Below are 72,089 nucleotides of genomic sequence, written 5' to 3'. Positions count from 1 at the left end.
ACAGGTCTGTACTGATGGCCACTGATGAGGTCACATTGATATGCTGCACTGATGGGCAGTAATGAGGCGGCACTGATAAGGCTGCACTTATGAGAACTGATGAAGCTACGCTGATGGGCACTGATACACTGTGGTTATGGTCTGTGGTTTACAGATGAACGGGTGGGTCATAAACAGGAAGGGGTGTGGCCTTTACAGGAAGGGGTGGGTCATATTTAAATTAGGGGGTGCGCAAATTTAGTCAGGCCTAGGGCAGCACAAAACCTAAATACACCACTGGCTAGGCCATCCCATCCAACCCCCACTTATACCATAAAAGACAACAATGTTTTGGAGTAAAATGGCCATCGCAGCCCTTTAATACAAAAACAGAAATTTCAAATAATATAACATAACATTCCTTATAACAGAAACTGAAAAATGAAGCTTGGTGGTCTTTGAGGGCAACAACACAGAAATGATTCACTGCAAAATCCTTTGCTTACACTTAGGCCCTCAGCCGCAACACACCGGCTATGAGACAATCCTCATTATTCGCAATGACCTCCATTTTACATATCCCGAGTTAACCCCTCGTTAACAGGAATGTACCCGAGAACCCCATACCACTGATGGGTCCCGACCATTCTTATTATCAAGAATTCTCTCCTCCTCCAAAGACCCACCATTGCCAGGCTGCCATGACAATCACAAGCCTTAACCACTTACCGCAAAGTGACGTAGGGGTAAGTTGGCAAACTTTGTGGTAGTATACCGGGATGATGTCTCTAGCTAGAGGCACCATCCGGGTACCGTGGTTTACAACTGACGGTCGGCTTTCCGTCAGTAATGACCGATGCGGCTCGGGAGCCGCTCGATCGTTACCCGGGTGAGCAGGAGGGGACATCCCCCGCCCCTCCCGCCGCCTTCAGTAACTTTGCTCGGGGGTTCCCGTCCTGGGTGCTCGGGGCTCTTACCGGGAGCCCCGAGCACCCAGCCGGCATGTCCACCGGCTGGATGGAGTCCCGATCAAAGCCGGAAACGGCTTCGATCGGGTCTCCGATGACGTAACCCGGAGGCGGCGTCCATGACGTCACTTCCGGGTTACTGTGCTGCAAAAGGCGGCAAATTTAAAAAACGGCTGTATGCAAAAAGCCAATCAGCGGGTCCGCCGGGACCCACCAATTGTTCCAGAGAGGGACAGAACAGCGGTTTGCCAATGTAAACAAGGCAGTTCGCCGTTCTGTGAGAAGGGAAGGCTGTGATCCTGTGTTTCTAAGCAGGAACACAGATCTCTGCCTTCTCACAGTAAAAGCACATTCCCTACAGTTGGTAAACACTCCCTAGGACCACATTTAACCATATGATCGCCCCTGATGTTAACCCCTTCCCTGCCAGTGTCATTAGTACAGTGACATTGCATATTTTTAGGACTAATCACTGTATTAGTGTCACTGGTGCCCAAAAATGTGTCAATTATTGACTAAAGTATCCACTGCGATGTTGTAGTCCTGCTACAAGTCGCTGATCACTGGTATTACTAGTAAAAAAATTGAAATAAATAAAAATTACGTAAATCTATCCCAAATCTTGTAGATGTTATAACTTTGCGCAAACCAATAAACATATACTTATTGGGACTTTTTTTTACCAAAAATATGTAGCAGAAAACATATTGTCCTAAATTAAGGGTCTTCAAACTATGGCCCTCCAGTTGTTCAGGAACTACAATTCCCATCATGCATAGTCATGCCTAAATTGATGAAGACATTTGATTTTTCCCATTTTCATTATTGGATTTGTTTTACTGTATAGCAGAAAGTAAGAAATATTGTTTTTTTATTTTTTTTTTTCAAAATTGTCATTTTTTATTTGTTTATAGCGCAAGGAATAAGAACCACAGAGGTGATCAAATACCACAAAATTTTATTTGGGTACAGCATGGCATGACTGCCCAATTGTCAGTTAACCACTTCTGGACCGGAAGGATTCGCCCCCTTAATGATCAGGCCATATTTTGTGATTCGGCACTGTGTTAATTTCAGAGGCGTAACTAGAACCTTCAGGGCCCCGATGCAAGAAACCATGAAGGGCCCCCCAGACCCCTGGCCGGGGCCCTTCCCTTCAAGCCCGGGGCTCTTCCCACTAATCCTGGGGCTCTTTAATCTCATTGCATGGCCTTTTATTATGGTCCCGCATCAGGATCCTTTCACAAGTTCTGCAGTGGGCCCCCTTCCTGCAATCTTGGGGCCTCCCCACAGTGGTGAAATGCCAGGGCCCGGTCGCAAGTGTGACCTTTGAGATCCTAGAAGTTCACCCACTGGTTTGCTACCGGGCCCCCTGGAGCATGGGGCCCGGTAGCGATTGCAACCCCTGCAACCCTTGTAGTTACGCCCCTGGTTAATTTAACGGACAATTGCGCAGTCATGCAACGCTGTACCTAAATAAAATTTATTTCTTTTTTTCCCCTCAAATAGAGCTTTCTTTTGGTGGTATTTGATCACCTTTGCAATTTTTATTTTTTACGCTATAAACAAAAAAAAACAGCGACAATTCTGAAAAAAAAAGAAAAACAATATTTTTCACATTCTGCTATATAACATTCCCCCAAAAAATTTGAAAAATCAAAATTTTTTAACATTTTAGGCCAATTTGTTTTCTGCTACATATTTTTGGTAAAAAAAAATCGCAATAAGCGTATTTTGGTTGGTTAGTTATCTGGTTACCTGGTTTGTAAATGCAGCAATACCGCCCCATGCATGCGTACGTTTTACACTGTGGCCCCATTGGCGTTTATGGGCTGTGTCCGGCAGTGGTATTGCCTGCCGAATGTGACGGGGGGGGGGGGGCATTTTGTTGCCGATGCGAAGCAAAGCATTGTAGCTGCGCCATATGAACACCTGCATTTGCTGCCTTTGCAGCTCAAGGGGGATGATAAAAACACTGCTCAACTGCATGTTTTTACTATGCCAAATTCGCAAGTGTAAACGAGGACTTATTTTTAAAACCACTTATGCAAATGTCGGTAAGGAAATACATTTTTTGGGCTCAGTTCACACTAATGCAATTCAATTTTGGCTAGATTTTTTTTTTTTGCGCGATTATGTAGTGCAACTTTTGGCTGCGATTTTGCATATTCTATGGCGCCAAGTCACACTTTGAGTCGCACCAAAGTGGCACAGGAACCTTTTCCAGAACTGCACTGTTGAATTGCATTGATGTGAATGAGCACCATTGATTGTAATGTGATTTTCCATTGTCATGCGATTCTGTGTGACACAAGACACATCAGAAATCGCATTAGTGTGAATGGAGCCTTAAAATGATGTTTTAAATGAGCCCATGTGTGTTCCTAGTGCTCCAAGCATAGCTCCTGGTCTGATGGAAGGGAACACTGTTCTATGAATGATCTCCTACATTGTAACCTGGAGGAAATGGAAGAAGAAATGAGAAACTCTTTACAGTCCTCTGCTGGAGAAGCTGCCAACATGCAGATGTTCAGACTTCAGTCATTCCAGGCTTCTCCGGATGGCGCGTGGGATTTTATTACCTGTACAATGCAGGGAAATGTCATTAAAGCTTTCCTATGAATGTGACTGTATTCCAAGCTCTGCAGATTTCTGCCCAGTTATTAGATGTGAGAAAGATACAGTGCCTGCAACCGGCTTGTTTGGGAATCTATTAGTGTGAGCCCTGATCATATCTAAGCATTGAAAGAAGGTGTGCAAAATCATGTGCATCTATACAGCGTGCGCTGGAGTGCCATTCATACCTAAATTGATAATAAACCCTAAGCAGCTGTTTTTATCTCTTACTGATTTCTTTATCTTTGATCCTTGCCTATGTTCCAGTTTAAACTGGGGCCATGATCACTGTCCCAGGCTTCCTGTTTCAGGGTGGCTCCTTTCTCTTGCTGAATTCTATGGAGTCACCCTTGCATGCAGGGACTAGAGTTCTGTCTCTCTACATTGTGGGCATCAATATGGTGGTGGGGGGGGGGGGGGGGGCTGCCTAAACCCGAAAGAGACAGCCAGCTGAGGAGACAAAGATGGGGGCAAGGGACACAGGCCATGTCCCCTGAACAGCAGATCGCTGCAGAATAACGCTGAACTCACTAGGCAGGGAAGTGTCTTTATAAAGAGATCCCAACATAACAGGTACAATAATGGGCAAAACGAAAATCAGGGGTGGGGGGATTCCTACATTTTTTTTTTTTTTAAGTGAATGACGTTTAGTGCTCTTTCACGTGGGCAGTAAAAACAGTTGGCTGAGCCGTGGTTTTACCATCACCCCCCCCCCCCCCCCCAGCTGTCCACCCAATCTGTCTCAACACAGCTGGACGGGGCTGTACAGATGCTGCAGTGATGATGCTTTGCTCAACAGCCATGGCAAATTTAACTTAGGGTGCAGAATTTGATAGGCGGTACTGCCGGTCAAACTCAGCCTTCGAGTTTATAGGGGCCACGCCGCAAACAAGTGCCATGCATGCAACTGTCTGCGGCACAGGGTTAAAAAATCGGGAAGCTTTAGAACACTCTCTGAGAAGCAATCTGAACGTAGATCGCTCTTTGGAGGGCACCTGGTGGCACAGCAAACCTGAAAAAAGCAATTATTTTCAAGCACTGTGTATCATATATACCGTATGTGTGTGTATGTATATATATATATATATATATATATATACACATACATTATTTATTTATATATATATATATATATATATATATATATATATATATACACATACATATATATATGTATATATATATATATATATATATATATAATATAATATATGTATATATATATACATACACACATACTGTATAAATGATACACAGCATGTGTGTGCGCATATTCTCTCTCTCTCTATATATATATATATATATATATATATATATATATATATATATATATATATATGTGTGTGTGTGTGTGTGTGTATACAATATATATGTGTATATATATATATATGTGTATATATATCTATATCTATATATATATTTATTTATATATATATATATATATATATATATATATATATATATATATATATATATATATATATATATAGATATAGTTATTTTTCCTACTTTGCTGCATATCAGTGCTGCTGATCTCCTGCACGCCCACAATGGCAGCATGGCGTTTTTCATGACGGGTTTCCTGACGGTGACAACAGTGGAGCAGGTTTGTGTTTAAACAGCTACTTGTAGTCTCCATCAGATGAACCTGTAATAGTGACAACACTGACTGGAGCAGAGAATTGGGAAACAGGGACAGAGCGTTGTCACTGCATAATGGAAATTGCCTAAACTCTGACCTCTGTGACAGGATCACCACCTATTGGATTAATTAGATTGTAAGCTCTTATGAGCAGAGCCCTCCCAACCCTCTGTTATTTTATTGTATTGTAACTGCACTGTCACCCTTTATATTGTAAAGCACTGTGCAAACTGTTGGCACTGTATAAATCCTGTATAATTCTATTATTGTATTGAAAAGGACTGCTTAATGGGGTAACTCCACTCTTGTGGAAAAAAATAGCAAACAATGAAAAAACAATATAGCGTATACAATTGTGACACAAGTCATATTGTAATTGAATGTTATTAAAAATTACCTTTCCTTTTCAATCTGCAGCCACTGTGATTTTCTGTAAAATGTAATATGGCTACCTGGAGGCGTTCTGTACACAGAATGTATACTGACCACACCCCAGAAACTTAAATTTCCTGCTTGTGTGATTGGCTCACTGATTTTCCCAGAAGTCTGCCTAAAATACAAGTCAGATTTCAGGCATCCTCTGCAACAAAAATGTCATTTTTAGTGAGATACTCCCAATAGGAACACATCTAAAGGGATGCAGGCCCAACAGTTTTCCTCACTAGAGCCCTACAGGTGCAGCAGCTGATTGATAATTATGAAACCACTCCCATTAGACTCACTTTCCACGTGGAGCCCCTGTTCAAATCGACGGGATTTGAGATGTCAAATCATATGTCAAATCGCAACCTGTTGCCAGCAACGGCACCGTCTGAATCGGTGTTCCTGCGCTACTTTTTGGCGACTTTAGGGGCGTCTTCAATAGACATCTGTGCAGGAACCCACACAGATGGCTTTCAAATCATCCCCAGAAACTCGCACTGATGTGCGATTTTAGCTGAATTTCGAGCCCACGTTTAGTGTGGAGGGTGGACACACACACAGGCAGGGGGCGGACTGGGCCGGGGGGCAAGGTGGCAATTTCCCCCTGGGCCGATCTGATCCCCCCAGAAAAGGCCGCCACAGCATCAGCTCCATTTCTTCTGTAACTAAAGTTTCACTATTCACTTAGAAGATTGGTGACTGGCCGGGGCAGTAACACTCCGGAGACCTGTTTAGACTGGTTGCTAGATCACCAGCTGCCTGGCGTCTAGCAACCAGTGACGTCACGGTCCCGAGGAGAAAAGAGGCAAAGGACCCAGCATGCAAAGCAGAGGAGGATCTTCCTCGTCCTCCTCCGCACTGATTACTGGCTTCATCCACCTCATCCCCCCATCTTCAACTGTGCGGTTGCTGTGGAAAAGAAGGGGAACTGCCTGCAAGAATCCAAGACTGAAGACAGCAGATCCAATATCCAAAGCACCTCTCCGGAGTTGCAGAGTCAACCTGCTGCCTGAGGTGAGGTGGTCGTGAGCAGCAGAAGAGTGGGTGACAACAAATTTGTCATGTGGAGCATTGCATTATTTCCCTGTACTTACCTACCCCATGGCACTATATACCTGTATATAGATGTCTAGCTGCTCCTGGCACTATATACCTGTCCCATACCTATATAATACAGGTATGAGACAGGTATGTAGTACCAAGAGCAGACATCAATATACAGGCTGTATACGGCCCAGTAAATGTATTGGTTCCCTGAGGTCCCATAGGGCTCCCCCTTGTGTCATGGGATCATGAGCTGGCAGCAGAGGAGGAGGTCACATGATTAGATCTCAGGCAGGACTCATGCTGGGGCTTGTAGTGCTTTGCTTTTGGGGATGCAACCCCGCAAAAGTGAAGGACTACAGGTCCCAGCATGAGCCCCTCAGACCTGACACCCCTGATCCCTCAACTAGTGAAGGACTACAGGACCCACTCTCCCAGCTTAACCACTTCCAGACCACCCACCACATATATACTGTGGCAAGGCGGCCCGGCTGTGCAAAATCACGTACTGGTATGTGCTTTTGTGCACAGGTTGTAGGGGGCGCGACACAGCAGGAGCCAATCAGCGGGTTCGAGAGCCGCGATGGCCGCTGGCCACCCGCGATCATGCAGGAGAATGACAGAATGGCGGTCTGCCTTTGTAAACAAGGCAGACGGCTGTTCTGTCACAGAGGAAGATGGAGATCTTGTGTTTCAGCTAGGCTGAAACACAAGATCTCGTTTCCTCCAGTAAATTCACTCCCCCTACAGTAAGAAAGCACTCCCTAGAGCACACTTAACCCCTTGATCACACTTAGTGGTAACCCCTTCCCTGCCAGTGTCATTTATACAGTACCAGTACTTTTTTTTTTTTAACCACTGATCACTGTATTGGTGTCACTGGTCCCCAAAAAAGTGTCAGATGTGTCGCCACAATGTCGCAGTCCAGCCAAAAATTGCTGATCGCTGCCATTACTAATAAAAACAATAAAAAAAATTTAAAAATCCATAAATGTATCCCATAGTTTGTAGACACGATACATTTAGCGCAAACCAAACAATATACACTTATTAGGCCCCTTTCACACCTGTCCACTCCGTCGGCAGACTCTGTTCTGCTCAGCGGGGATCGTTCTGCCGATCCCGGCTGAGCAGGCGGATGATAGCTCCATCTCCGCTCTGTGTGGAGACGGAGGTGTCAGATCTCTGCTGTTCTCTATGGGGGAATGGGATGAGAACGGACTGACTGTCCGTTCTCATCCGATCCGATAGACGGATGGAAAATAGGGTTTCCATCCGTCCAGATTTGATGGATCGGATGTCAGCGGACATGTCTTTGCTGACATCCGCTGCCCCATAGAGATGCATGGGGTGACCGTTCAGATCCGCCTGAAAAACTGACAGGTCTGATCTGAACGGTCCGCATGTGTAAAAGGGGCCTTAGGATTTTTTTTTTTACCAAAAATATGTAGCAGAATATGTATTAGCCTAAATTGATAAAAACATTTTATTTTTTCAATTTTTTATTGGATGTTTTATAGCATAAAGTAAAAAGTATTGTTTTTTGTCTTCAAAATCGTCTGCCTTTTTTTGTTTATAGCCCAAAAATCAAAACCGCAGAGGTGATCAAATACCACCAAAAGAAAGTTCTATTTGTGGGGAAAAGGGGACATCAATTGTATTTGGGTACAGTGTCGCACGACTGCGCAATTTTCCGTTAAAGTAACGCAGTGCCGAATCGCCAAAAAATGGCCTGGTCATTAAGGGGGCAAATAGATAAAAATACCCCCGACACAGTCAGGGCTAGTACATTCCATAATGGATAGCCTCTGAACTGTCCCGGGTCCCACTTATCTTTTAGAAGAAATACTTACCTTGATACTTTCTTCTCCAGCGCTGCCATCTGGGATGTGGGCAGCTGAAGCCAGCGCATCCTCTTCTGTGTCCTCTTCGTCCCACAATGCCCTGCACCGGCCCCCCTCTTCACTTCCGGTGCAAGCGTGTCATCCCTGCACATCTTCTGGGCATGCCCAGAAGCTGTTTAGCAGGGAATGCTGCGCCTGCACCGGAAGTGACGAGCGGGGCCGGTGCAGGGCATTGACTCCTGGGAGCGATGGCGTTCAGCTCCCAGGAATCAATGCAAGCCGGAAGTGACGGTGCGGGCCGCGGCCGCAGAGGGAGGAGGTGGAAGGAAGGTAAGTTTTAAAGTGGAGTTCCACCCTAAATTTATACTTACCTCCATCTTCTCGCTCCGGGTCACCTGAAAAACAAATGGATTTTTTTTTACTTACCTGGTTTAGAAGAAAATATACTCACCTTACTTCCTCTTCCTCCCCTCGGCGGCCACGGCCCGTCGTCACTTCCTGGCTTTGCAATGATTCCTGGGAGCTGAACGTCATCGCTCCCAGGAATAAATGCGCCTGCACCGGCCCCTGACGTCAGTTCCGGGGCGCGCGCGTTATTCCCTTCTAAACAGCTTCTGGGCATGCCCAGAAGCTGTGGAGGGATGACGCGCGCGCACCGGAAGTGACGAGCGGGGCCGGTGCAGTGCATCGTGGGACCAAAGAAGACGGAAGAGGACGCAGAAGAGGATCGCACTGGCTTCAAGCTGCCCACACCTGAGATGGCAGCGCTGGACAATACTTTTTCAAGGTAAGTATTTGTTCTAAAAGGTAAGTGCAACCCGGGACAGATCAGAGGCTAGCCATTGTGGAATGTACTAGCCCTGACTGTCCCGGGGGTATTTTTATTAAAAAAATTATTCTCGGGGTGGAACTCCGCTTTAAGTGTATTGTGTACATACATTACTTTCATTTGTTAAAACCATAGATTTTATTTTTGTTAAACCTCCTTTGTTGCTATTAACCACTTGCCGACCGCCGCACGACTATCTACGTCGGCGGTCAGCCCCTCACAGGCAAACTAACGTAGGGCTACGTTGCTTGCTTGTGAGGGTCTAGGGAGCGAGCGCGCGCCGCCGGAGGCGCGCTCCCGCGTGGTCACGGACCCCCCCGCGCGCGTGACCAGCGGACCCAATGTCCACCGGCCACTCGGCGATCGGCGGGGGAGAGGGAGAATGTCAGGCAGCTTGTGTAAACAAGCGACCTGTCATTCTCCTCGCTGTAAAGACACTGATCACATGGATCTACTATGCCACAGCCACAGCCAATCACAGTAGAAAGCACGCCCCTAGGGACACACACAGCCCCTCCCTCCCAAATAAAGTTAACCCCTTCACTACCAGTGTATTTTTACAGTAACAGTGCATATATATAGCACTGATTACTGTAGAAATGTCACTGGTAACCCCAAAAGTGTCAAAAATGTCAGTCAAGGGTCCGATCTGTCCGCCGCAATGTCGCAGTACCGCAAAAAAAATCGCAGATCGCCGCCATTACGCGTTAAATAAAAAACAACAAAAATGACAAAAATCTTTCCCTTTGTTAGTAAACGCAATAACTTTTGCGCAAACCAATCAAAATACGCTTTTTGCGATTTTTTTTTTACCAAACATAGGTAGCATAAAACAAATTGGCCGAAAATATAAAAAAATTTTGATTTTTACATTTTTTTTTGGGGGGAATTTCATATAAAAAAATGTGAAAAATATTGCTATTTTTGCAAAATTGACGCTCTTTTTTTGTTTATAGCGCGTGATCAAAAAATCGCACAGGTGATTAAATACCACCAAAAGAAAGCTCTGTTTGCGGGAAAAAAAGGACGCCAAATTCGTTTAGGTACAGCGTCGCACGACCGCGCATTTGTCCGTTAAAGTCACCCAGTGCCGAATCGCAAAATAGACCCTGGTCGGAATGGGGGTAAAATCTTCCGGGGCTTAAGTGGTTAAAAAGAAATGATCATATTTGTCTTGCTATATAACATCAATATCCATTATAAAACCAGCTGGGCATAGATGGTGAGCTGATTCGGTGGTTCAATGGGCCGCTTGACTGGACTTGCCCCCCAGGCCTAAGGCTGCCAGCCCTCCCCTGCACACAGGGATTGCTTCAGAATAACAAAAGATAGGAATCTGCAACAAAGTTTGTTATAATCCCTGCAATGCTCAGAAATGTTTTTCCTCAATAAAAGTGGAGTAGCTCTTTAAATGTAACATATTCCATCTTGCAATGGTTAGGCTTCCTTTAGGAAGTTCCGCTGCTCCAGGAAAGGTCCCGCCGGCGGAATACCTAGAAAGCAGAGATCACACCTGAGCCGCTTCACCCCCCGCGGAGGGATCCTCGCTCTCTCTCTACCCGGACAATCACAGGATCACAATGAGTAGAGGGAAACAGAATGAGATCCATGAAGCGCCGGGTAGGCGGGGCCCTCCCCTGAATCCACAGAGCGACAGGCCGCCCAGCCTATGAGCGGAGCAGAAGTAGGCGGCGTTTATCTCCCATTGGCCAGCATCGCTCAGCCCCAGCTTGTGAACGGGAGAGCCGCCGCTGACATTGAGTAGTGAGGCGGCGTAAGAGGCACACAGCACACCGCACACAGGGGGAGACCTTCCCGGCCACGTAAGTACGAGAATCCCCCCAGAGGAAGGACGACGATGGCTTGCTGAAAGGGATCGGCCTCCGCCATCCCTTCTCCTTTCCCTCCTCTACCTCTGTCCGCACAGCCGCCACCACCGCAGCAGCCATCGCTTTTGTTTGGAGCTTTCCTTTATTTGCTGCTGTGATGAGAAGAGGAAACATTGTATCATCTTTAGAGATCGCTGTCCTGGCCTGAACTCTGGATCTATCCTCCAGGATAACTTTACCATCCTTCCCTACACCACATCGAAAATTCAAGAATCATCTATTTTTAGTAAATTCTATTTTTTCCCCCCATAAAGGAGATATTTGAATTTAAAAAAAAAAAAAAAAAAAAAAAAAATATATTTTTTTTCCGGATAAAATTTTGCACATTGGACAATTCCTTTAAGACTCAACCTTGTTCCACAACTAGTTCCAATCGCTGCCTTATTTCCCCCATACCAGATCGCTGATTCTTCCACTCCTGATCGCCTACCGATTGCACAGCCCCCCCAAATCTGCACATATCCATTGGAAGGAAGACCCCCCCCCTCCCCTTCTTATCCGACAAGCACAAGTCCCCCCCCCACCCCCATTTCCCTGGGATTTGGCTGCTCTCATGAACATACAAAGATCGAACCCCATTACGATCACAAGATATGGGAGATCGCGGAATAAAACCCAGGATTTTGAAGAATTATCGTCCGTGAGGTGTACGGAGCCCAGCCAGAGCTTCAGCCCCAACCTCGGTTCCCCGAGCCCCCCAGAGACTCCCAACCCGTCGCATTGCGTTTCCTGCATTGGGAAATACTTATTATTGGAGCCTCTGGAGGGAGACCACGTTTTCCGATCCGTGCATCTGCACAGTGGAGAGGAACTGCTCTGCAAGGTATGTATATGGAGGGAGAGAGCGCCCGGCGTTCTAACCCCCCCATCAATCATTTCTTTTGTCCTGAGATAGCCTGCAGGGCTTATGGTGGCCACACAGGCTTCCATTTCTATTATCCCACTGGATCCGCAAACAGAACTTCCCTCCTCGTCTATTTACATCAGGTTCCATCCAACCTAATCGATTGGCCAGGGTGCTAAATTATCTGCTGTTTTTGCATCAATTGGCAGCACTGAGATACAAAGGGGGGAGATTTACTATAACTGGTACACACAATCTGCATAGTAACCAATCAGCTTCAAGGTTTTATTGTCAAAGCTTAACTGAACAAGCTGAAGTTAGAAGCTGATTGGCTAGCTGCACCAGATTCTGTGTGCTCCAGATTTAGTAACCCCCCCCCCCCCCACAAAGTATTTCAGTTGATCAGACTATGAGATTGTGTAGTGAAAACAAATGTGATTTGATAACTTATGATCAAAAACCACTTCCCCAGGTATTGCTAGAATGGGAAAATCAATCGAAATGTGTGTGGCCACTATTAAACAGGAACTTCACCCCAACTGACCTTTTTTGGTCCTTAGAATGTAAATATAAATTGGATACTTACTAGTCCAGGGAGTTGTCCTTCTAGCCCAGAATTGTTCATAATTTTTCTAGCCCCGCGCCAGTGCTTTGCACCTGCGCGGAAGCATGGGAGCCGGCAGGTCTGCGCATGCGCAGAATTGCGTGATCAAACCTGCTCATGCTCAGATATTCTTCTCAAAGACCTGGTTTCTATGCAATTCCAAACATGCGCAGATGCAGCGGTTCCTTTAGACCTCACGGTACATTTGCGCATGCATAAGTTTGCACTGCACGCATCATCCATGCGTGGGTGGGAATGCAGAAAAACTGACCAAGAAGTAATATAAAAAAAAACAAAAAATCCCCCCCCCCCCCCCTTAGTTGTATAAGGCCACATCCGCAGTGATGCGCAATGTCAGGTGCTTAGTATTGAATGCGCATTGCTACACTACATGCGTAGGGCAGTTCATTCATTTCAGTGGACTGCTCTAAGAATCGAATGCTTTTTGCGTTTTCACGGTTGAGCTTTGCGTGTTTTTAAACACCTCTGTTCATCATGTTCAGGCTGCCAATGAATGGCATCCAAGTGCGACAAGCGTTTTTTGTGCGTTCCATGAACATATGCCAAATTGTGCAACTTTGCGTGTGTTCATAAAACGCGATCGTGTGAACGCAGCCTTAAGAGGCAGGGGGAGGAGTCATATTTATGAGTGAAGTTCCACTTTAAGAGGTCATTGACATCTGTATTTATGAATGCCATTAAAGAGATGTAGGCATTACCCGGGGGAGGGGCAGGAGAGCAGTCAATGACCTGAGCAGAAAGCTTCGCTCCACATTTCATGGAATGATTTTGGGAAACCCCTTTTTTGCAGGTGTTCCCATAACTTCTATTTTTTTTCAGTTAGGCGAAAAAAAAAAAAAAAAAACTCTTTGATGTGTGTTCTTGCTCCTAGTTGCGTTGAATACAAAGCCCCTTTTAGCTCAGTACCTGGTGGCACCCTGACGGTCCTTGTAGATAAAACAAGCTATTGTACAAAGCCCGTCATCAATGGCTTCACTCTGCTTTTCATGTCCCGGCCTCCATTATTGCTGTGTCTGCAATATTCCGAGCCTTCCGTGAGCAAACTGCCTTGTTACCGGCTATTGCCGCTGTCCATATTGAGTTCCCCATTCATTGTGCGTTACATTTGCACTGCTCCACAATGGAGTACCTTGTGGAAATGCAAGATCTAAACCGGTGTCCTCATTCATTCATAAACAATGGGACGCGAATGATGTAATTGCAAAGTGTAGACAGCTCCATAATTCCCCATGGAGACTAATACAGCAATCCATTCTGCACGCTCTAAATGGAATGTTTTAGGTAATGCAGCTTTGTGTATTTAGGGGGGAAGACTAATGGGGATGCTGGTAGGGGAGTGAGTCATGTTTTGCGGTGTTTATGAATGTCTTTCATTCTTTCACGTTTTTTCTGAATTGAGAAGTTTTTTAGCTTGAAATACAGACCCTTCAATTGCATAAGCTGTCCTCTGAGGCCATGTGGCTCAGTCTTAAGCAAACCGCAGATTTCTGCTGACATATCCAAATTAAATTGCATGTGACAAAGCTGTAGTTTCTTATGTGCTTTGTGCAATAATAGCAGAGGTTACACTATGTGTGTGTGCGCCTTGCAATAAATGGACGCGGGGCACGAATAAAATACGTTGCATAAACCTGAACCAAATTTTTCTATTTTTTCCTTAATAAAATTTTACATTTTTATTTGATGTATTTAAGTTTTTTTTGTTTTGTTTTGTGTTTTTTTTTTTTTTTTTTTTATATAAAAATTCCTTTTTTTTTTTTTTTTTTTTTGTAATCTTTATTTCTGGTTTTCCAATACAGGTATATCAATAATATAAATTTACAAAAATAGACTCATTTGTGCTATAAGAGTTAGAGCGTGGGGGGAATTATTATTTATTCATTTTTTAATTTCATTTTATTTTGATCTATGTAATGTGTTTTATATTTGGGCTCTAACCGCACACATATTCGCTGCCATTTAACAAATTTGTCCTGTTGGTGACAATGTGGACTACTTAAATAGTACATTATGTCCAGTTCTAAATGCTCAAAGCAGCATGCATGCATTCAAACCTGTTTTGATGGCGTTGGCGCTTGGGAACACACAAAAATGCGCTGGTTATGTGGTTCATATCGAAAATAGGACGCAGTTCACATAATAGCCGGCTGCAGTCACTGTGCAGCAAGTACAATGCATAACAACTAGGCAGATGTATGTACCGGCTTTTTTTTTTTTTTTTTTTTTTTTGCAATGCTGGAATCCAAAGTACAGTGATACAGATCAGTTCATTAAAAAAAAAATGCATATCAATGTGGTCATGCTGCTGAAAAAGTGGCAATAGTTTGCAAAGGGTTACAGCACTTTAAATTTGCTCTGATGGTATGTCTATACTTGCACACGTGAGCCCCCCCCCCCCCCCCCCCCCCCCCCTGTGCTGACTTCTCTCAATCCTTTGTTCTGATGTCCCCTCTCCCTTTTTTTTTTTTTTTTTCCTTCCTTTTTAATTTTTCCTTCTCTCTCTCTCTTAGGTTTTTGACATACGCTGCTATCAGGAGTCGCTAGCTCCCTGTTTTTGTCTACCTATACACAGCAACATTAACCAAATAAGTGAAATCCTCCTCGGAGAGGCTAAAGCGTACGTGTTCTTTGAGAGAAGCCATGGAGACATGCATTCTTTTGTTCGTACCTGTAAAAAGCTCAAAGAGGAAGAAGCAGCCAGACTGTTCTATCAGATCGTGTCAGCGGTGGCGCACTGTCACGATGGCGGCGTGGTACTGAGAGACTTGAAACTTAGGAAATTTGTCTTCAATGATGAAGAAAGGTAAGGTTGATACTTATATTTACTCAGTTTATTTTTCATAAATGATATAAATTTTAAAATTCTAGAAAAAAAAATTTGTTCCACTTGAAGTTTGATTTTTTTTTTTTTTGCTACCCCCCCCCCCCCCCCTTTTAGAATTACCTTCAACTATGTAGTGCAAGACCAAGGATACAGAAAAAGTAGGGGTTTGTAAGGCCAATTGGGAGAAGGAAGACCAGGATCCAAACAACTAAAAATAAATCAGTTTATTGATACATATAAAAAATGTGTATAGATGAGGGATAAAGGAAGGAAGTGCCCCATATATTCACCAATAGATTAAAAAACGCAGCACAGAAATATATTCCCTATAGTGGGAGAAATACATGCTTCAAGCTGATGTTGACGCAAGGAGTCTCTGATGACATTCGGTTTGAGGGTCCCAATGAGCCTGACTGCATACAAATTAAAAGGGTTTAGGTTTGACCTCATATGGTTTGGGTAAATCTAATGCCCCATACACACATGCAGATTATCTGCAGACTTTTGTCTGCAGACTTACCAAAACCATATAATATGAGGTCAAACCTAAACACTTTCAATTTGTATGCAATCCGGCAGGCCCTTGCACTACATAGAAAAGGTAAGTCTGCAGACAAAAGTCTGCAGATAATCTGCACGTGTGTATGGGGCATTAAGGAAAATTTTGTATGTGTGGCCAGCCTAAGACACTAATGGGGCTATTCCTTGACCAGTCAGGTTCTTGCAGCAGATTTAGGCTGGCCATACATTATTTAATTACGTTGGAAGAATTTTCATTTAGATTTACCAAAACCATATAATATGAGGTCAAACCTAAACCCTTTTAATTTGTATGCAGTCAGGCAGGCCCTTGCACTACATAGTTGAAGATAAAATCTAAAGGAAATTGAACAAGAAAATTGTATAATGTATGGCCAACTTTTAAACTTATTTAATATATGGATAAAACATTCATTTGCAACCTGTTTTACCTTGGAGAAACCTTTTGAGATTTTCGAGTCTCGGAGAACCCCCTGCTCAAATTGATTTTATTCCTACAGCTACTGGTACATTACCATGATCAATAAGTTGAAGCAAGGTTTAATATTGTGGCATATCTAGCATATTTGACATCCAGGTCAGATCCGTTTTTAACATCCTGTTGGTTACAACAAGGTTATTTTCAGTAATAACCCCTTACATTAGTGGTTTGTTGAAAATGTTCATTGGGGCGTCAATGTAGGTGGGACATTAGTGGTCAGTGTAAAAGAAACCCCGTACATTGGTGGTTAGTTGACAATTTTCCATTTTTTTGTCAGGTAATGTAGGTGGGATATCGGAGGTTGGCAAAAAAAGACACCCCCCTTACATTGGTTGAATATTTTCCATTTTGATTGGCGATCAATGTAGGTGAGGCACCAGTGGTCAGCCTTAAAGGAGACCCCTTACATTGGTGGTTAGTTGAATATTTTCCATTTTGATTGGCGATCAATGTAGGTGAGGCACCAGTGGTCAGCCTTAAAGGAGACTCCTTACATTGGTGGTTGGTTGAATATTTTACATTTTGATTGGCGATCAATGTAGGTGAGACACCAGTGGTCAGCCTTAAAGGAGACCCCTTACATTGGTGGTTGGTTGAATATTTTACATTTTGATTGGCGATGAATGTAGGTGAGACACCAGTGGTCAGCCTTAAGGGGAGACTCCTTACATTGGTGGTTAGTTGACAATTTTCAATTTGCAATTCGAGGTTGGTTGAAACTTGCCCCCTTGCTTTGGTCATAGGTGGGATATTTATCTGCTCTTTGCTCAAGGAATCCTTTGCGACTTAAGGCCAAACCATAGAGCCCTGTTTTTTAAGAATGGCTGCTCTAAAAGCTTTATTGAAACTATTTTGGAAAAGGCAGAAGTTAGAATATTGATTCTTTCACAATGCAGGTGTTAAGAAAATGGATGTGATTTGCAATTTGTCCTTGGAGCACATGATGTGTACAGGGTGATGGCAGGAATTCTTCAGAGCAAATTTTAAAGTGAAGTAGACAATGGCATCCAGTCAGCCATTGCAGTCAGCATGTTTGAAGCCTAATCTAGTTGTAACAAGGCATTCAGGCTTATTCATGAGGTGTGAATTACAGCAAAGTTATGCTGTGTAAACCTGCAGGAGTTGACTTTGTAGTAGGAGACAATCCAAACCCCAAGAGATTTGATCATCCAACAGAGACGGCCATGGTTGGGGGGGGGGGGGGGAGAATGGGAAGTCCAGGTGGATGTCTGCTACACTACTTCCCCCCCCCCCCCCCTTTTTTTTTTTTTTTTCTGTAATGGAAACTAATAGAACTAATATAAAGCTTGTACAATAGGAGTAGATGTGAGAACCATGGGTACGCCAATGTGGCTGTAGGATCATGGCGTGTTATGTTACGATTAACCATGGAAAGTTATATACTTCAACGAATGTGTAAGTTCCTATACTGTCTTCGTCTTCCCTCCCTTCCCTTTTTTTTTTTTTTTTTTTCCCCGCATGAGTAGTGTATGTTAAGAAATTCAGGCATTGGAGGGAGGATGTAGATGCCATCTCGGATGTGTAGAATGTATGGAATGCAGTGTGCTAAACTCAAAGCCAAATGCAGGTTCTTGAATAGCTGAAATGAATGTGGTCACGTAGGATACAGGATAAGGCTGCAAGGTAATCTAATTATACACGCATCCTCTGTGACAAGAATGATACTTTCATGTGAGCAACTGAGCATACCACATCAAGATGTTTCATTTTTATGGTGTCTAACAACAAACCCCCCCCCCTCCCCCTCCCCCCAGGTAATGGAGAATGGGTCTGGGTCCCTATGTGGGCATTTAGGTGATGTTCTGTAGTGGTGGTTCATTCGTTTGCACATGACTAGGAGGTAGGGTGTAATGACCTTTCGGTATGGAAAACAAAAATTCAGGATGCACTTGGATGGCATCGAATGGACGTTTTAAAAAAATAAATAAAAAAATATATTGTGTGTGTAAAATATGAATTTGTCAGCCGTTATCGGCACTTTTTTTTTTTTTTTTTTTTTTTTTGAAGCGGTGTTAAAAATCCTGCTTCATGCATATTTGGCAAATTGCACCAAAAACACCTCCCTATTAAAAATGCAGCAAGAACACACAAAAAAAAAATGCACCTGTGTTTGATGGTGTGTTTTTTTTTTTTTTTTTTTTTTTTTTGAGCCACATGACCTATGAAAAACACCCCATAAGCACGGCAAAACCGTGGGCATTTTCGGCAGCCATTCTTGGCACTCCCCCCCCCCCCCCCCCCTCCCTTTTCGGCACAAGCTGAAAAACCTTTTCAGCAGCTGAAATTTCGGTGCATCACTAGTGTAATGTATTTGGAGCATCAGCAGGTTTATGAAATGCTAGGTGACATTTCATATGTGCTTACGGGTCTTGTCCCTTGTCTTTGCCAGGGAAAGCCGTAGATGTGTTCTGAAGAGATGCACAAATAAAGTTAAAGCATACAGTATGTAAACCTTAACAATGGTCGTCTCTTATTTGCTCCCTTTTTGGTCTGGTCAATATGATTAAAACGTGTTTTGTTATGCTCTATAAGTGTAGAAAATACCTTTTTGCAAGAAATCTTGTGAGTTGATAACTATATATACAAGGATGGGTTATGTAAATAAGGCGGGAGGAGGATGTATGTGTTCTTTTGTAATCCATTAAATATGAAGTAGGCAGGGCTGACACCCACGTGCTGTAAAATTCAAAGCCACAAATGCGCCATATTGTCAAGGAGGAGGGGGCACTTTATATCGCTGGCACACCAGGCTGTATGGCTCTGTTCTTGAAGCATGTTTAAATAGTGGTGCAGGGAAGGAATAGGTGTATGTAATGCAGAGATGTGATGACACTTCGTTGATATACTTGTAATGGGGGCAGCTCTGCATAGTGTTAGATCCAGCACTTTCATATGAGGTTAGGTTGGTTTTTCTGTATAGAAATGCTGTCTTTTACTTGTAGTCTAGAGATTAGGCTTCAGTAGAGAGCTCTTTACATGGAGGTTATCAGATCTTGGTGTAGTGGGGAATCCTCCTGGAACCTTTTTATATTTACAGCTGAGAGGTAAGGGGGATATGTTTGCCCATACAAATAATTGCTTGGGTTTACATTGGGATTCCAGTGCTAAATCAAGGTGTTGATGGAATGCTGGAAAGGAGAGACAAGGAACATAATGGCGCTTTTCCACTGCATGGAACCGAACGGTTCGGCTCGCTTTTGCGCTTTTCCACCGCATGGTACAGTGTTGGAACGGTATGGTGGCACTTTTCCACTGCATGGAACCGAGCGGTACGGCTCGCCTAAACAGTACCACCTCGGTTGTGGTTCCAAGAGGGCCGTACCGGTACCATATCCCACAATCCTTTGCATGCAGCCTTGACTGTTTGTCACTACTAGCCACTGATTGGTCAGAGAATCATTGTTATCCCACCCACTTACTATTAGTGGAAAAGCAAACCGTACCGAACCGTTCCAACACTGTACCATGCAGTGGAAAACCAAACCGAGCCGGTACTTGCAGTGGAAAAGTGCCATTATAGCGCCTCCTAAGGAACTGCTGCTTTACTTTTTTCAAAGTTGCAACTAAAGATGAGATCAGTTCATCCATACAGTAATTTTTTTTTTTTTTACCTGACCTTATTCATACTTGGACTCTGAACAGTAAGAAGGCTAAATTAACATTAATTTTCAGCTCAACTAAACCATAAATGGAGCCTGCACATGATCCAAGTATGACTGACCAAACTATGCAAAGAAGCAAGATTTCAAGTGATATTAAAGCTTCTTCTTGCTCCTTTCTTTTTTTTCTTTTTTTTTTTCTTTTTCGCTCTGCAACAGCTTTGGACAAAGCAGCCCACATCCCCTCTTCTCGGGCCTCCTGCCAGCTCTCCTGGCTCCTCCACCTTGACCAGTGCCCCCAATAGCAAGCTGATGATTGCATGCTCGCTCCTAAACCCTACTTTCTGCATCCATAGGACACACAGAGCAGAGGCCCCCCCCCCCACTCTCTCCTCATTGGCTTACTGGCTGTGATTGACAGCAGTGAGAGCCAATGGCTTCTGCTACGATCACAGCCAGTGAGAGAGACCCAGGACAGCTGAGGCTCCTGTGCACATCACTGGATCAGGAGGGGGCTCAGGTGAGTTTTAAGGAGGAGCAGCACATGGGTTAACTTTCCTGTATAAATTGCATGAAGTTAAAAAAAAAAAAAAACACAGCCTTTATAACCTCTTAAACCATTAAGGCCTGGTTCACACAGATCCGGTTGCGGTCTGCATTTCGGTGTTCCGTGCGTTTTTGTGATTACCAGTTCAGGTGCAATTTTGTCCTCCCAGGGCCCTTTTCAAGTTTGCACTGAAGTCCTCCCAGGCATGTGTGGACCGGCTCCATTGAAAGCTGGTCACACTTGCATGTTATGTGAATTTTGGATGCGGTGGAAGATGCATCCAGTTCCCATATATGTGAGCCCAGCCTAACACTCTCAAAAATGATTTACTGTTAAAGTAGACCAAAATACTGATATTCAAGAGAGTCCATCTCCCCATGTAAAGACCCTAAAAAAAAAAATGTGCTTACACCCTGGCTATCAGTGTCCCCACTTGGGCAAGGATGACATCATTTGGCCATCCAGTAGGGGCTTCTGAGAGCTGAAGATTCTAGATTTCACAAGGATATTCTATAGCCGGGATATGAAAACTGTGGCCCCCAGATGTTGCAGAACTACAAGTCCCATGATGCATAGCAAGACTGACAGCCATGATGCATAGCAAGACTGACAGCCACAAGCATGACACCCAGAGGCAGAAGCATGATGGGACTTGTAGTTTTGCAACAGCCGAAGGGCCACAGTTTGCATATCCCTGTCCTGTAGCAATGTGCAAAGTGAGGATGCTAAAAGCCGGGGCATGAAGAAAAAAAAAAAGTGTTACTTTAACTGTTTTTACATGGGAGTGATCTTTTGGGCTGTGTGTTTTTGTAATGCATCAGAAATTAAGCAGGAAGGGCTGACACCACAGGCTTAGCAATTCAGAGTTGTTGTCATGCTATGCACACTATAATACTTCCTGTCCTGTTTATGCACGCTGTAATACTTCCCTTAACGTGATCATTTAGATTTTCTAAAGGCTCCAATAACGGTGTCTATCAGTTTTTGGGTTGGGTACCTGCCTAAGATTGTGCTCATTGCTGTATCTCCAACATCTCTCAGTTGAGATATTCCTCAAGAAGAGACTGTGACCTTGTACAGTGTATGGCTTCCTGAGTTGGACTACAGTGAGTTATGGCAAATACGTACACTTTTGAGTTTAGGATATCTGCAGTGCTAAACTAGTTGTCTGGTTATCCATCTAAGAAATGGGTTTCCCATTTTGAGGCTTAGCCTTGAACTTTAATCCTAGCAGCTACAAGGCCCGTGGTTGGAGAAGCATGGATTGATGTGTGTCTGGCTTGCTTGGGAAGGTGGCAAACCTCTTAGCTTTGTTTTCTACGTTCACTTAAGTTTTGGTGGATGATAATGTGTCGAGCAATGTTTCCTGCTATACTCGCTCTGTGTAAAGCCTAGTGCTGGCAGATCTGAAAGTCCTATGGATTACTCCTGTTTAACAATGCCTTTCCTGTGTCATTTTATGGCAGTCAGCTGATTTACGTATGGTATTGCTAACCTTTCTGACCCCACTCAAATTGAATAGCCTACAAACAGGGCTCGAGGAAATTGTTAATCAGCTTTGGCAAAGAATACAATGTAATCTGGGTTACATAAAATATGATGACGTGGTTAGTGAGTAGGGCATTATGATTCCTTGCTTGTACTGTGTTCTGGATTCTTTGCTTGGTGTCTTAAAGGATCGGTCCTGCATGCAGACAACTTTACATGAAGATTTACAAATGAATTGTCCATGGCCTTATGTGGGTGGCCGGCAAGTTTTCATTACCCTGAGAAATTTATTTGCTTAAATGGGAAGACAAGATTATGCGCTTTCCTAAGACACCTCCTTTGGTCTAATGTGCTTCCTTCTAATCAGTCTCGGGAGTATGTGGGATGGATATTGTTATCCCTTTAAGGCAAAGTCAATCAAAAGGAAAAAGTGATCATAAGGCCCCACTGCATGAGTACATTTTAACAGCAGCCCTAAGTGAGGCCTTAAAGGTTACCTATTGCCCAAACTTGTGTTGCATTACAAAAATGTTTTTTTTTTTTTTATTGGATTTTACAGGGTACAGAGGAATGAGCACTGTAGAGATCATAGGAAAATACAATTACAATAATCAAACGGGAATATTCCAACTGGCCCATGTGTGCATAGGAAAAGTTTACAAGAATTCCTTACAAGCTAAGAATGGGCTGAAATATTTTAGAAATCCAGCAGCGATCTGTTTTTCAGGATGCATTAATGGGGAAGTGTGTTTAATAAGCATATATACCCTTTTTTTTTTTTTTTTTTTTTAAAAAGAAAGTGGGTACAAGGAAGGGGGGCCCAGGGTGACAAGTCCCGGCAAGGGGACAGAAGGTTAAGGAAAGGAAGGGGGAGATTGAGAGGGGCCACTTGGTGACTTGAGCAGTCCAAAGGAAGGGGAGTTGTTTGGGGTGGGGGGGGGGGGCGTGTTGTACGATACAATATATCATGCCATTCTAAGATGCCAAGAGCGGTCCAGGCCCATATTGTTGTCATAGCCAGGGGTTCCATACTTAGATTTGGTGTGGCTGTCCATGAGGATGGTTGTGAGCTTCTCATGCACTATGGTTCCCATAGGGTGCTGTTTAACCTCAGCAATGTTAAGCAACATCTAGGTCAGGGGTCTCCAAACTTTCTAAGCAAAGGGCCAGTTTACAGTCCTTTAGACTTTAGGGAGAACGGACTGTGGCCAATGGAAATAGAAGGCGTCCCAGCATCTGGGAGTAAGCAATTCCTACAGGCTTGGTGGTCAGTAGGCATAAAATAAAAATAATTACAAGGCACATGGGGTTTGTAGGAGGAACAATGCCCCATCATCGGTATTGGTGGAAGGAATAGTACCCATTCATTGGTGTCAGTGGAAGAAATAGTGCCCCATTGTTTTCAGTGGAAGAAACGGCTGCCCATTGTTTGGTGTTAGTGGGGAATGGTGCCCCAACTTTGACGGTGGGAGGAATAGTTACATTATATATATATATATATATATATATATATATATATATATATATATATATATATATGGGATTAACAGTGACCTAAGGGCCGGATAAAGGCAAGCAAAGGACCACATCTGATCCACGGGTATCAGTTTGGAGACAACTCCTCTAGAAGCACATGTTCTTGGGAAATCTCCCCAGACCGCAAAAAAAAAGAACCTGAATGGTGGGGTTTTCTGTCGCATATTGCCCTTGTGAACCTTGGTGCCTGGAACAAAAAACTTCTAATGGATCTTCTGCTTACATTTTGATGTGCCTTATTTCACAGTAGCCCATGTACTCTATTTCTTGTTCTGATATCACAAGGAGAAATCTCCTCAATGGAGTCACAGAAAACCATAAATAAATTGATATAAGTTCGAGTCCCTCCCAACTCTATCCAAAACTAAGAAAAAAAATCATGTTGGCTGGATTTTAACTGATGCATGTAGTGTATACCATTGCGTCTCCATGATTGACATGTAGTGCATAAGTATCAATTTGAAAGGCCATAGTCTAGGAATGCTTCTTAGAATTCTTTGGGAGAACCCAAGCCTAGTGCAAGTATGTTCTTTCCCACTGTGTCCCCCAACTAAGGTCCGCTCCTAGAAAAGGAATTTCACCAAAAGTCTACTCGCGGGAGCATGTGCATATAAATAGGAAAGGTTGCAGAAGATCAGCACAGATATGTACAAATAGTATCAAATTTATCAGTCCAAAGGGACTTGCAATCGAATGCACTTACCAGTCATACAATCATTACAAGGGTCAGTTTTCATAAAACCCAGTTTAGCTTATTTTTGGGGTATTTTGCTAGAGTAAACCATTGCAAACACGAGGATGACCTAAAAACACCAGGAACTCTTCCAAGCACCGTGTGGAAGGTATGTTAACAATTCATCCTTTATGCTTTCCTGGTGCAAGTCGTGAGAGTCCGTCCGGTTATATAAGCTGGTTGAAGTACATTTTGCTGACCCTACATTTACACATATTGAGACAGCAGTCCAAACTGCAATGTGTCATGTACGAATAAACAAGCATTGTGCTGGGGAAAGGCCATTGGCAGGGAAAGGAGGATATGATTGAACCTGTCACATCAGCACATTCCTATATGAGCAATGTTTAAATTTGACCATTGCTCAGCATTCTGCGTTGTATGCTTTGCTCAACATAGCAGGCATTCTCCACACTCCCCTTCTGGCCTTTCATTTAGGATCGTGCACAAGTCTCAACTGTTTTGTGTTGAGAACAGAAATGTAAATTGCTACTGTTGTCTGTTATGTCTAGCTTGGTTTGTGTGGTGGTTGTGCTTTAGGCTGGCGGGTATGTGTTTTTAAAAGTTAGATTTGTTATAAAATGTCCGTAGTAGTTGTAGAAGCGCAGAACTGATGCAGAGGAGCAATAGTACATGGTTTTAGGATGTTAACTGATGGCCTAAAAAAAAAAAATTGCCTACCCACAGGCTGCCTTTCTAAAGCAGGTCCTGCTGCATCTTGAGTTACGCACTGTTTCCTTTTCCGGTTCAGGACACCCATAAATCAAGGCACCCTCTTAAGCCCCCACTCTGATGTTTACATGATCACTGCTAAAATCTTCTCCTACACTGGCTGTGCCCCTAAAGATGTGAAGGTTGTTGTATGCCTGGTACACACTATGGGGTTGACTTTCCAAAGGAAACTCCACTGTGCACTTAGAAGTGCAGTTGCTGTAGATCTGAGAGGGGAAGATCAAAATGAGGGGACGCTCTGCTCTGATCATCCAATCAGCGCAAGTAAAAATGCTGTGTGTGTTTTTTTTCTCTTCTTTTCCATTTAGGCCAGCGGGTTAAACGAGGGGGGGTGGCTGTCTGCTCTGGTCCGAGCCGATGTACTAACAATCTGGCGTTAGTACAGCGATCTCCCCCTGCTGAGATGGATATAGATAGAGGGAGATGGGTCTGTCTTTTCTGGAGCCTACAGAGCATTGCACCCATAGATCGCAGGTGCAATTTCATGGTCCAACAGAATCTTAGTATAGGTTACAATACTAGTTATTGGAAAGCGGGAGGATCAAAAAACTATGAGAGCGCTCACCAGCACCCTCGCAGGTAATTGGGGAAGCACACGCCATCTGCCCCGGTGGACAACGGTGGTTGTAGTTTATTTAATTCACAGATCACTGTGAATAAATTAAATTTCTTCCTCCTTCGTAGCCTCCTACTAATCCCTTTAAAGCGTAGTTCCGGGCACAAAATCGATTTTTTTTTTTTTTTTTTTTTTTGTGCCCGTCCGCTAGTTCTCCATCACCTGAAAAGGAATTGGATAGTTAGGTTCTTTTTTTTTTTTTTTTTTTTTTTCTCACCTTGTAATTGAAGATCGAAAATACTCACCTCAGGGTACTTCCTCCCTCAGCGCCGCGTCTCGCAATGATTCCTGGGAGCTGAACGTCATCGCTCCCAGGAATCAATGCGACAGCACTGGCCCCGCTCGTGGGCGATGCCGCATTCCCCTTCATGCCCAGAAGCTGTGGAGGAATGCGGCGCCGCACCGGAAGTGACGAGAGGGGCCGGTGCAGGCGCATTCTGGGAGAAGAGGACGCGGAAGAAGACGCAGAAGAGGACCGCGCCGGCTTCAGCTGCCCATAAGAGAGATGGCAACGCTGTGGAAGAAATTTTATAAGTGAGTATTTCATCTTGCAGGTAAGTGCGAACCGGGACAGATCAGAGGCTAGCCATTGTGGAATGTGCTAGCCCTGACTGTCCCGGGGGTATGTTTATTGAAAAATGGTTTCTGTGCCCGGAACTCCGCTTTTAACAACACCAAGTTAGGTGCCAGCCCAGCTTGCATTCTGCACAATGGAAGACGAGGAAGATCTGGATGGCTACACTCCAACAATCCCACTTTTTTCGGTATAAACTTTAAAACCAAATGACAGATGGAACAAGTACAGTGGGGGACAAGCAGGGAGACACGTTTCACACTAAACTCAATTATTACCTATTTAGAACACTCAGGTTTTGATTGCGGTTTGTATGTTGGCTTGGTAGATTTCATTTCCTTTCCTGTCCCTGTGACAATTTTTAGACTATTAAAGGCATTCATGAGCGAGTTTGGGGGTAGAGGAACTTGACTGGCCTGCACAGTCCTGACCTCAACCCAACAGAACACCTTTGGGATGGACTGGAGTGCAGACTGTGAGTCAGGCTTTCTCTACATCAGTGCATGACCTCACAAATGTTCTGCTGGAAGAATGGTCAAACATTCCAATAGACACACTCCTAAACATTGTGGACAGCCTTCCCAGAAGAGTTGAAGTTGTTATAGCAGCAATATTGAACCCTACGGACTAAGACTGGGATGCCATTATCGTTTACGTGCGTGTAAAGGCAGGCATCTCAATACTTTTGATGATCAAGTGGCTATAACGGGCAACTGAAGTCCTACTGTATAAGATGAATGATAAATGTTATGGCACATGATATTATATTGACAAGTCCTGTTTTCAATATAAGTTGTTAGAAGGTAACTGTAGTGTATGGAGCAAGCTCATATGGAGTTTGGAAAGAACATATACAAAGTATACCTGAAATTGCATAAGTTGTAGCTACAGTATATATCTGAGCCCACAGGCTTAGGGTCTCTACAGTATGATGGTTCACATTGTTGGCCCAAAATAAAGAAACACTGGGGTTATTCCATCAATTAAACATGAAAATTACGGTTCAAACACAGCAACCCAATATATACATCCAACCTATCCTCTAGTTCTCCTGAACTTGCAAATTCCATACATTGTCCTTGTAGGACCTGCACAGGTGACCCTGGCACAGTAAGTGCTTCCCACATAGCCACTGTGCTGACATAAAAGACAGACATACCTTTATGACAGATTCCTTTTTATTAACTGTTTTTTCTATGTGTCAAGAGATATAGATGGATAATATTTTTTTATCTTTCTAATTTTGTCTTCTGTTATAAAACATTCCTCACTTGCCTTTGACTTGTTCAAAAGCTGCATCTGGCTAAGACATTACCAGGTCTTCTGAGATGAAGCTGAATGCAAAATGTTTTCCATTAGCACTGAGGGGAAACCACAGAAGTGCAGCAGTAATTCTTGGAGACTGAATCTACGTCTTCGTCTCCTTGGAAACACGCAGGGAAATCCGTTAAAAATAATTCTCCTCAGATTTCTCTCATCAAGATGCCTCCCTCGATTCCCTGTTTTTCTCACAGCGCTCTTTATTTACGTGAAAATACTGCCTAGGCGCTAGTGGGATACATTTTTCAATCTATTCATGCTCGCTAAAGCTGTGTTAATTAGTACCGAACCTGGATCACAAATACAATTAAGCTTGAAGTGTAGTCTGTGGAAATGGCAACATACAGAAGGCAAAAAAAAGGCGTTGATCTATAAAATAGTTTCCTAACCATTTATTTGATCTACTTGTTTTTGTTGCTCTACAGACGGGTAAAGAGTGTTGAATGCCATGATTGAATGCCCCTATCAAAGTCGCTTTTGTCTTGCTTGGGGTTCCCTGTCTGTTCCCATGGTGACAAAGATGCATTTCCTGTTTCTGAGGGCCATGGCTGCCTCTGATTCAGGCTTCTGTGGTTTCATTCACCACTAATGGGAAAGCATTCACAGGCTCAATTGCTTCCTCTTTTGACAAGCTCATGATTTCAGAAGAGAAACAAAATCTAATCAGGCTGTCCATGTATTGATCTTGGATATCCTTTTTAAAGTATGATCTTACATTAGGTTTTACTCCTTTATTTTTATAGAGATATATATATATATATTATCTCAAAAAGAAGTGTAGCGCTAATAATAATCATAAGAAGGTATTTTAAATTCACATCTATTCATGAACACGTGTGCAGTAACATAGAGATAAAAAAACAAAGAGTCCATAAGAGACGTGGGTCCCAGAATGGATAATTGATGGAAAGCTGTAATCCAAAGGCGGAATCCCAATAGGTGGTGAGGCAGGAGGAAAACGCCTGTGACAGGTAATAAGAGATGGCTGCTTACCAGAATAAATGGGCCTCCAACTTAATGGACAGGCCACAATAGGCTTGGTAGAAAACTCAGCTTAAACTCTTGCCTCCACAAACACAGGGATATAGGCATAGATCCATATACCCGCAATCGACTTAGGCTCCAAAGTGTAGACAGATGAAATGATATATTCAAGTAAGGCTCCTGCAAGACCTTTTCTTTGGAAAGGGCAGGGAAGGTTCAACGCCTGTCATTATTTTTTTCTTTTTTGCTGTCTTTTGTTACATTGGGGAGATTTCCCTTCACTTCCTGCTGCAGCTTCCTCCTTTACTCCTTTATAACCAGGCTATTTATGACATCCTAATCGCCAAGTTGTTTCAGCGATTTTGTTTTATTGTTTAGGATAGGGGTCTCCAAACTTTCCAAACAAAGGGCCAGTTTACTGTCCTACAGGCTTTAGGGGGGCTAGACTGTGTGCATTTGGAGTAGAAAAGGTCCCAGCATCAGTGGAAATGCCCCATCTTTGGTGTCAGTGTGAGGAATAGTGTCCCATTATTGGTGTGAATGGGGGTATTATGCCCCACGGTTGGATGAAAACAGTTCCCCAAGGGCTGGTTAAAAGCCACCAATGGGCCACATCTGGCCCCCGGTCCACAATTTGGAGATCACGGTTGTATGACCCCCTCTGCTGCCTTTTCACTAAAAGCAGGTACCTCCCCAGATGCTTACATGCCAGGTTTGCTCCACTGTACTGCACTGGAGTACCCCAAAAACTTGGGTTGTCCTGTAATGTGCAATACGCTTCAAAAGTCAGTAGTTAACCTATCTTTTCTGCCTTATTGGCTAATGAGGCCAGTATGGAGGAGGGAGAAGCCCAGAGTCAGAAACCACAAATTCTAATTGTATTACAGAGCTACCTGGGTTTTTGGTTGTCTGCCGTACAGAGGAGCAAACCTGTCATGCAGACCTTTTTGATTACATGATTTAGAACATTCAAGTTTGGCTCCTGGTCATAAGTGAGCTGGAGCTACAGCCAGGACTAATATCCACCAACCATGTAAAGTGTCGCTAATGGCTCTCAAAGGGAGAACATTTTATAAACTTCTCCCCAGCACAGGGCATCCTGCCGGGGAACATTTAATCCAGAGTACTGGTGGTAATAAGCACACTTAAAAATTGGAACATGCATGTAAATACTTTTGATTTATTAAAAAAAAGAAAGTTATTTGGGAAGGGAGGGGGGGGGGGGTAGCCAGTTATTACTACTGGAGCATCTGTGTAGGTTACCCTGCTGATGGTCAATATTGGTATTGATGGTACAATTACATTTAAAAATATTTCTAAATGCCCTTTTTGGTGGAGGATATGTTCCTTCTGAACTTTGTTTAAAACCGAGTATTTATATGAGCCATTAACCCTTCTTCTTTTTTTTTTTTTTTTTAAACCTAGGACTAAAGTCAAGTTGGAAAGCCTGGAAGATGCTTATGTTCTGTCAGGATCGGACGATTCTCTATCAGACAAACATGGCTGCCCAGCCTACGTTAGTCCAGAAATCCTGAACACCAATGGCAGCTATTCTGGCAAGGCGGCTGATGTATGGAGTCTAGGCGTAATGCTCTACACAATGTTGGTTGGACGATACCCATTTCATGACATTGAACCTAGCTCTCTGTTCAGTAAAATCCGTCGTGGCCAGTTTAACATTCCAGAGACATTGTCACCCAAGGCAAAATGCCTCATACGTAGCATTCTCCGACGGGATCCGTCAGAACGGCTTACATCTCAAGAAATTCTGGACCATCCCTGGTTTTCCACAGATTTCAATGCATTGAATTCAGGATATGGTGCTAAGGAGGTTTCAGATCAACTGGTGCCTGATGTCAATATGGATGAGGAAACGGACCCCTTTTTTAATTGAGCACAAGACTTTCCTTTTTCTTTTGGTACTTGAGCTGAACGTGGCCACATGAAGGAGTCCTTCCGGACTAAAGTATTTGAAATCCGTATTGTTTTGGTCACTTTGAAATATGCTGCTCTGGACTCCTTGGTTTTAAGAAGACGGTTCTGCAAGAAACTATTCTACAGATGTAGCATTGAGGCTGCTATACAGTTAATCTAGGTTTATTTTTCTTCTTTTTCGTTTTGGAAATCAGCATGGATCAGTTGTAGCTTCACCCTCTATGGAGCCAAGGAGACTGCACAAGCCAATTCCAGTGCAGCTTTGTCACTCCTGTTAATACAGTTTTCTAAATGTTTTGCCATGCACATCCTGGCATCGCACTGTTAGTTGTTTTTGTGCCATTGTTCAGGGAAGGTACAATTGGCTATTACTTTTTTTTTTTTTTTATACCTGTGCCAAAGTGGTACAGCGAGCTATAGAAAAGTTAAAACTTAGTTTGGGTGCACTGACATTAAAAGTAGGTGCTAAAATTTTAGAATTACTTTTTTTTTTTTTTTTTTCAGTTTTCCCAAATTGAAACACTTGTTTTGTCCAATTGCAAACTACTTAATATATTCTTGTCAGGAAATGACTTTGTTCCCTTGTAGGGAAACCATACATTTACCAAGCTGATACTGTTGTGTTTTTGTTTTTTTTTTTTTTTTTTCCATAACTGGTTTGCTATAGGAAGCTGTTATTTTAAACTTCCACATGCATTATTTTTGCAGTGCTAACACGTGAAGAATTTTTACCTTTTGGAAAGCTAAAACAGGGTTTTGATCAACTGGTTTCCATATTGGCCATCTTGCACTTATAGCCAGGATCATATTAGTAAAAGCTATATAGCCATTCTAAAGGGTGTTCTCACAGTAAACTTTAGTTTTTATGGTTTAAATCTTTTGTCTCCATTGCATCCTCCTTTTGTACCCTTGTTTTAGCTGTATTTTTTTTTTTTTTTTTTTACATTTTCTCACCCCCATTTCCTTTGTTTTCATTCCTTCTTTGAAGAAAAATGCCCTCCCTTTTTTTTTTTTTTTTTTTTTTTTTTTTTTCTACATTTCATGGGAAATAGTTTTATAAGCTCATAACTACCCTTTAGCCCCTGCGTGGACATGCATTAAAGTGCACCTTTTTGTATTGTCAAATTATTTATTTTCATGAAAATGTCACAGTTGTGATGTATTAAGCCAGTACTTCAATTAAATTACGGGTTGACTTACAATGACATATTACATGCTGCGCTTAACACTTCCTCTTTCCTGTTGTGCTTTTTTTTTTTTTTTTTTTTTTTTTTTTCTTCCCTAATTTTTTTTTATTTTAATAGCTTGTAATAACTCTGGCATTTCTTCCCACCCTCACCAACTCTCTTGCTATATAATGAAATATAAGCATAAATATTTGTGTTTTATCCCGTACCTCAGTTGTTCTGATTAAACTGCTTGTATCTGTTTTGTGAAATGGTTCAAGTTTTTTGGGTAGGTACATGTAGACTCTGTAAGTATGTAATTGTTACTTGAATTTGTGCTTAACTGTAGTATGTGGCATGTACGTACAGCTACTTGGCATTTGAATTCTGGGACACTGTTTGCCTGCCCTGTGGGAAGACTTATTTTTTATATATATATTTTCATTTTTATTTTATTTCCCCCCCCCCCTCCTTTTATTTTTTAAGGATTTTTTTTTTTTTTTTCCCCAGCTATAAAAATACAAAACAAAACTGTGGCTGACCCTGGTTTTATTTTAGTACAGATGGAGTGGAATAAACACTCAAGATGGTGCTGTATCAGAAGGACTTTAATTCTCCCCCCCCCCCCTTTCTGATCCCATACGCCCATATTTTCCCTATGAGTCCCCTGCCTTTTTTAATACCTTATACGAAGAACGACTGGTGATAAAATGCATGGTGGGGGTATTATTGCCTCTGGTGCTTTGAATGTTATGTATTTGGTTTATTGTTTTTTGTCCTAATCTCTTCAATAAATTGTGCATATTTAACTAAAAAGCTTGTTTGGTCTTTTTGACTTAAGCTTTACCCCTGAAAAGCATTGTTTTTAGGTGAATTTCCATGACGGTACGTAACCCAAGTGATTGTACTTGCCTACATGTTATAACCTCTTGGTACACGCTTGGTTTAGGGCAGGGGTGTCAAACTCCATTTCATCAAAGGGCCGCATAAGCACTATGATTGCCCTTAAAGGGCCAGTTGGATCTGGGGTGAGCTACATACACAGTGAACAGTTCAGGAGTGCATTATGTAAAGAGTGCAAGGGTTTAGGGGTGCACTATGCACAGCGTGCAACCCGATTCCCCCAAAGCTTTTTCACATTTCTCTCTGCTGCCTGGCCTGGCTCTAGTACTTACCTGTGTAGGCGGCTCTGCCTCACCTTGCAAAGAGGTTGCTCTTTCACTCAGATTCTCAAGATCTGTCCCTGCCATGAGTGTGTGCAGGGATCTGCTACTTCCGGGAGCCATTGTGCTTAAAAAGTGACAGCAGGGAGAGGAGGGCCAGAGCTGGAGGTGGTGGAATGGATTTCTACCATGTTCTGGCTGCAAAATAGGCTGCGAGGGCCACTTGACAAGGCCTGGAGGGCCAGATTCAGCCTGCGGCCTTGTGTTTGACGTGTGGTTTAGGGGATTCTTTTTCAATGTCTGTCTTCTGTCAATAGCAGGGATTATTTATATATTATTTATTTTGTGTGGTTTTTTTTTTTTTTTACATCTCCATTAAAGAGAATGAATAGCACGTTTTACAGGATGTATCCTTTTTTCCAAATGACAAAGCTCAGATTTATCTTGCATTTAATAGAGATCAGCCATAAATTTACAACCTCTGACAGGTTACATGAATAAAATTGATTACCTTGTTACAATGGCACCTAAAAGTTGGTGGGATATATTGGGCAGAAAGTGAACCATGTTGTCCCTGAATTTGTGTTGAAAGCAGAAAAAATGGACATCATAGTTGTGTATGGGGCTTCAAAGCTGAAGACTGGTCAGAGAGCCCATGCTGACCCATGTCTACAGCCAGATAAGTCTACGATGGGAACGTGAGCATCAGAACTGAACCATAGGGCAATGGAAGAAGGTAGTCTGGTCTAATGTATCATGTTTTCTTTTACATCATGTGGATGGCCAGGTGCGTGTCACTTACCTGGTTAAGAGATGGCACCAGGATGAAGTTTTGGGACGAAGGCAAGCCGGAGGAAGCAGTGTGATGGTTTGGGCTATGTTCTGCTGGGAAATCTTGGGTCCTGCCATTCATGTAGATGTTGCTTGACACATACTACCTACCTGCTGCATAAAATGGTTCAAGATTGGTATGAAGAACTCTAGATCCTAATTCAATTTAGCATCTGTGGGATGTGCTGGAAAAACAAGTCCGATCCATTATAGTCCCACTTTGCAACTTACAGGACTTAAAGGATGTGTTACTGATTGCTTGGTACAAGATAGCACCGCATACATTCAGAGGTCTAGTGGTGTCCATACCTTGATGGGTCAGGGCTGTTTTGGCAGGAAAAGGAGGACATACACAGGGTGGGTGGCTATAAAGGTATGGCTGATTATTGTACATAAGTTGCAATGAGATGAGAATTTTTTATTTTTTTGTCCATTTTTTAGTATTTTGTGTTTTTGTTTGGGTTTGTTACAGCTTGGCCATTACTGCCTCAAGTGATTGGGTTCACCACATCTTAAATCCCAAGTGGGTGGTCATAAGTTATGAGTGATTGGTGTACTGTATCTCCATCTTTGAAAATTTTAAGTTCTGAAAAGGTAACTCTTTCTGTAATTATGGCTTTGAAGGTAGAAGTTAGGATACTTACAAGGTAACTGAGAGAGAGTTTGTATTAATGGGCAGGCAGTTGCATATTATGCAGGATTCTTTAGAATATAAAGTAGTTGTTTGCTTGCCTATAGTACAGCAGGCACTTTGCAAACAGTCCTACATCTGCCAATGAGTTTTTAAGTAGTGCAAAGAACCAATGGACATTCAACACGGCTCTCTGGTTACAAAAAGAGCACGCAAAATGTGAAAGGATATACCTGTATGTGGAAATTGTATCTCTAGGCCCATTACATTCATAACAGGTAAGGTTTGCTGGAGTACATTTTTTTTTTTTTTTTTTTATTTAAATAAAAAGCTGCAACACTCTGTTCTATTAATCAACATTCAAAATCTGACAACTGCCTGTTGATCCTGCCGGTGAAGTCTGCCTAATGCAGGCTTCCTGTGATGGTGTTGCAATGATGCTGCACTGCTCCTGAATGCAGTTGCCATGCTCATGTGGACCGAGTCCCCTTGCACTACAGTGGAATGAAAAGATGTTACAGGGGTGTGGTTATCAGCATTGTCACTGCTTATTCACAAGCTTGTTAACATGTCAATCAGCACCAGGCCTCACCCAGTCTTGCCTTTGTTACTGAGACACTCCCACTGTGAGCTGCAGTGTCTTGGAGGGGGAACATGTGAGACCCAAATGTAGGATTTATCTCAGTTTTGATTTTTTTCACTCTGAAGCTTCTGCAGCACAAAGTAACTTAATTTGGTACTTAAGACCAGTGTTTCTCAACCTTTTCAGTCAAAGCACCCTTTTAAATTATGTGTAGCCTTGATGCACCCTTTAAAATTTTGGACAGCCTCGATGCACCCTATTCTAATATGGTAAAAGTATTTTTACATAATGCAGCAACAGCCATACACGTAGGATACCCAAAATTAGCGATGATTTGTTCTTCCAAAGCAAATACGCTAGTACTGACAAGTATTCCAATGTTTCTATTCTCCCTCAATTTATCTTGATCACTCAGCTAATGTGACCCCAGTTCTGATGGGGTGGGGCGCGAATAAGGGCGTTGTGCATGTGACCAACATCTTCCTTATCAACTGATGATGTTCTTGGTGGTTAGGATGCCGGCGGCTAGAAGGTCCTAATAGTGTACAATGAAAACCTGTGGCTTCGTGTAACTAAAAGGCAGGCCTAATCCACATGCTGGCTAGTATATAATTGCTGGACAATTTGCCAAGGCACCCCTAAAGGCTGGTTTGTACTGTCAAATAGAAGCCCTGCCAGTAGTGTCCTGTGTAAATCGTTTTAGTTGAACCTTCATATGACAATGTTATCAGGCGGTATACAGTGGCTAAGTGGTTAGCACTTCCACCTAGCAGCAATAGGGTCATTAGTTCAAATCCCAACAATGGCACTACCTGCTTGGAGTTTGCATGTTCTCACTGTGCCTGTGTGGGTTTCCTCCTGGTTCCACCTAAACTCCAAACACAGGTTGGCAGGTTAATTTGCTCATGTCTAAATTGGCAGTAGTATGTGCATGTATGAACGAGTTAGGAACCTTAGATTGCAAGCTTCTTGAGGGAAGGTACAGATGTGATTGTACAATATATTTATTTAATATACAACAAGTTCATCTCATAAAATTAGAATACCGTCAAAAAGTTAATTATAGGAACTGGAAAAGTTTGCATTTCATTTGGAAATCAAGGTCCCAGAGTCTGGAGGAAGAGTGGAGAGGCACAGAATCCAAGTTGCATGAGGTCCAGTGTGAAGTTTCCACAGTCAGTGATGATTTGGGGAGCCATGTCATCTGCTGGTGTTGGTCCACTGTGTTTTATCAAGTCCAAAGTCAGCGCAGCCCTCTACCAGGAAATTCTAGAGAACTTCATCCTTACCTCTGCTAACCAGCGTTATGGAGATGCTGATTTAATTTGCCGGCATGGCTTGGCACCTGCCCACACTGCCAAAACTACCAATACCTAGTTTAAGGACAATGGTATCACTCTGCTTGATTGGCCAGTAAACTCACCTGACCTAAGCCCCATAGAGAATCTGTGGGGTATTGTCCAACACTGCAGATAAGCTTAAGGCTGCTATCAAAGCAACCTGGGCTTCCATAACACCTCTGCAGTGCCACAGGCTGATTTGTCTCCATGCCACGCTGCAGTAATTCATGCAAAAGAAGCCCCAACCAAGTATTGAGTGCATACTATACTGTACATGGACATACTTTTCAGTAAGCCAACATTTCTGTATTAAAATATATATATATATTTTTTTTTTTATTGGTCTTATGTAATCTAATTTTCTGAGCTACTGGATTTTGGGTTTTCACTAGCTGTAAGCTATAATTCTCAAAATTGAGAGAAATGCTTGCAATATATCACTGTGCATAACGCATCTATATAAAATGAGTTTTATTTTTTGAATTAAATTATTGAAATTAACTTTTTGATAGTCTAATTTTATGAGATGTACCTGAATGTGAAGCTCTGCGTAAAGTGATGACACTATATATGTACCTGTAATAAATATATATATATTAGCAATACAGCACCCCCCCCCCCCCCCCCCACACACACACCTTTTATAATTCCCAACTAAAGCTCAGTAGTGTCTTCATCTTGTTCATCTGTTGCCATGACTTATATTTAGTTACATATAGAAGGCATAAATGTGGCAGGCGTATACTGCACTATACATTACACAAAACATCCTAACCACTCTGCAGTGCTCAGAATTCGTAAGTGGGTTAGGGTTCTTGTAAGCTGGCATTTTTGTCAAACATGGCAAAAATGCATAGATCAGCTTTTGCTTAGTTTCAGAAATTCTTTCTTACTTTTTAATCTTGTGTAAAAAAAAAAACAAAAAAAAAACTGTCCTGTGACCACCAATGTTCCCTCTAATTTTTTACTGTGCTGAGCAAATAAAAAAATTTCTGAGCGCAAACCTTTAGATTGAGCAATTGGGGGGGGGGGAGGGGGACGTCAATGCAGAGTGACCAGCTTGCCCCAATAAACTGCAGAGTGCCACAGCAATGCCCCCAATAAACTGCAGAGTGCCACAGCAATGCCCCCAATAAACTGCAGAGTGCCACAGCAATGCCCCCAATACATTGCAGAGTGCCACAGCAATGCCCCCAATAAACTGCAGAGTGCCACAGCAATGCCCCCAATACATTGCAGAGTGCCACAGCAATGCCCCCAATACATTGCAGAGTGCCACAGCAATGCCCCCAATACATTGCAGAGTGCCACAGCAATGCCCCCAATAAACTGCAGAGTGCCACAGCATTGCCCCCAATAAACTGCAGAGTGCCACATCAATGCCCCCAATAAACTGCAGAGTGCCACATCAATGCCCCCAATAAACTGCAGAGTACCACAGCATTGCCCCCAATAAACTGCAGAGTGTCACAGCATTGCCCCCAATAAATTGCAGAGTGCCACAGCATTGCCCCCAATAAACTGCAGAGTGCCACAGCATTGCCCCCAATAAACTGCAGAGTGTCACAGCAATGCCCCCAATAAACTGCAGAGTGCCACAGCAATGCCCCCAATAAACTGCAGAGTGCCACAGCAATGCCCCCAATAAACTGCAGAGTGCCACAGCAATGCCCCCAATACATTGCAGAGTGCCACAGCAATGCCCCCAATACATTGCAGAGTGCCACAGCAATGCCCCCAATACATTGCAGAGTGCCACAGCAATGCCCCCAATACATTGCAGAGTGCCACAGCAATGCCCCCAATACATTGCAGAGTGCCACAGCAATGCCCCCAATAAACTGCAGAGTGCCACAGCATTGCCCCCAATAAACTGCAGAGTGCCACATCAATGCCCCCAATAAACTGCAGAGTGCCACATCAATGCCCCCAATAAACTGCAGAGTACCACAGCATTGCCCCCAATAAACTGCAGAGTGTCACAGCATTGCCCCCAATAAATTGCAGAGTGCCACAGCATTGCCCCCAATAAACTGCAGAGTGCCACAGCATTGCCCCCAATAAACTGCAGAGTGTCACAGCAATGCCCCCAATAAACTGCAGAGTGCCACAGCAATGCCCCCAATAAACTGCAGAGTGCCACAGCAATGCCCCCAATAAACTGCAGAGTGCCACAGCAATGCCCCCAATACATTGCAGAGTGCCACAGCAATGCCCCCAATACATTGCAGAGTGCCACAGCAATGCCCCCAATACATTGCAGAGTGCCACAGCAATGCCCCCAATAAACTGCAGAGTGCCACAGCATTGCCCCCAATAAACTGCAGAGTGCCACATCAATGCCCCCAATAAACTGCAGAGTGCCACATCAATGCCCCCAATAAACTGCAGAGTACCACAGCATTGCCCCCAATAAACTGCAGAGTGTCACAGCATTGCCCCCAATAAATTGCAGAGTGCCACAGCATTGCCCCCAATAAACTGCAGAGTGCCACAGCATTGCCCCCAATAAACTGCAGAGTGTCACAGCAATGCCCCCAATAAACTGCAGAGTGCCACAGCAATGCCCCCAATAAACTGCAGAGTGCCACAGCAATGCCCCCAATAAACTGCAGAGTGCCACAGCAATGCCCCCAATAAACTGCAGAGTGCCACAGCAATGCCCCCAATAAACTGCAGAGTGCCACAGCAATGCCCCCAATAAACTGCAGAGTGCCACAGCAATGCCCCCAATAAACTGCAGAGTGCCACAGCAATGCCCCCAATAAATTGCAGAGTGTCACAGCAATGCCCCCAATACATTGCAGAGTGCCACAGCAATGCCCCCAATACATTGCAGAGTGCCACAGCAATGCCCCCAATACATTGCAGAGTGCCACAGCAATGCCCCCAATACATTGCAGAGTGCCACAGCATTGCCCCCAATAAACTGCAGAGTGCCACAGCATTGCCCCCAATAAACTGCAGAGTGCCACAGCAATGCCCCCAATAAAATGCAGAGTGCCACAGCAATGCCCCCAATAAAATGCAGAGTGCCACAGCATTGCCCCCAATAAAATGCAGAGTGCCACAGCATTGCCCCCAATAAAATGCAGAGTGCCACAGCATTGCCCCCAATAAAATGCAGAGTGCCACAGCAATGCCCCCAATACATTGCAGAGTGCCACAGCAATGCCCCCAATACATTGCAGAGTGCCACAGCAATGCCCCCAATACATTGCAGAGTGCCACAGCAATGCCCCCAATACATTGCAGAGTGCCACAGCAATGCCCCCAATAAACTGCAGAGTGCCACAGCATTGCCCCCAATAAACTGCAGAGTGCCACAGCATTGCCCCCAATAAAATGCAGAGTGCCACAGCAATGCCCCCAATAAATTGCAGAGTGCCACAGCATTGCCCCCCCGCGACCCCGTGCACTTACCTCACGGACGGTCACGGCACTCTGTCTTCAGTCCCCGGCTTCCAGCTTCCCGCGTCTCCATCCTCCCGAGTCCCGGTGCCTCCTCCTCGGCCAATGGCATGAAGTTGGCCTTTCGGCCAATCAGGAAGCGGGAGGACCCGCTCCCTGATTGGCCAGGAGGAGGACCCGTATGACAATAGCGAATTTTCATTCGCTATTGTCACACGATGGGCGTGCTCTCGGGGTGCACGCTCTGCTCCCTGGCCGCTCCGTCTGCGGCTGCGCCGTCTAACTAGGTGCTTGCGCGGGACGTAATTTCCACTGCGCGTCCGCGCACGCGCGCACCTTAAAGGGAACACTGGTGACCACCCATGTCTTCTATTTGGTAATGGCGGAGTGTTTCCAGGACACTGCCCACACACAATGAGCCTCTATTCCGTAGTCTGTGTAGCCTGAGGCAAGATGCAGGGTGCGTGCCAGAGGCAGGTTGTGATTGGTTGGGGGTTGAATAAGCTACCCAATGCTGGCATGCTGTGTGTCTGCACAGTGTCCTGTGCTGTTCAATGGCCAGCCAAAGGATGACAACTGACCCCGCTAACACAGATCAACTTCTTTGCTTTGTGTTGTCAGTTTATAACAAGGAAGAAAGGTGATTGGCAGGCTCAACCAGGTACTTCAGATGAAAGAAGTACATGAAAATGATAGAGACTATGATTTAAAAAAACATACACATGTGAAGAAAGGGGGAAAAAATGTTGAGTGTAAAACTCACTCTAATAGTATATCCTATGTCCAAAGAAATGCAAAGCAAGTCAAGCACTGCCTCTGGACTGCCAAGTATTAGCACTACATTAAAGTCAATGGTATTTTGCTGAAGTGCATGCCAAATGCACATGAAATGCAGGAAAGCAATGCCTGTCAGTCATTATAGGTGTGGGAATTTTGATTTTATTTTGTATGCAAGCACTTGGCTAGATTGGAAATGTTCCTAACTAGTTTAATCACTACATTTGTTCTGCAGGCTAACAAGCATCCGCATTCCCCCACCACTCATTCTTTCCTAGACAGTTGTGGCCAATTGCTTTTCAGTGGTGTGCAAAAAAAATAACCTCTCCCTGACACCAGCAGTCAAAATTCCTGAATGAAAGCTCTCTTATGCCATTTAATTGTAATCTTTTACATAATGGGAGAACAGTGTGTACTGCTTTTTTTTTTTTTTGTATAAAATTTTATTAAACAACAAAGGAGCAGTACAAGATCAAGTAAGCGCACGGATGTACAATTTCAACATATACAAGGAAATAAAGAAAAAATAACATCAAACAGCGGATAGTGGAGGGTAAAGGTGGGGACGAGGTCGGAACTCAATGACCTCTACCGGGGGGGGGGGGGGGGGGGGGAGTTCTTATAGCCGCGTCAGCATTCGGAGGCGTATAAGGAAATGTGGTGAGGGCTGGTGCAGAGTCCGAGGTTGAGGATAGGTAGAGCAACCATTTGTCGTAGAAGCACCGTCGAGAAGAAAAGGAGTTAAAGTCTGTGTTGATGCAGTCAAGTTTAACAAGGAGCACAAGCTCATTCCGTACATGCAAAAGTGAGAGGGGTTTGTCAGAGATCCAATGAGACAAAATAACTTGTGCGGCAGAGGGAGTTCTGGACCAAATCTCAAGTCGTTTGTCCCAGTATCCAAAAAATGAGGAGTAGAGGGTCTTTTGGGAGTTGGAGCAAAGTGATATCATTGATGAAGGACAGAATTAGATCCCAAATTAGAAAGTCCAAAACTTGTGTAGTAGAGACGGGCGAGTGTACTGCTTTTTAAACTATAACCACCTGTATACTCCCCTCGCACACCACACTGAAATAGAGTTTGTCAGCAGTAACAACTGTCGACTGGCGTCCCATATAGCCTAAGATGTTATGCTCTATAACAAAGAATCGCCCTACCTGATCATGCAGCATGTAGCATGTAACCACTTCAATACAGGGCACTTTCACCCCCTTCCTGCCCAGGCCAATTTTCCCCTTTTAGCGCTGTTGCATTTTGAATGACAATTGCGCGGTCATGCAACACTGTACCTACACCAAATGTATGTCATTTCCCCCCCACCAATAGAGCTTTCTTTTGGTGGTATTTGATCACCTCTGGGTTTTTTCCTTTTTGCTAAACAAATAAAAAAATACCGAAAAGTTTGAAAAAAAAAAAAGTTTTTTGTTTATGTTATACAATTTTGTAAATAAATAAGTTTTTTCCTGCACTGATGAGACTGCACTGACAGGCACTGATGAGGAGGCACTGATGGAGCGGCACTGATGGGGCGGCACTGATAGGCACTGATATGTGGCACTGATAGGTAGCACAGATATGCAGCATTGGTGAGCACTGATAGGCGGCACTGACAGGCACTGATAGGTGGCACTAATGGGCACTGATAGGCGGCACTGGTGAAAACTGATAGGCGGCACTGATCGGCACTGAGGGGCGGCACTGATGGGCACTAATGGGCACTGATAGGCAACACTGGTGGGCAATAATGGGCACTGGTGGGCGACACTGAAAGATGGCAATGATGGGCACTGGTGGGCAGCACTGATAGGGAGGGCACTGGCGGGCAACACTGATGGGGAGGGCAATGGGGGGCTCCCTGAGCCCTGATTGCCATCCCTGGTGGCCATAGTGGGCATCCCTGGGGTCATAGGTGGGCATCCCTGGGGTCATGGGTGGTTCTAGTGCCACCCCCCCCGAGGGTCTGCACTGGTAATCATCAATGATCTGATTACCAGTGCCGACCCCCCCCCCCCCCCCTGTCAGGGGAGCCGCCGATCGGCGCTCCTTTACTCGTGCCTGTCAGGCACGAACTAAGGAAAGCCAATCAACGGCTGTTCCTGTTTACTATGTGACCAGCCGTGATTGGACACGGCTGATCACATGGTAAAGAGCCTACGTCAGAGGCTCTTTACTGAGATCGGAGATGCAGGGTGTCAGGCTAACACCTCGCATCACCGATCGCCGCTCTGCGCGCCCCCAGGGGGCGCCCAGAGCTGTATTATCCTGCCGACGTCATATGACGTCCGGTCAGGATAATACAACCACATTCCCGCCGTCAATCTGCTATAGGGCGGGCGGGAAGTGGTTAATAAAACCGTAGAATAAAATATTGCATTACAAACCTGTGATTTTAGAGGATTTATCAATACGTATCTGTGTCTAAGGCCAGACCTACATGATTCAAATCTTGGCTGGTTCAGCAGTAACTGGCCCAGATTTGACCCATTAATGGCCAGGCTAAATGTGCCAAGTTGATCAATCAACTTGGGTATAGCAAGCCTGCCAGATTCTCTTGCGATAACCACTGTCTACTCCCATCCGGGACAACTTCCCCAGCCCCCTCGCCAAGAGAAGACAATGGCCCGGCAGGAGGGATTCTCGCATCAACACTGTCTGTTGATAGTGGAATTCGAGCAAATTTTGCTCCATGTATGGCCAGCCTAAGTGATTGGTTCACCTTCTGAACATGTTACTCCTGCAAATAGGGTGTGAAATGTTGCATGTTCAGGTCTCCAAAATATGGTTCCCTAGATGACCATGAGAAGGATAAAGTATTGAATCACTGAAGCCCTAATCCACTCTTTACTGCTGCCACTTTCACATTTTGGGGCTCCTGCTGTATTCATCTGATGAAGAGGGACCTTCTGCTACAACAATAGGAGCAGTGCATCTAGATTGGTGCAACATTGGTAAAACCTTGGAACCATTCTCAGAAACCACCCCTCGGACAGGCCAACCTGTAATGTTGCTTCTGCCACTTTTCTATTACCCATCGCTAGATGATGTGGCTGATATATATTTTTTTTCTTTTGTGAGACCATTTGGTTTTCACTAAGGTACAGATTAAGGCATCCCCAGCAAGGCTGCTGTGAGCTAGGCTGATCAGGGCCCCATGATTTCTAACAGGAACCAAGCCCAACAGGGGGCTCCAGCCGTATAAACAAATTACTCATTCATGTAACCAGAATGCCTGTGAGACTGAGCCCTTAATTATGTTATTTTTTTATTATTATTTATTTATATATTGTTAAAGGGGGCTTCCAGATTCTGATAAGCCTCCCCCCCACAGACCCCCACAACCACAGCCCATGGTTGTCGGGAAGAGACCCCTGTCCCCATCAACATGGGGGCAAGCTGCTTTGGGGGGGGGGGGGGCTGGGGCAGAACAGTATACATTATTATTTTTTTTTAATCAGAAAAAGAACTTTATTGAGAATGGCATAAGTCAATAAAACATTGCACAAGAGATACATAAAATAAAATAAAATACACAACCATACAGGATTCTGGAATACAATGTTGGCTGGTGCAAAATGAACTCAACAGAAAAGAAAGAACAGCAATGCCATTCCATACGCATCAATAAAAGAGACAAAAAAAAAAGAACAAAAACAATTAAAGCAACCAAACCCTCGTTGCTGCTAACAGTTCCTCTACCAAAAACATTCCATCACCTACATAAGCAACCGATTTAGGACAAGTTGAGGAGGAGCCACCGCTGGGGAAGCCAACCAGGAGCCCCAGATGTGCTCAAATTTCAGAGGAGTTTTTCTATGATAATAAGTGTGTTTTTCACGTATCAGAATAGAATTCACAGTTTGGATCCACTGCTCACCAGCAGGGGGTCTGGAAGACATCCACACTCTAGCGATCAGCTTTTTAGCTAAGTATAGAAGTCTGAGTAGAGCTACAAGAACATGTGGATGGTAAAGCGTTTCATCCAAGCCACCCAACAAGCACACCAGCGGATCCAACTGAATCTGAACTTGGTATACACTATTAAAAGTGGATACTACAAACTGCTAGTATCGCACCAATTTGGGACATTTCCAAAGCATATGGATAAAATCACCGGTATGTAAAATACATTTGGGACATAGGGGTGAGGAACGTCTACCCCACGCATGAAGCTGTGCCGGGGTTCTATAAGTGCGGTGCAGCACAAACAGGTGGGACAGTTTATGGCTAGCAGAGACAGAAACCAAAGGGCCTACCTCAAGGATCTGTTCCCAGCGGTCACCATTAATGGGGCCAAGATCCCTCTCCCACTTCGCCCAACAGGGAAGCAGGGAAGGATCCTGTAAAGAGGATAACAAGGTAGTGTATATTCTAGAAATTATACCCTTCTTCTCACTGTCCCTAAAAATGGATTCCAAGAATGGAGATTCAATCAATCTCAGAGGGGTATGGCGGCCCTGACTCCGGAGTGCATGAGATAAGCGCTTATATTGATAACGACAATTGCTCAGCTGTGGGTATTCGGCCTGCAGCCGAGCCAAGGGCTTAACAGCAGGGCCACACACCTGGGAAAAATATTTAACCCAGCCCGGATCCACCCAGGGAAGGAACCCAGCCTAGCAACCCCACCATAGAAACGATTATTCCACAGAGGGGTATGGGCAAAGAAACCAGAGAGACTCAGATTCGTCTTCACCGCTTTCCATAGTCTAACAAGAAGGTGGGAGGTAGGGCAGTGGGGAGGCAACCCAGGGAATCCCATTTCCATCAACGAGAAGGAGGTGTATTCCGAGGCAGACAGTGTGAGCAAAGGTGAGGGGTCCACACAAGAAGGGAGGTCTCAGCCTGTGAAGTGCTGTAACTGTGATGTACAAAAGTACATCTGGATATGAGGAAGGGCCAACCCATCCCTATCTTTAGGATATTGCAGGGTAGCAAGCTTCAACCAAAACCCCCCCCCCCCCCCACCCTGCCATATAAGTGCCCGGAATTGGGAGTCTATCCTATCAAACCAGTATCTAGGTATCCACATCGGGGAGTTGTGAAGGACATAGAGTAGTTGAGGAGCCCAGATAATTTTGATTAAATGTACCCGTCCCGTGACAGTGAGGGGAAGTTTACACCAGCTAGCGCAGTTAGCATGAAAACGGAGGAGGAGAGGTTTAAGATTCAGGGAAATATAGTCTCTAGGGTTAGCAGAGACCACCACACCAAGATACCTGAAGGTGGAGACCACCTGCAGCCGAGAGACAGCAGGCGGCATAGTCACTGGAAGAGGGTCCAGAGGTAGCAGAACCGATTTGTCTCAATTTATGGCGAAGCCAGAAAATGTGGCAAATCGCAAAATGAGGGACATGACCTCCTGTAGGGAACCCTCAAGATCCCCCAGATACAGTAAGGCATCATCCGCATAGAGGGAGATCTTATCCTCCCTGTCCCCGCGGCGAAAACCCACTATAGAGGGGGAGTCTCTAATCATAATCGCAAGAGGTTCAATCGCTAGGGCGAACAGCAAGGGGGAGAGGGGACAGCCCTGTCTAGTACCTCGGTATAAAGAAAATGAATCAGAGAGGGACCCATTAATTCTGATACGAGCCCTAAGCTCAGTATAGAGCAACCTAACCCAGGAAATAAACTCAGAGCCCAATCCAAACCGCCCCAGCACCACCCATAAATACTGCCACTCGACGCTGTCAAAGGCCTTGGCAGCGTCGAGTGAGAAAATAGCCCTGCCTCCCGGATTATCAACTGGAATTTGAAGGTTTAAAAATAGCCTACAAAGATTCAAGGATGTTGACCTGGCAGGGATGAATCCTGACTGGTCAACATGCACTAACTTAGAGACAACTTTCGCCAGTCTGTTGGCCAGCACTCTAGCCAACAACTTGACATCCATGTTAAGTAAGGATATGGGCCTATAGGAGTCCGGATGTATCGGGTCCTTACCAGGTTTAGGGATAACCACTACTATTGCCTCACGCATGGAATCCGGCAATTCACCTACTCTGTGAGCCTCAGTCAGGGTAGTCAGCAAGGCTGGAAGGAAGGTGTCCCCATACGATTTGTAGATCTCTGCAGGGAAGCCATCAGCTCCAGGCGACTTATTATTCGACATCTGGGAGGCGGCCAGAGACAACTCCTCAACAGAGTATACATTATTAATACCCTGGTGACAGGCAGCAAAGATCACAGTTGTACACAGTCACTGTCTGCCTGACCTAATACTGGTACAGCAGTATTAGGGGTAGTAAGTGGAACAGTGTGCCTGTGCTGTTACTTAGCTTTGGCAATATACTGTATGAGGCTGGAAGGAGCATTTTATCTGAGAGAAAATGGAATCGTAAGCATTTCCCAGCATGGACCTGTTGCGTGAGAAAATTCATCAAGTAGGCATTAACTGGTTTTACACAGACCAGATCCCTTTTTGCTCAGCAGGGGATCCGTCTGCTTATCCCCTGCTGAGCTGAGTGGAGCAGGTGAATGACAGGTCCGTGTCTGCTTTGCTTATGCAGTGCGGACACGCTCTGCTCTATGGGCAGCCAGATGTAAACGGACCGTCTTTTGGTTTACACTCGACTGCCCTCAGATCCGGTCAGCCAGAAGGGAACAGATACTCTTCTGTTTTTTGTTTTTTTAGCGGATAGGATCCAGAGGTAGCCGAGTGTAAATGGACACAAGTCCTTTTACATTCTAATTTCTATAAATGGAGAATGAAGGGTCCGATTGGGTTTGGCTGAAAAACAAACAGCCAGACCCTATTGGATCTCTTGTGTCAAAGGGGCCTAACTCATTGTCAAAATTGAGCTTTGGCTGTTTTTTAATCAGGCTTTTAAAGCTGACTGTATCCCCACTGGGGAAATTTTGCCCCACTTCCTGTAAGAAAACCTATTAGTAGAGTGGAAAGGGTTGGAACGTTTGTCAGCATTTTACTACAATCTAAGTACCCTCTAGAGCAGCCTTTCTCAGCCTCCCTACTCCAAAAGAACCCTTAACATCATTTTTTTACTTTTAATAGTTTTTATTGAGATAACAATAGTACAAGACAATTCATTTACAGAATAACGTTTGCAGTAACAAGAATTGAATATGAACAAACGCTAACTGTTACATTACAACAAGCCCATAGTGTATCAGCTGGATGGGATATAGTGGGAATACCTGGCAAGAGATACCCAACCTTAATAATTGTAGAAGAGAATATTCAGCCTCCGCCAAGGCGAGACAAACCTGCGCACCCCTATTGGGAACCAGCTGTGCGCAGGAAGGTAAACCCCCAGGCTGGAGGCCTAGATAGAGATAAGTTTATGTAGAACCCATAATACGTCCCACCACAATGTGGCGGCGCTGTTCAGGCCTAGACCTGACCCAATGTTATTAAGTCCCAGCTGATGTCCGGTAACTATAAGAAGAAGCTGGAGTGAAGGCTACAGACCTCAACCTTTAATGTCCAAACATGGAGTCATCGAGAGAAGAAGGAGAGGAAAGGAAGGGATAGAGAAGAAGAAGAGAGAAAGGGAAAAAGAATATTGTCCAGGGAGAGCCTACCCACGCTCAATCTTTCTAAGAAAGGAGTAGGAAACTGCAGTCAAAAGAGCGGGACCTTCACGTAAGTTGCCCACTGCTCCCACCTAGATTCAAACCTAGCTGAAGAATTTTCCAGCACACTAACCAGCTTTTCTTGGGTCATAATCCATTAAATTTTTTCCATTTAGCCGTTGAGAAGGATACCGAGGGGCATTTCCAAGCCCCCAATTTGGCTCCTGTTAAAATGAAGTGAATGAGACGATGGTTAGATTTACTCACTGGAAAATCCTGTACATTCAATAAAGCTATTTATGGGGTTTGTGTCAGAGCCACTCCAGTTATCTTGTGAATACCATTGAAGACTTTGTTCCAGAACCCCCTGATTTTGGGGCATGACCACCAAGTGTGTAGCATGTCACCCGCCGTATTGCAACCCCTAAAGCAGAGAGGAGAGGCCGAGGAGAACATACGTGAGAGCCGAGACGGGACCAAATACCACCTCATTAGAACCTTTAGGTTGGCCTCAACAAGGGCTACATTAAGCATACCACGGGAGGCTCTAGTAGAGGAATGGAAGCATTCCTCCACAGACCACCCACATGCCAGATTAGTCTCCCATGCCACCATATAGGCCATTTTCCATGATTGCGAGGCTAGAGAATTATATATAACCGTAATCCCACCCTTCCTTTCCGTTAAATTACCGCACCAAGCTCCATAAGGAGAAATGCTGGAGGGAACAGGTTTAGACATCCATAAGGTGTGTAAAAAGTGTTTAAGTTGGAGGAATCTGAAATTTTTGGATTTTGGCATTTTTAATTTGGTTTTGCAATAGCTGTCCATGATGGGACCCCGAATGTGTATAAAAGTGGCCTATCCGGTAGAGTCCCTTATCTAACCACCATTTAAACGCCAGAATGTCCTCACCCGGGGGGAACAGTGGGTTTCGGAAAATATGAGCCAAGTGCCGGATGAGTTCTGAGAGAGTCCCACAATTGGAATGAATGTGAGAGGGTTGGGGAAAAAATAGGAGGTCTACTCCTGGATGGGCACCAAAGGAGATAGTCCAGAGTGTTCAGGGGGACCGCCTGTCTTTCAATTAGTACCCAGTCCGGTATATTAAAGCGCTTGTAGATCTCCGAAGTCTGAGCTAAGCGCGCAGCTTGGAAATACCACCACAAGTTAGGGACCCCCAGACCACTCTGCTTCCTTGAACGGAACAACACCTTCCTCGAAAGCCTATAGCCCTTAGACCCCCCATATAAATGTAGTGAGCTTATTTTGAAGATTCAGTAGAAACCGTTTGGAAATTGGGATAGAGAGTGATCGGAAATAGTATAAAATTTGGGCAGCAGGGTCATCTCGACAGAGTGTATTCTGCCTAGCCAAGAGAGACGCAAGTTTTCCAGCTGTTTCGTTCAGAGACTATGTGTTTGATCAAGCCAGGGTAGTTTGCTCCAAACAACTGGTCCACCGAGGGCGTTAGTTTGATACCTAAATATGGGATGGAAGAATCGGCCCAAGAGAAGTCAAAATGTGACTGGAGATTGGATACCTCTGACAGAGGGAGGTTAATATTCAGAGCCATTGATTTTGAGAAGTTCACTCTTAAGCCCGAGACTCTAGAAAAGGCATCCAGGGTCCGACAGACATTCGGAAGGGAGACCAAGGGAGTTGTTAAAAACAGAAGTAAGTCATCCGCAAATAAAGCGCATTTATGAATATTAGGACCACAATGTACCCCGTTTATGTGTGGGTTATCTCTTATAGCGATAGCCAAAGATTCAATTGCTATGGCAAAAAGCAGGGGCGACAAAGGGCATCCCTGCCTAGTGCCACTAGAGATTAGAAGTGGGGCTGAATAATGACCCTGCAGTTTAATTTGCGCTTCGGGAGTGGAATACAGTGCTCTAATGATGTTCATGAAGGATGGACCAAAACCCCATCGCTGCACCACCTCAAATAAATAAGTACATGATATTGAATCGAAGGCCTTATGTAAGTCCAATGACGGTAAAAACCCCTTCTGCTGACATTCCCCTACTTTGCGGTGCTGTTTATTGTAAGCTCGTGGAGTGGCGCGGGGATCCGTTGTCATCCGGGGAGGGATGGAGCTCCGGCTTCAAGCGGCCATCTTGGAGCTGCCGCGCATGCGCTCTCAACATCCTTTTTTTTATCTTAGGGAACCCTTTCTAAAATCAATTTATCGTGGGTCAATGGCAAAAATGCCCCTTACATCGGTGGTTAATGCGAAGAATTCAGTCCATACAGTGGTGGTCAGACTGCCATCCCTACAAACTCCTACATAATCATGTCACGCAGCTGGCTCCAACAAATAGCGTTAATCCTGAGACTATGCAGGTGCCATCATGTGGGAGGTCAATCAACCATGGCTCAAGGAACCCTAGGATTTCATGGTTGGAAATGGCTGCTCTAGAGAGACAACCTTCACTTCCATTCTGAGAAATTAATTTAGATGTGAAATGACGGAAAATTGACTCAGCAATAAAAATTAACAGACGTTCCTTCCTTTCCCTCCTATATCAAAAAATAAATTGGGCGGGAGCTTTCATAAGTCCAAGAAACATTGTGACCTATAAGATATTCATTGTTTTAAAATAAAACTTAATGACAAGGAGAGCAAGCTAGTTTTGTCCCTGTCAGCAAAACAAGAAAAGTAAAATTCACACATTTTCCACTCCACTTCTCTTGACTTATTCCTCACGGCATTTGTTGGCACAGTCTGTACTCTGTAAGTTCTGCTTGAACAGGATTCAGGACTGATGATTAGTGGGTCAGACTACAGAAGTCGCTTTTCACATCAGAATTTTTAGCAGGAAGTGTTGTCATTGCCCCTGCATGTTGTAATATTTTTGGATAACTGTTCGTAATTCTTTTCATGCTGTGACACTTTGTCCTATTATCTGTCAATGTCATCCAAGCTGGCAAGGGCGTAGAGCAGACAACAGGACACACGTTCCCACAGAAAGTGTGCTGTGAACTTGGCCTGGAATGAGCCCTCATTACTAATTGCAACACTTGGAACATGTAGACCTTTATCTAGCCTAGTGATTTATTAGTTCAGCAAGTTGATGATTTAAATCCAATCTGTACACAAGAGAAGAATGCAACAGTTCACAAATTAAATTCAGTTGTGTTCCTGCAAAGCCTGCCAGTGTCCAGAATATAATAGTACTTTCGTGGGGAAAAAAAATAGCACATAAAAAAAAAAAACTATATAGCGTATACAATTGCGACACAAGTCATATTGTGTTTCAATGTTATTAAAAATGACCTTTCCATTTCAATCTGCAGCCATTGTAATTTTCTGAAAGTGAAATGCAATATGGCTACCTGGAGGTGTTCTATACACAGAATTTGTACTGAACACATCCCAGAAACATCATTATCTGCTTGTGTGATTGGCTCACCAATTTTCCCAGAAGTCTGCCTAAGATACAAGTCAGATTTTCGGCATCCCCTGAAAAACAAAAATGTCATTTTTGGTGAGATACTCCCAATAGGAACATGTCTAAAGGGATGTAGGCCCAGCAGATTTCCTCATCAGTGCTCTGCAGCTGCACAGCTGATTGATACTTATGAAACTACTCCCATTAGACACACTCAGCACAGAGGAACAAACAGGGATTTCTTCAGAATAACAAAAGGTAAGAATCTGCAACAAAGGTTGTTATCTTTCCAATGTACAGAGATCACCCAGAGGAGAATGTTTTTTTTTTTCTCTCAACAAAAGTGGAGTTACGTTTTAACCACTTTACCGCTGCTCACTAGAGCTCTACTGCGGCAAAGTGGTTCGTTATCATCTGGCGACGTAGACCTACGTCGCCAGACACTCCCCCTTCTTGGCGGTGCGCGCGCGCCACCGGAGGCTCGCTCCCGCTGTATTCAGTCACAGCGGGAGTCGGGCCAGGGGAAGAGCGGCGGTGATGGCCGCTGCTCTTCCCCGATCGTTGGGGAATCGAGTCTGGAGATCCGCCCGCTTGTGTAAACAAAGCGGGCGGATCTCCTAAGTGACAGACAGGGTCAGATTGCAGGGTTCAGCATAGCTGAACCTGCGATCTGTCCTTGTGTCACTCAGTCACCTCCCACCACACATGTCAGTAAGCACCAGGCATACATTAACCCCTCCCTCTCCAATAAAATTAACCCCTTCCCTGCCAGTGTCATTATTACAGTAACAGTGCATATTTATAGCACAAAAATGTCAGTCAAGGGTCCGATCTGTCCGCCGCAATGTCGCAGTCCCGCAAAAAAATCGCAGATCACCGCCATTACTCGTTAAAAAAACCCACCAAAAACGACAGAAATCTTTCCCTTAGTTAGTAAACGCAATAACTTTTGCGCAAAGCAATCAAAATACGCTTATTGCGATTTTTTTTACCAAAAATATGTAGCAGAAAACAAATTGGCCTAAAATGATAAAAAATTTTGATTTTTACATTTTTTGGGGGGGGAATTTCATATAAAAAAAATGTGAAAAATATTGTTATTTTTTCAAAATTGTCGCTATTTTTTTGTTTATAGCGCAAAAAGTAAAAATCGCACAGGTGATCAAATACCACCAAAAGAAAGCTCTGCTTGTGGGAAAAAAAAGACGTAAATTTCGTTTGGGTACGGCGTTGCATGACTGCGCAATTGTCAGTTAAAGTCGCACAGTGCCGAATCGCAAAAAGTGGCCCAGACGTAAGACAGCAAAATCCTCCGGTGGTAAAGTGGTTAAAAGAAAAATTATATTCAACTATATATTTTAAACCAAAAAAATACCCTATCTTGCTCTTAGCCTCCTCTTAATCTCCAAATTCCTTTTTTTTTTTTTTTTTTGCTGCTGTGACCTGACTTCCCATTAGATGGCGAATGTATCTGTTCTCCATTGTCCCACTGTATGTAGGAAAATAACCACCCTCTCTTACTCCTGAGATGGACTATGAGATTTGTACTGTGCATAGAGCAGTGCATATTACCGTATCTAATGTGCTGCTCATCCAAACAAACGGAAGTGAGATGGCAAAGCACAGTAGAAAAAGACAATACCAAAACAATTCCATGAAAAATAGATTACATGGCCATTAAGCAGTGGGTGTGTATGGATTACTTTTGGAGAATAGAGATATTATTTAGTATCACTTTAAAGTCACTCTAGGAGCTGCCATATGTGAGACCACATAGCATTCTGCTTTATAGCTAGTAACTTAAAACACAGGCACCTATTGCTGATTTTCCATTGGTGATTCAAAAACATTTATGGACTGCTCCTATCACCATGGGTACCCTACAAAATTCTATTAGAATAGATATTATATAAAATATTAGGTAAATTTCAATTTTACCTAATATTCTACTCTTGCAAACTCACCCTCACTCTTCATCCTGGTGACCACTGTCTTTGGTACAGCAATTAATGGGAAATCCAAATTGTTTTAGTTGTCACAGTAGCAGTAGGTGAGGGGAAATTTTCCAATTTGGAAATTTGTTATGGTGTGGTTACAACTTTTTAGGAAAGATAGAAAGTTTAGCAAACCTTTAGAAAAGTTTCCTCTTACTTCCTGCTGTATTTCTGGGACAGGAAATGACATCTAAAATTCACCTTAGTAATAAAAAACACTATGCAGTCAAGTACTTGTATAGTTAAGGGTACTTGTAGGCTCATCGTGGCTTACCCACAGCCTGGTTGAAAAAACGACTAATGGGAGTGATCTACATTGTGATACGGGATGCCCTGTATGTTGGGCACGCTCCCAGCATTACTGGAAAGAGCATGTTCTTTCCTCTTTTAAGACACATGCATGTGCCACAGTGGTTCAGAGCTGCTGCTAAAGGGGGGAGAGAGAGCACTGCACACAAATGAGACTTGAAAGAGCTAGAACGCCTATTCCAGGGCTGTCCTGTATGTTGGCTGTCCATCGTACAGGACAGCCCAGATCAAAGGCAGGATGGCGTGTATTTCTCCCATCATTGGTTTTTCAGCCAGGCTGTGAATAAACCATGATGGGCCTATAGGTATGGCGCCTAGTTATACTTTGTCCAAAAATAAAAGATTACATATACTGCATGATACATTGGGTTTCATTTACTAAAACTGGAGAGTGAAAAATCTGTTGCAGCTCTGCATAGAAACCAATCAGCTTCCAGGTTAAATTGTCAAAGCTTAATTGAACAAGCTGAAGTTAGAAGCTGGTTGGCAACCATGCACAGCTGCACCAGATTTTGCACATACCAGTTTTAGTAAACCAACCCCAATCTGTCAGTAGCATTAGCACAGCAGTCTCCCCATAATATCCATAATACATTTTTATTACCTGGTGATCCTGCAAACTTTCTTTACCAGACTCAGCTGTCCAGCAAAGGAGGCAATTAGAGGGTTGGGACAAACCAGTTACCACTGACAGGGGTCCTCGCAATGATAAGCTTTTATTCATTTATAGAAAACCTTTATCCCAAAAGGAACAATAAAACTGCTGTAACTGCTAAACAGGTATTAGCCTGGAGTTGGGCTTTAAAGTGATACTAAAGTCTCCTTTTTTTCCCGTTAAAAATAACACAAATGTCATACTTATCTGCTCTGTACATTGGTTTTGCACAGAGCAGCCCCGATCCTCCTCTTCTTGGGTCCCTCTTCAGCTCTCTTGGCTCCTCCCTCCTGTAGAGTGCCCCACAGCAAGAAGCTTGCTATGGGGGCATCCGAGCCAAGCCAAAGCTCCCTGTGTCCATTTAGGCACGGAGCCATGGCCCGGCCCTGTCCCCTCTCTTTCCTCATTGGCTCACTGAATTTGATTGACTGAAGTGGGAACCAATGGCTGTCTCAGCCAATGAGGAGGGAGAGTCTCTCGTGCAACATCGCTGGATCTAGATGGACTCAGTTAAGTATTAGGGGGGCTGAGGAAGGCTGCAGCACACAGAAGACTTTTTATCTTATTTGCATAGAATGCATTAAGATAAAAAAAAATCTTCTGCCTTTACAACCACTTTAAATTGTTAATCAGTAATATAAAGTCCATCTAAATCTACTAACCCACCCAATGCCATCAGCTTCACTGATTGACAGTGCTGCTGTCCAAAGGTGGCTATGTTGCTCCTCCATATGTGCAGTGGAGGAGTGAATGTAGCCACCCTAAGATAGGTTTGTTAATGGCCAAACACTACAGAAAAATCTTGAAACAAATGCAGCCACCACATGGTAGGCCAAAGTATATTCTAATTTTGTTTTTGCGTTTAGTTAAGCTTTACATTAAACTCAGAATTTCGAATTGAGGAGCTTGACTGCATAGTAGTGATCGACCAATATCATTTTTTTAATGCCGATACCGATATTTTGGTCATCGGCCGATATTTTTGGACATGTAAAAAAATTGTATTTATTTATTTTTATTTTTTTACCAGGTACTCCTTGTGGAGGGATCTTGGGTATAAAAGACCCCAAACCCCTCCTTGGCACTGAAAATCATTCAAAACTCCAAGTTTGGCAGTTTTGAATGCTGTCAGTTTTTTTAATGTGGTGCCGAGTACCCGGAAGTGATGTCGTGACATCACTTTCGTTTTTTTACATAGAGACCAGATCAGAGCCGAATGCGGCTTTGAATGTGTCTTCTGTTTGGCGGCCATGCAGGTAGAATACCCGGGTCTCCCGGTGGGACAGGAAGGTGGTGGGGGGAGGGGCGTCCCCTCCTGCTCCTTGTAATGACAGCGGAGCAGCTTCTCAGCCACATCGGTTGTCATTACAAGACAGCCGACCATGGGCTATGGACGCCGGTACTGGGGTGATGCCTCTAGCTGCAGGCATCACTCCGGTACAGCACTTTCCCGAAATATCGGCAATATCGGTAACCTCAGGGGCCGATTCCGATATATCGGGGAAAGTGCATATCGGCCCCCGATATATCGGTTGTGCTGATAATCGGTCAATCCCTACCGCATAGTGCATTTTATTAAAAATATAAATTTAGCCTTTAAGGGAAATCTCAACACAGAGCCTTCTCTATCCAAAACTACACAAAATTATAAATGCAACACTTTTGTTTTTCCCCGAATATCTGTGGCATTGTGCTGTGTGATAAAACTGCACATTTTAGAGTGGCCTTTTATTGTGGCCAGCCTAAGGCACACCTGTGCAATAATCATGCTGTCTATTCAGCATCTTGATATGCCACATCTGTGAGGTGGATGGATTATCTCGGCAAAGGAGAAGTGCTCACTAACACAGATTTAGACAGATTTGTGAACAATATTTGAGAGAAATTGGATTTTTGTGTACATAGAAAAAGCCTTAGATCTTTGAGTTCAGCTCATGAAAAATGGGGGCAAAAAAAAAAGTGTTGCATTTATAATTTTGTTCAGTGTATATAAACATGTTTTGCCTTTACATACACTTTAAAAAAAAAGAGAGACTAATTTCTAACTCAGTAATGATGATAACCTTCTGTCTGGAGGTTTTTTAATTGTATATCTCGCTTATGAAGAAAAAGTTAACTTGAAATGTGAAAGGTCAGAATCCTGTTCCAATTATTTCACTGGAGCACTTGCAGCAGATTATGGCTTTTATAGAAGTCCCTGGATAAACACCCTTTGCAGAGAGCTAGGTTAAATCCTGCTTAGTTTCTGAAAGGAATGGATTTGGTGAATTTTAGGTCAGATCACATTTAAGCTTCACAGAAGCACATAGTGTTCAGTCTCAGCTTTCTGCCGAGAAAAAAAAAAGTTACACAAGCCCTGCTTGCTTTTTATATTTCAGTACTATCTTGAATTATAATGTACAAAAATTGCTGGTGTTCTGACCTATTGTTCCCATGTAAAACTTCGTCTTCAAAGGACGTCCAACCTGATACAAAATTTAGTAATAAACACATAAAGTGAAAAGCTTTTTTCCCTATGTATGCTTATTGCTTATGGAGGCACTCCATAAAGATTTCAGTCTGTAAATGAAAATAAAGCCTGTTTTAAAGCGGTAGTATACTCCGCTATTTAACTTTTACCTACAGGTAAGCCTATAATAAGGCCTATAATAAGGCTTACCTGTAGGTAAGCCTTTACAATTACAATTAACATCTCTTAAACCTGCACGGTTTAGGAGATATTCAACCTGCATGCAGCCGCTGATGTCAGTGGCGCATGCGCTCTAAAGGTCCGGCGGACCTTCAGATCTCCTTGCCGGCTCCTTGTCTCGAAAGTGAAACTCCCGTGCGCATGTGCCGGAGCCGCTGAACCAGGAAGAGACGCCGAGGGAACATGACAGCGCCCTCAGCGTTGTCCAGACGACCATGTCGGGGCTTCGTTCTAAGGTAAGTATTTCATAATGAGCTAGTATGCGATGCATACTAGCTCATTATGCCTTTGTCCTGCAGGGTTTGTTTTTTTGTTTTTGTTTTTTTCATGAGGATACACCTGCTTTAAGGGAACCTATAACAAAAGTGTTTAGAGGCTGCCATTGCTGATCTGACCTAAGAATTCTAGTTGCCTGGCATGGTAATCTATCAACTTAAATATTCCTGAGTATACAAGATTTCTGATTTCACTTGCATGACTAGGGTGGCTCAGATGTACAGCATAACCCCTATAAACTGCACCCCCCTTTTACACCATTAATACACATGACACAAGGTGGAATTAATTGGCCATCCGGACTTTTATTAAACAACAACATAAGTGGTAAATAACAATAAAATAGCAGTAACAGAAATCAATAGCTAGATGTCCCCAGCCGCAGAACACCGACTCGGATACATTAACACTTGTCCCGCAGACCTTATAGGGCTACCACTACCTTGTCCCTCTTATTGGACCACACCCAATCAGAGGACACCACACCAATGATGGTTCCCCACTTGTTTCCCACCAACAGATTTTTAACCCTGTCCAAGGGGTCCCAACAGCCATCTCTATGCCTTTAAGGAGGGGTGGGCTCCCTCTAGTCACCTGTCCTCCATCTATCCCATTAAATGCATGTGCTCTCTCACAGTGCTCCTTACCACTAAGACCAGTTATAGGTGGAGGCGGTGACCACTTTTTGCATTATTGATATCTATATTGAGCCAGGCAACGCACTGACACCTTTGCCGCCATTGTGCGATGTGCTGGGTGTTCAGTGTGACCCTGCGCCTTTAAGGAGGGGTGGGCTCCCTCTTGTCACCTGTCCTCCATCTATCCCATTAAATTCATGTGCTCTCATTGTAGAGACTCTTTAAATTGTAGAGTTAGGGACTGCAGATCACAGGGTGCCTTGTCGCGACCTGCAGCTTACGCATGTATTTGCAAATGTGTGCAACCAAACCCCTGTTTTTAACGCATACTCTTAGACAGGTCAATTCGGTTGGTCGCTGGCTGGTTGGTAAGTTGTGACCTGAAATCTCTTCATTTTTTTGATCTATACCTACACCCTCCAACCAACTTACCACATCTCAGGGAGGGAGGTGGGATGTTCATCCAATGGCTCCAAACTCTGACTGTTACTGCACCACCCCTTCCTACAGTCTTCTCTTTTATGCTACTCCCCATCATCCCATCTACTCCACCAATCACGTAAGTAAAACTTCCACTTCTGTCTTCTGTACGTAACTCTATGTTGTCTGGTTACCCTTCCACCCTGTCATGCCAGCCCTACCCTTCATTCGTTCCTCCTAGCTCCGGGCCTTCCTTTTCCCTGACACCAACACGGTGTCATACTACCACATGAATGCTGCCATGGACCGGTGCTCCGGTGGACCTTCAGAACTCCTTGCCAGATCTTGACGGAAAGTGAAACTCCTGCGCGCATGCACCCGAGTGACGTCATTGCGGCTCCGGCCACTCATAGCGCCGGAGCCGCCGAACCAGGAAGAGACGCAGAGGGAGCATGTCAGCTCCCTCAGCGTTATCCAGACGACAGTGCCGGGGCTTTGTTCTAAGGTAAGTATTTCAGTAAGGAAACCCCCTAAGTGAAAATGTCCAAATCGGGCCCAATCAGCCATTTTCCCTCCCCAGTGTCATGTGGCTCGTTAGTGTTACAAGGTCTAAGGTGTGAATGGGAAACAGGTGTGTTACATTTGGTGTTATCACCATGGTCGACCATACATCAGTTTACCAGGACAGGTTCCACTCAGAACAGGCCTCGCCATGGTCAATCAAAGAAGTTGAGTGCACGTGCTCAGCGTCATATCCAGAGGTTGTCTTTGAGAAATAGACGTAAGAGTGCTGCCAGGATTGCTGCAGAAGTTGAAGGGCTGGGGGGTTAACCTGTCAGTGCTCAGACCATACGCCGCACACTGCATCAAATTCTGCATGGCTGTCGTCCAGAAGGAAGCCTTTTCTAAAGATGATGCACAAAAAAGCCTGCAAACAGTTGCTAGCGCAGTAGAAGACTAAGGACATGGATTACTGGAACCATGTCCTGTGGTCTGATGAGACTAAGATAAACTTATTTGGTTCAGATGGTGTCAAGCATGTGCGGTGGCAATGAGGTGAGGAGTACAAAGACAAGTGTGTCTTGCCTACAGTCAAGCATGGTGGTGAGAGTGTCTTGTTCTGGGGCTGCATGAGTGCTGCCAGCACTGGGGAGCTACAGTTCATTGAGGGAACCAGGAATGCCAACATGTACTGTGACATACTGAAGCAGAGCACGATCCCCTCCCTTCTGAGACAGGGCCCCAGGGCAGTATTCTAACATGATAATGATCCCAAACACACCAAGACGACCACTGCCTTACTAAAGAAGCTGAGGGTAAAGGATGGACTGTCTCCAGACCTACAAAGAAAATGGCCTCTGCCCCCACCTATTACTGGCCTTCATAGCAAAGAACACATGGAAGGGCAACGCACATGAAACAAACAAAAGTAGAATTCCCAGTTCAATTTGCTAGCCAGTTTGCTTACCAACCAAATTAACCTGTCTAGCAGTTTGCGTCAAAACAGGGGTTTAGTTAGCTAACTAAACCCCTGTTTTGACGCAAACTGCTAGACAGGTTAATTTGGTTGGTAAGCAAACTGGCTAGCAAATTAAACTGGGAATTTTTCTTTTGTTTGTTTCATGTCTCCAGACCTAAACCCTATTGAGCGTATGTGGGGCATCCTCAAACGGAAGGTGGAGGAGCGCAAGGTCTCTAACATCCACCAGCTCCATGATGTCGTTATGGAGGGGTGGAAGAGGACTCTAGTGGCAACCTGTGAAGCTCTGGTGAACTCCATGCCCAAGAGGGTTAAGGCAGTGCTGGAATATAATGGTGGCCACACAAAATATTGACACTTTGGGCCCACAAGGTTTAGGAGTGTGTCTCTGGGAATGTTTGACCATTCTTCCAGAAGCACATTTTGTGATGTTAGACACTGATGTTGGCGAGAAGGTTGAGGTCAGGGCTATGTGCAGGCCAGTCAGGTTCTTCCAACCCAAACTCGTCATCCATGTCTTTATGGACCTTGCTTTGTGCACTGATCCAAATAATTTGGTGGAGGGGAGATTATGGTGTGGGGCTGTCTTCTAGGGGTTGGGCTTGTCCTCTTAGTTCCAGTAAAGGGAATTCTTAAGGCGTCAGCTTACCAAGACATTTTGGACAATTTCATGCTGCTAACTTTGTGAGAACAGTTTGGGGATGGTCCCTTCCTGTTCCAACGTGACTGTGCACCAATGCACAAAGCAAGGTCCTTAAAGACATGGATGAGTGAGTTTGGGGTGGAGGAACTTGACTGGCCTGCACAGTGTCCTGACCTCAACCTGACTGTGAGCCGGGTCTTCTTGTCCACATCAGTCCCTCACCTCATAAATTCACTTCTGGAAGAATGGTAAAACACTCCCATAGACACACTCCAAAACCTTGTGGACAGCCTTCCCAGAAGGGTTAAAACTGTTATAGCTGCAAAGGGTGGGCCAACTCAATAATGAACCCTACAGACTAAGACTAGGATGCCATTAAAGTTCTTGTGCGTGTTAAAGCAGGCATCCCAATACTTTTGGCGATATAATGTATATATAAATATTTATATTTCCATAGGTCGGCAACAGTTCTACTTTAAGGGTTTGTTGACACTTATATGCTGCAGTAACATGCAGTAAGGCTTCATTCACATGTCAGCGTAATGATCGCGGGCGATTGTGCCCGCGATCCGGAAAACATTGCAAATCGCGGGACGCCTGTGCGTTGCCCGTGATTTGCAATAGCACCCCAAACGCCGTGTGATGTTGCCGTGATTTGCGCCTGCCAAATTGCGGTAACATCGCGCAAAAAAATCGCGGGACGCATGACGCCCCAAATAAGCTCTTGTACCTTTTTTGGGCGTCATGCGTACCGCGATTTTTTTTGCGCGATGTTACCGCGATTCGGCAGGCGCAAATCGCGGCAACATCGCACAGCATTTGGGGTGCTATTGCAAATCACGGGCAACGCACAGGCGTCCCACGATTTGCAACGATCTCCGGATCGCGGGCGGAATTGCGGTGATTCTGCCCGCGATCGATACGCTGACATGTGAATGAAGCCTAAAACAAGCGTTTTACCACAATGCACATTCTGTAGTGCAGTGCGTTCCAGCACAATTGATGTTGAATAGCACCACAATGCACTAATATAATGAACCCTCGTTGTGGTATGTTGGCACTCCATTCAAAATGAAAAAGCTCATTAACAAACACCACAAGAGGACGCTAAAGTGTGAATGAGCTCTAAGGTAACGGTAGCATGTAGGCATCACCCTCCAACTTTTCAGGGCTTATTCCAATCACCTAGTTTTTTAGAAATACATATGCAGCCCTCCATATTATATAAATAATGTTCTGTTACTGTATTTTGTTATAAAATGGATTATAGCACCCTATAAAACTTTGAAAGGAAAAATAAAGGCTTAAAGTGATTGTATATAATCTCCTTGTAAAACAACCCATTCCGTTTAAAATTAAAGGCAAAACATTTTTTGTATTGATTTAAAAATACATTATAAATACCCATTTTTACTTTGTTTATAAGTGATCACATTCCCTCTGTTCTCAGCTGCAAAAAAGCTGGGGAGGAGGAGAAGCAGCAGCACACTGATCTTCCCAGTGGGAGGCTGTGCAGTGGGGGTGTGCCAGGACAAGTCTGATCATTGGAGGAGAGCAGCCTGAGTTCCCAGCATAGCTAGGGAACTGACCATGGTGTGCACTCCTGCTTAGTGTGGTCAGGTTTTAGTGGGAAAGCAGAGGGACTGACAGGGATACCAGGGATTTTACACAAAGGAAGCAATACAAAGAGAACAGGACATTTCTAAAACAAGTACATGGTACAGCAGGCACATATGAAGTGTTGGGGTAACAAACGCTTTAAGGAAGAAGGCAGTTTTAGTCTTATTTACCTGTAAGGTTTCTTAATGGTCCTTGCAGTGGGGCTGTGCCTAATAGCATTGCTCAGTTAGGCCTTGTAAAAGAAGATTTACTTAACAGATTTCTTCTGCTCCTTGGTGCTGCTAGACTGGTCCCTGCAATGCCTTCTCCCCTGTGCTTCAGCGGTCTAAGGTCCTGACATCATCAGGGCCAATGCAGAGTCCATAGCTCTGCACTGGAAGTGATGACAGGGGCAGTCCATCACCCGAGTCTGGGGGGAGCGCCATCTGCCAGGGGAGCGAAGGGATAGGTACGTAAAAGTGCTTTTCCTTTCCCCTAGAATAAACAAGCAATTAGCACAGCCCAACAACAAGGGGTCATTTTCAAGTTTCCTGCTGAGCTTTAAAGTACAATTTCACTAAATGTAAAGTTGTCCTGTAAAGAATAGAGTGGTGTCCTCTCTCAGCCTCCTGACTGGACAAGGAAAGAGCAGCAGCAGGCTGCAAGAGGTTGATACCAATATTCATATTCAGGTGTTTACACTAGTTTAACCACTTCCGGACCGCCCGCCGCAATTTTATGTCGGTACTTTGACGTTAAATACCGGGATAGCTGCCATAACGCCAGTGTTTTTTTTTAAACTGCCGGCAGTCCTCTTTCTTATCAGGGTGGTCCCAGCGGCAGATTAACCGCAGGATCACCCTTACGTTGTGGCGAGAGAGGTGCCCCTCCCCCCCTCCTGCAGCTTCCTGGTCGTTTTCCCCGCTTACCGGACCCGAGGGCAGCGGGGAAAACAATCTGGTCCGCACTCCTCACAGGCAGGAAGTCGAGTGAGGGCAAGATTGCCCCCACTCGACTCTATAGCCTTGGAGGACCAGAGAGACGTCAAACGTCATCCCCTAGCAACACATTTAAAGAGTCTATTTTTTTTTTTCATCATAAAAAATTACTCTTTTTTAGTGTATATTTGAGATGTGAGGTCTTTTTGACCCCAGATCTCACAATAAAGAGGACCTGTCATGCTTATTTCTATTACAAGGGATGTTTACATTCCTTGTAATAGGAATAAAAATGATCAAAAAAGTATTTTTTTAAAAACTGTGTAAAAACAAAAAATAATAAATAAAATAAATAAATAGGAAAAAAAAAATGAAAGCATCCTGTCCCCGTTAGCTCGCGTGCAGAAGCGAACGCATACGCAAGTCCCGCCCACATATGTAAACGGTGTTCAAACCACACATGTGAGGTATCACCGCAATCCTTAGAGTGAGAGCAATAATATGAGTCCTAGACCTCCTCTGTAACTCTAAGATGGTAACCTGTAAAAATGTTTAAAATGCCGCCTATGGGGATTTTTAAGTACCAATGTTTGTCGCCATTCCACGAGTGTGAGCAATTTTGAAGCATGACATGCTGGGTATCTATTTACTCGGCGTAACATTATCTTTCACATTCTAGAAAAAAATTGGGCTAAATTTACTGTTTTCTTATTTTTTAATTAAAAAAGTGATTTTTTTTCCCAAAAAATTGCGTTTGTAAGACTGCTGCGCAAATAAGATGTGATAAAAAAAATATTGCAACGATCTCCATTTTATTCTCTAGGGTCTCTGCTAAAAATAAATACATAATGTTTGGGGGTTCTAAGTAATTTTCTAGCAAAAAAAAAAAAAAACAGATTTTAACTTGTAAACAACAAGTGTCAGAAAAAATAAATAAATGTATTGATTCAGCAATGAATATAGTCTGTATTAAAGAAGAATTCCAGGTATGGATATTTTTGCATAGTTATTGGTTTTGCTTGTACTTTTGTAACTGTGCATATACCTTACCTGTGGGATCCATCTGGAAGCTGGAAATCACTGTAGTAGACAGCCTTACTCCAGTAATCTCCCCTAGTTTCCAGGTCCTGTGTCGAGCAGATGCCCTGCTGCAATTTGAACAGAGGAGGTTAGCCGCTTAGTACAGGCATAGGTGCCATTCAGAGATTGCTTTGCATTTTCTCAGTGAATATAAAACGCTCTTTGATAGAAAGAGGTGGAGAGGTGGGATGATGAGAAATGAGTGCAATAGGCACCGCTACTACAGTGATCACTGCTAGCTTCTATATAGGATCACATGTCTCTGTGGTCATTTCACAAGCCACAGAAGCCACGCCCCCTCACAGTTAAAATCACTCCCCTAGGCTCACATTTGACCACTTGATCACCCACAATGTTAACCCCTTCCCTGCCAGTGTCATTATTACAGTAACAGTGCATATTTTTAGCACTGATTACTGTAGTAATGTCACTGGTCCACGCAAAAGTGTCAGAAATGTCAGTCAGTCAGGAGTCCGATCTGTCCACTGCAAAGTTGCAGTCCCGCAAAAAAATCGCAGATCGCCGCCATTTCTAGTAAAAAAAAAAAAAAAAATGACATAAATCTTTCCCGTAGTTAGTAGACGCAATAACTTTTGCGCAAACTAATCAAAATATGCTTATTGCAATTTTTTTACCAAAAATATGTAGCAGAAAACAAATTGGCCTAAAATGTTAAAAAAATTTGATTTTTACATTTTTTTTTGGGAATGTCATATGGCAGAATGTGAAAAATATTGTTTTTTTTTCAGAATTGTCGCTCTTTTTTTGTTTATAGCGCAAAAAATAAAAATCACACAGGTGATCAAATACCACCAAAAGAAAGCTCTATTTGTGGGGAAAAAAGGACGTCAATTTTGTTTGGGTACAGCATCACATGACCGCACAATTGTCAGTTAAATTCACGCAGTGCCAAGTTGAAGAAAGTGGCCTGGTCATTAAGGGGGCAAATCCTTTTCGGTCTTAAAGTGGTTAAAGAGGATCTTCACCCCGCCCCCCTTTTTTCCCCCCCGCTTACCGGGTGGTCCATTGTGCAACTTTCCCTTACCCACCCATCCACCCACCCACCCACCCAGAGAATCCAGCATTGTCCCGCTGTCCCCTTATTCTCCCACCTCTCGGTCCTACGCCACCATGTTGAGTGTGACATCATCAAGAGGCCCACCAGCTCTTCTTGGTTCATCCAACGCGCCGCTAGGCATGACACCCTACTCCTTTGTGAATCAAGCGCTATGCCTCCTGGGATATTTGACATGCATATTTCAGGAGGCAAAAGGAGGACAGTACGCGTAATTTGCCTAGGCGAATGAAGTGCAAGAGGGTTGGGGGTGCAATTTGTTTTTATTTTACTAAAAAAGTAAAGAAACAAAAAAGATGGCCCTATTGTGGTAGTTGAGAGAAGGAGGGGTGGATAAGAGTGAAGTCTTAATTTCCATCGTTTTTTATTAGGTTTTCATAAATGAAATTAACAAACAAAATAATATATTGCATGTACAATAGACACAATTACAGGCTGTTAGATCATACAGTTGTGGGGGTGTTGCTTACAAATGTAATTCCTTATTGGTGGTCTAAGTGTTAAGCCGTCTCATATTCGCTCAAATTTGGTTAGAGGGGGCTTACCATAGCAGAAGAGGGTCTAAGGACAGAGATGACTCCTAATGAGGGTCCGTGGACCCGGATGATGGAAAAGCTCTCTTCCATTTTGTCTCTTCCTTTTCTGATTCATTAGGAAATAAAAGAAGGAACATTTTTGGTTGAACAAGCGTGAAGTCTTTATCGATGGTGAAGATCTTCTTTAATTTATATATTTTATATCTGCTAAAATTACTTTTCAAGTAACTGCGAAAAAGTACTCCCTTAACAGTCCCTATTTTGTCTTTTTATTTACATACCTACTTCCGGGAAATACTCTGCTTCTGTCTTTTCTGTATGCATTTATTTTTTATTGTGATTGTCAAATTGCAGCTCATTGCCTGTGGGATGAACACACCTCTAAAGCAGGATCTTCTAAATACCTTTTAATTGTGTACATTGCTAGGTTAGAGGGTTTTTCTGGATGGAAGCCATTGGGAATCCACATACTTCCTTTCTTCCCCCCCTGGCTATTAGACCCCATCCGGTCCATTCATTATTAAAGCACTACACTCCCATGGAGGAGGTAATTTTAGACATCTTAATTACTGCCTGAGTATGTCACAGGAATTAAAAGCATAATCTACTGTTGACAAGGGAAACAAACAATGGTTGTTTCTTAACAAAGACAAAGAAACACAATGTAAACACTGTCAATAGCGACATACTTACATTATAGAGTAAAACACAGTATTTAGTAAGACGTGGGTTGCATTAACCCTGTGTGGTGCCGTTAATTTCCTGTCCTGCTTTATTCAACTCCAAGCCATCTGAATCATTAACTCCACAAAGGGTGTTTTACTTATTACAGAAGCTGGCTGCAGACATAAGATGCTTGCTGGATGTGTGCTCATGTTCTCATCATAAACAATTTTCTTAACATATATCTGGGGACACAACAGCATGTCACTAAAAAAAAACAAAAAAAAAAAAACAAAAGAAAAAAATTCCTTTAACAATGATCTTCCAAAGAAGTCTTCTGGAACCCACAGGAGTGTCACTTGCTGCTAATTAAACCAGTTTAATCAAAATATGTTCATATATATATATATATATATATATACACACTATACAGAAGTTCAGATGTCATGCCTGCCTCCAAAGACGCCCAAAAAATGCCCAATAAACGTCTGAAACAAAAACGCCCAGGTGTGAAAGGAGCGGAGCCCCATCCCTGCGCTCCTGAAATTCTAAGAAAAATTATCTTTTTTTTCTGGCGGTCACCCTGACATGGATGAGTTCTGTCACCCTGGCATAGCAGAGTCAGTTCACCCTAAACTACGGTCACCCTGACACTTAACACATTACCTACAGAAGCTAGATTATTGAATCTAACTATAGTGGTATATAGTATCCTAACTACACTGCATATCCCTTTCCTCACACTAATAATTACTAAATGACACTGGAGCAGCAGGAGTAACAGAAATGCTTCCACTCTATTGCACAGCCTCTCTATTACAGTGCTAGAGATTTGGCGGGGCTATGTTATAAACTGGGGGGCGTATTCACTCCTGATTGGCCTTTGGACCCCCTAGTCATTCCAATCTGCTTTTACTGATGTTACTGGGCCAATCACGGGCATTTTGGGGCGGTTCTGGTGGCCGAATTCCGAACTTTTACCGCAAAAAGTTCGGAATTTGGCCGAATTTCGAATAGCCAATGTTTGGGTCGAACCGATGGTCGTCCCGAACCGTTCAATCATCCCTAGTGTTTGATCGCTCGGTTCTCAGACTTAGAAATGGCAGGGGACAGATGCAGCATCGGACTGATGCTACATCCACATAGATAAGTATAATCCCCCAAAAAGAAAAACATTTCCGAACTTCTCTTTTTAGAAGAGTCTGACAGTTACAGTTTTTCAGCAACAGCCCAGTTATCTGCTGAATTATTTCACCCATCATAACCGTGGGGGGCTATAAAATCCTGTGAGTGAATGGGAATCGGAAGCCAGCCTTCCACTAATAAACTTTCGTTTGAGCATTCATACAGGTATTCTCATCAGTACATTTAATGACATGACAAATATTGTTCGAAAATCCTTTAAAAAAATGTTTATTATTCGATTGTAAATAGTTTCCATTTCACTTCTTGGAGATTTCACATCACTGCAATAAAAAAAAAAAACAAGTTTGACCCCATTAACCATTAGAAAGTTGAGCAAACTTTCCTAAAATAAATATTTGCGACTGAAATTTTACTATTGTACATTAGGGATGATCGAATTTTTCAAAAGTTCGGTTCGACCAGAACACCCGAACTTCCCGAAAGTTCGGCCCGGATTTCAGAACCCCATTGAAATCAACGGGACCCGAACATCTGTAATCAAAAAACACCATTTTGAAGCCCTAAAACCCAACAAATGCCCCTAAAAAGTGTCTAGGGTTCTGGGTAATGCCCCAGGGACTATTAATCACACAAAAAAAAAGTTCTTAAATTTAAAGTTAAAAAGTTTTGATAGAGAGCCAATTATTGAAAAATTATTGAAAAAAAAAATGAGATTTCTTTGGATTTAGTGTCTGGGGGGTCTAAAAAGTGTACCTGTGAAGTTTCAGCTCTGTAGCATGTCCAGAACCAGAAAAAAAAAGATTGTTTCTCTTAGAATTAATATAGAACAGGGATATGGCTCCGCTATTTTCACACCTTGCTGGTTTTGTAGCAAGCGTTTTTTTGGGCATTATTTGGGGGTCTTTGGAGGCAGGCATAACATCAGAACTTCTGTGTAGGGGTATATACACACACACACAGGTATGTATATATACACATACACACATATAGGTGTGAAAATAGCAGAAACCTATGCTTGCGCTAATGAAATAATTAACACCCATATGGCTTCTCTGCTATAACACCAATATGTGTATGTGTATAAATACATATAAGTGTGTGTGTGTATATACCCCTATACAGAATTTCAGATGTTTTGCCTGCCTCCAAAGACCCCCAAAAATGTTTTTTGGGCATTTTTTGGGGGTCTTTGGAGGCAGGCATAACATCTGAACTTCTGTATAGGGGTATATATACACACACACTTATATGTATTTATACACATACACATATATAGGTGTTATAGCAGAGAAGCCATATGGGTGTTAATTATTTCATTAGTGCAAGCATAGGTTTCTGCTACTTTCACATCTATATATGTGTATGTGTATATATACATACATGTGTGTGTGTGTATATACCCCTACACAGAAGTACAGATGTTATGCCTGCCTCCAAAGATGCCCAAAAAATGCTCAAAAAAAACGCCAGCTACAAAAACGCCCAGGTGTGTTTTTGCAGCAGGCGTTTTTTGGGGGCATTTTTTGGGGGTCTTTGCAGGCAGGCAAAACATCTGAAATTCTGTATAGGGGTATATATACACACACACTTATATGTATTTATACACATACACACATAGAGGTGTTATAGCAGAGAAGCCATATGGGTGTTAATTATTTCATTAGCGCAAGCATAGGTTTCTGCTACTTTCCCACCTATATATGTGTATGTGTATATATACATACATTTGTGTGTGTGTGTGTATATATACCCCTACACAGAAGTACAGATGTTATGCCTGCCTCCAAAGACGCCCAAAAAATGCTCAAAAAAACGCCAGCTACAAAAACGCCCAGGTGTGTTTTTGCAGCTGGCGTTTTTTTGGGCATTTTTTGGGGGTCTTTGCATGCAGGCAAAACATCTGAAATTCTGTATAGGGGTATATATACACACACACTTATATGTATTTATACACATACACACATAGAGGTGTTATAGCAGAGAAGCCATATGGGTGTTAATTATTTCATTAGCGCAAGCATAGGTTTCTGCTACTTTCCCACCTATATATGTGTATGTGTATATATACATACATGTGTGTGTGTATATATACCCCTACACAGAAGTTCAGATGTCATGCCTGACTCCAAACATGTCCTCAAAAAAGCCCTATAAACACCTGCAGCAAAAAGCAGGGTGACAGGGGCGAAGCCACTATCCGGTTCTATAAGTGTCCTAAGAGAAACAATCTTTTCTCTATAGTGGTCACCCTGACATGGAAGGGTTTTGTCACCCTGCCATAGCAGTCAGAGTCAGTTAACCCTACACTACACTACGGTCCCCTTACACTTAGTGTAAAATAGTACCCTAACTACACTAGATATCCCTTTCCTCACACTAATAATTGCTAAATGACACTTTGAAGCAGAAGTAACAGAACTGCTTCCACTCTCTTCCACAGCTCTGTATTTAAATGGTAGAGATTTGGCGGGAGCTATCTTATATACTGGGGGGCGTATTCACTAATGATTGGCCTCTGGACCCCCTAGTCACTCCAATCACATTCCTAGCATTCTCCTGCCCCCTCAATTGGCTTTTACTGATGGTTCTGGTCCAATCACGGGCTTTTAAAGCTCAGTTCCTGTCCCATTGCATTTTGGTCGGTTCTGGTTGCCGAATTCTGAACTTTTTCAGCAAAAAGTTCGGAATTCGGCCGAACCTCGAACAGTCAATGTTGGTCGACCCGAACCATTCGATCATCCCTATTGTACATCCAACTGAACTCGGTAGAGCGTTGATGAGATTGCATGGCTTCTCTTTTATTACATATTATCATTTATTCACAGCTGCTGGGTGGCCAAAGACTAGCGGATTTTTCACTGCAGAACTGCAGAAGTACAATAGTGATGTAGTGGTCATTGGACGGAATGTCAGTGCAGAGGGGGCGAAGACGTTCAAAACTTGAAGATCTAAGATCTAAGATCTTCAAGATCTAAGTGTGAGGCTTGCAGACTGCCAAGGATTATTATATTATTTTAAAGGTTGCCTTTTTTAGCAACATAGTCACCAAATAAATGTTTTAATCAACTCGTGTTTTGGTCTTTTCTGCTAACCACATGAGTTAAAGTTTAATATCTGGAAAATAAAAAATTTCAATGAAATTAAAATTGAAGAGTAACACGGTATGTAACTTTCCCTCCCCTTATCCCACAGATGTCATTTAACATTGTCTCTCCTGCAATTTCTTCTCCTATATTACATCTTCTTTTAAGTTGTGAAGCTCCAGGCAGTTTTATCCATATTTATTATGCACTGGGCTTGTACACTGCTGGCAGCTCTTATAAATGTATTCAATGCTTCCTGCCTTATCCCAGAGGGATAGAGACAGCAAATGTTGGAAACATAAATAGAAACACAACTAGATGGAAATAATATGAGGAAATAAAGTCAGCAAATCGACAGGATGTCGGAACAGAAAAAAACAACATGTTAAGCCAAATATACTTTTATTGGTCATACATGTAACAATAAGATCAGTGAATATAACATTAATTTTGTTATAAAAATTATATTTTTCACAAATTTGTCACAAATCATTTGTGTTAAATGCTCAAATCACAAAAGCTTAATTAATGAGCATTTTCCCAGCATGTGTTATTTGTCTTTTCTTTTAGAATCAAAAATAGATTTTTCGATGTAATAAATGCATGTGCTATTGGTCGGAATAAATTGCTACACTCATATCATATTTAATGCCAACACACCTGATTTTAATGATTTAAAAGGTACATTGACTGTGAAAGCCAACTGACAAAGATTATCACACAGGTTGTGACTCCTTAAAGAGAAATTCCAGGTATGGATCTTTTGTACTTAGTTTCATAGGTCCAGCTCGGACTAATGTAACTATGTATGTGACATACCTGGCCAATGACCCAGAAAGCTAGAAATCACTGCTAGGCCCTGCTACTCCAGGGATCTCCGGGTCCCACACTGATTGGCTTCTCTGCTACATTCTAAACACAGGGAGCTGGCTGTTCGGCATAGTTGCAAGACCCTGAAGCAAGTGGAGATCACTAGGGCAGTGGTGTCTACATCAGTTATTTCCAGCTCCTTGGGCAATAGCAAGGTACAGTACTTGCATGGTTATATTGGTCCAAGTTGGACCAATGAAACTATGTATAAAATATCCATACCTGGAATTCTTCTTTAACAGATTTCTAACTCCAGGGTCACAAGATCTGTTTTAAATAGGTTTCTGTTGAGGGGCACAAGAAAATAAGTTACTTTAAAGTAGATCCAAATTCTAAGGGCCCATTCACACTGCATTGCACTGCAGTAATGCACATTGTGCCAAAGTACTAAAACAGCAGAGGGCAACATGTTCATATTGCAGCTCACCACTTCACACAAGTGTTGTAACACACTGCTTTGGAAAAAAAAAATGGGTCAAGCAGATTTTGCCTGCATGTGTTGGCAGCCTACTCAAAATGAATGCATTGCCT

At 43.4% G+C, this 72,089-nt stretch overlaps 1 protein-coding gene across 1 annotated transcript; it reads left to right on the top strand.

Moving 5' to 3' along the window:
- Positions 1-11,761: 11,761 nt before the first annotated feature.
- On the top strand, positions 11,762-31,565 carry TRIB2 (tribbles pseudokinase 2). Its single transcript, XM_082252584.1, has 3 exons — positions 11,762-12,057; positions 15,214-15,506; positions 30,124-31,565. Exons 1-3 carry the CDS (start codon positions 11,788-11,790, stop codon positions 30,590-30,592), a joined length of 1,032 nt encoding a protein of 343 aa, XP_082108710.1. The 5' UTR covers positions 11,762-11,787; the 3' UTR covers positions 30,593-31,565.
- The last annotated feature ends 40,524 nt before the right edge of the window (positions 31,566-72,089 follow it).

Source organism: Pelophylax lessonae, assembly GCF_965119305.1.
Source record: "Pelophylax lessonae genome assembly, chromosome: 3".
Taxonomy (NCBI): domain Eukaryota; kingdom Metazoa; phylum Chordata; class Amphibia; order Anura; family Ranidae; genus Pelophylax; species Pelophylax lessonae.
This window is presented reverse-complemented; position numbering and strand designations above follow the sequence as displayed.

Excerpts from the sequence above, each read along its gene's own strand:
- TRIB2 (XM_082252584.1), top strand. The coding sequence starts at position 11,788 with ATGAACATACAAAGATCGAACCCCATTACGATCACAAGATATGGGAGA. Across the intron at positions 12,058-15,213 it reads GAGAGGAACTGCTCTGCAAG|GTTTTTGACATACGCTGCTA; the intron begins GTATGTATATGG and ends TCTCTCTCTTAG. Across the intron at positions 15,507-30,123 it reads GTCTTCAATGATGAAGAAAG|GACTAAAGTCAAGTTGGAAA; the intron begins GTAAGGTTGATA and ends TTTTAAACCTAG.